Genomic DNA, 72,089 nt, shown 5'->3' on the forward strand with positions numbered 1-72,089 from the left:
TGTATTCAAGTGTAGAATATTTTTATCATTATACGCAAATGTAGAACTTTAACTCATAAATATTTCATAAATATACGTAAATATGGAACATTTACTTATCAATATATGTAAATAAAGGCCAATCACATATTAATGTATATAAAAATAGAACAATAACTCTTAAATGTGGAATAGATTTAGTTAATGGGTGAGGATCTCTCTAGGAAAAAAAAATATTGGTGCTAGCTTTGTATTTGGCGCGAAGCACTAGCATCTACACTGTGCTAACATGTACTATCAAGTCACATGGAATAAAAATCTTAAGCTGGTATTTACTGATTAAATTGATTTTTGTACTATTTACTACAATGTTAATTAAATGTATCACATTTTTGTTGTTGTTGTTGAAATCAAGAATCAAATATTGAAGAGCATTGCTTCAGACTAAAATGCTCTACGTGGATTGAATTATAGTCCCTTCTGTTAATAAGAGAACCAAATTACTTCTACTGTTTGTTACATAATTTCCGAAATCTTTAATCTCATAATCCTATAACGGTACTAAATTTTCTCAAAATGTAGAACATTCTGTGTGGCAGTTAAGGAGGAAGAGTCGAAAGTTTCAGAAACTATATAAAAGAACCTGAAGCATGTAATGGAGCTTAGACAGAATTAGTGTGGTCAAGATGTTTTTACCCAAAATAAATGTGTTAGCTGTTCTTTTGTTTTTAATTGTTAGGGCCAGATGTCAAGAATATGACTTTGGAGCAGAAATTTCACGTCAATGCTGTGAGTATAGACATTATATTTTACTTCTTTTAATTTAATTGTAGAATATGTTCAGCAGAAGAATATGTTTCGTTGATATTTTGAAACTTCACTAACTTTCTGAGAGTTAGTATCGGAAGTGAATATAGAACAGTAATTTATTCACGCATGTGAATATAGAATATTTGTCAATACACGCAAAGACAGATTATTATTTTATCAATGTAATTAATATGCTTAAAAGACTTAGATATGCTTAAAATAATGATTGATTTTCTTTCTTGCTAAATTTATAAAAAAAAATGTCCCCTAGCTGACCCCTCTGTTGAAAACTGTAATATACACAATAGTTTAAAGCAAAAAAAATTATGTATTATAAATTATAAAATAATGCATAGAAGCAGCTGGTTCCAAAGCATCTGTCATATAACTGTCCAATGCTAAAAATTGTCAAGTTGTTTCATGAAAAATTCTAAGAATTTAAGGAAATAGCAAAAGAAATCAAATATTCTATATCCTTGAATTCAATTTTAAGTAGTTAGATTATGAAGTACAGGAGTTTTTATTCCCAGCAGTGGCTAGACCACATAGGAAAGTGTGTAGACCGAGCACAATGCTGGCCGTCATACTTTTAATCACGAACCTCTGTGACCTTCTTTTCAAATTCGGTTGGTTGTAGGAGTGATTTACTTTATAATGAACTTTAAATACAATTATTATTCGAACTTATGCAATGCGTCATTGTAATTGAGGCTATAGTTATCAACACGTTGAATGCCACGCTAATTTTACATAGCTTGCCCGTCTGGCCAAACGGTAAATAACTACAAACTAAATTTGCAAATATTAGACAGATTTTGCTAGTTTTTTATAAGGTTTTGCATGGCATCTCCATTAAGATAAAAAGTGGTGAATTATATAAACCTACGAATTGTTTAGAAATAGTGGTGGATAAAAATATAATAAATTGAAATTATTAAACCAAAAATCACAATTAATAAACTACCACTTTAAAATATTTATTCGCTGTCCGGTGCAAGTAGGCATCTTGGTGTATATAAATAAAACTATTTTTGTGTGTTCTATATTGCATTCATTTCTTCAAACCATTTTAGCATACCTGCCAGCTTTTAATCCTTTCCATTATAATTTTTCCCAGTGGTATTAAAATGGAATTCAAACTTCAGTTTTAAGCAAACAAATACGCTGTATTTGAGAAAACTTAAGTTGACAACCATGATAGTAACGCATATTTATATATGTACTTAATTTTTGTAAGAATAGTGGTGATCAAAATCATTTAAAAATCAAAATTATAAAAGAAAAAATAGTATATATTTACTACCACTTTAAATATGAAAATAAAATCTTCCTGAAAATCTGGAAGAGTTGGTACGTATGATTTTAGTATCTGTAATACATTTAAAAAAATAAAAAATTTACTCGAATTATGTCTTTAAAAAAATCTTGACTTCGCCGGTCCCCGGTGACACCCGTGGGGCTACGAGCAAACTCGGTGCCGGTCACCGGTGACCCCCATGGCATTCAACTTGTTGATCTTGGGTATAAAGTGGTCCCATCAATATTGATATGTTTAGTGTAACGGAATTGTTTACGCTTTCAATTGTCTTATCAGTTAATTTTATCATAACTAATCCATATTAGTCTAGGTTTATCCACTCAACTCTTCAATAATTTCATTAATAACTTATTAATAACGTCTCAAACATTTAATGTCACCTCACCTCATATTTAAATTTCAATGTTTTCGTAAGCAATAAGAACAGTTAGATTTTTTTTTAAAAATTCATATATTCAGATATTTTAAGAATTATAGGTTTTTGATACTTTCTGGAAAATTTTGAACAGATAAAAAAAAAATTTGGATAGTAAATATTACGTGCAAATTTATAAAAGATCGTCCATCACCCCAACTTTGGTTTTAACGAGTAAAATGTTTAAATTTTATTTTCCCTAAGTAAAATTGATTGTGTAGTATTAAAAAATTAGTCTCTCACCTATCTGAAAACTTTTATCTTTTCATTTCTTGCAAAAAATATGTTTTTGTTTCACTATATCTATCATAATTGTAAATATTTTCCTTTTTCATTAATTTTAATAAACTTTAAATTTTTATTATTATTTAGTGGTTCCAGATCCTGTAGGTCTACTGGATTGCGTGGAGAATAGAGTTACCTTACCGGTATTTATTAATTAAAATATTTTCACTCAAATTTTTATATTGATGCAAGTTTTTAATTTTATGATCACAGAATGACTGAAATTCATAGAGGAAATTTAACTTCCTCTATGTAAACCTATTGAGAACATAATTTCCTTATTAATTAAGTAACTAAGTAAATTTTTTAAAAATATATTTAGTTTTATTTTAAACAGTGAAATGTGTTCTAATGAACTAAAAATATCGAATTCCAAATTATATGATTACAAGAATTTACACATGAACACATGGAAAAAAATTAAAAATGCTTACAACCATAAACTTTAACATTATTTTTTATTTTAGTACGTTCTCTGAAATAAAACTCACATTTCTGACAATTTAGCAATCATTTAGCTATATTTCGTTAATTTGGAAAATAATTGGCGAAGCGCGAATTCATAAATATATTACGAATATTACGATTATATTACATACATATATTACGTAAATATTTTCTCGTTTTGAAACCACATCGTAGGGTATTGTGGGAGACCTTCGACCTTCACGTGAAGTCGAGCACTTTACGGTAGAACAGGTTTACGAGGACCAACACCGCACACTCTCGGTCCCTACGCAGACTGATCCAAGTGGGCACCCACCCGCACACTGAGGGAACCGTTGTCTTAACGATCAGTCCACTGCGGGACGAATTTAGAATGAAGATTACCCGATCGAAAATAAAATAACGATGTCTTCCGACTGTTTTGTATGGTGATCAAGGAGTTTACCAGGAAGATGTCGGGATCGAATCTCGCTCCGGGCATGTAATTCATCTCTTTATTTTAACTGTGGGGAGGTATAACTGACTGTCCGTCTTGTGTTGTTTAGGCGACATCGATCCACCGAGATAAATTGTATATTTGAAAAGTTAAATGCTTCAGGCAGAATTTTTTTTTCTGGTTAAAAATAGAATAACAAAATATTTTTTAAATTTTGACGAAATTCGTTTCTCGAAGCAAATACAATAGTTATTTCGTCCCTTTACGGAAAGTTTTATTCGGGGTATATATCAGGAAATGATTTTGTTAAAAAATAAGAAAGTTTCGTGATATTTGAGCATGCTTTCTTCACAGTGTATAATTGGAGAAATTTTAACGTTATATTATTTGATGACAGTACCTGAAAAGTTGGGTGGACTGCACAAACAGCCTCGGAGAAAATGTCCAGACATCTGCTGATATCATCAATTACCGTTGCAAGAGTGTTTGGGAAGGAAAAGGTGTTATACCCGTAAGTACCATTCTATATACCTCTCTATATACCCGCAAGTACCATTCTATATACTTCTAAATTTGTATACAAGTTGTAACAAAACCAATGGTCCCAACTGTATAGTTTGTCGAAAGTAAGAACTCCCCTAGCCATTCCTCTGGACCCGTGGCGGTGACAATGGTAACGAATTATAACTATTTCAAGTAGGGGTGTGGGATCACTGTATAGGACAAGTTTTGTCTCGGGTTGGCGAGAGAAGGGTAATTTTTTTTATCAGGTCTATTGTTCTAGCCCTAGAGTGAAGAGAAGCTATCCTAAATGCCTCGTTCTTGTTTCCATAGCAGCAGACGGCCTCAGACGATGTGGCGGGGGAAGTTCAAGGCGTAAACAAACTATAAAGGATGATGAAAGTTTCGAAGCAAACAACTTTCATTTACTGAGGGATCGGAAAACAAAGAACAAGTCGTGAGAAGGTGCCTCTTAGATCAATCCCCCTGGACATTGTCTTTTCGAACAGATAGATTTGCGGATGTCGACCATCGCCTATCTCTACTCAGTTTGCAAAATTAGTCCGATCAGATGAAAAGAGAAAAACACTGAAAAAAAGAGAGCTAGTTTACACATTAGACATTTCAAGAGATTGCTAGTTAAAACAAGAGAGTGGTAGCAGATATTTATCTTAACATATATATTTAAGAACTAAGTTGATATACAGGGGTTAAACAAAATTAATGGAAAACTTCTAAACTAACTCTACGAGAACAAGATTTTTCAGCGAATGCTGCTTAGGAAGATTTTGTATGTCAAAACTGTGGCTATACGAGGCCTGTCTGAAAAGTATCCGACCTTTGGCCAGAAAAAATATTTCAAATATCTGATGGAGTTGGGACCCTAATCCCCTTCAAAGTAGGCCCCTTGTGCTTCCACACACTTAGCCCACCGATCCTTCGACTGGTGGAAACACCTCTGGAAGTCTTCTTTTGGAATGGTGTTCAGCTCCGTCGTCGCGTTCCGCATTATCTCTTCTTTACTCTCAAAACGGGATCCTTTCAGCGGCGTCTTCAATTTTGGAAACAACCAGAAGTCGCAAGGAGCCAGGTCTGAAGAGTAGGGAGGTTGGCGAATGGTTGTAATTCCATGTTTGGCTAAGAAAGTGTGGATCAATTGGGATGAATGTGCAGAGGCGTTGCATGATGCAAGTGCCAGTTGTTCGCCTTCCACAAGTCTGGTCTTTTGCGCCGAACTGCCTCACGGAGTCGCCGGAGAACATCTTGATAGTACTCCTTTGTCACTGTTTGTCCTTAATGTGCGTATTCGCGATGCACAATTCCACGGACATCAAAGAAAACAGTCAGCATCACCTTGATTTTGCTTCGCACCTGCTGCGCTTTCTTCGGCTTTGGAGAATCGGGATGCTTCCATTGCGACGACTGTCTTTTTGTTTCTAGGTCGTACCCGTACACCCATGACTCATCTCCAGTTCTCACGGTATTCAGAAACCCAGGATCAGTGTTGGCGGTGTCCAGAAGGTCCTGTGCAACGTCAAAACGGAGGTCTTTTTGTTCCAGGGACAACAACTTGGGTATGAATTTCGCAGCTACTCGGTTCATGTTCAAATCTTCACGCAAAATTGCTTGTGCAGAATCTCTACTCACTCCAACCTCTTCTGCAATCTCCCACACTGTCAAACGACGATCTGCCATCACCAAATTTCGCAACCTCTCAACATTAGCTGCACTCCGAGCTGTTTGGGGTCTGCCACAACGCTACTCACTCTCCGCTGATGTGCGGCCATCTTTGAATCGGATGAACCACTCCTTAATTTGTGTTACACCCATCGCTTCTTCTCCAAACACCTGCTGAATCTTACGAATTGTTTGGCTTTGAGAATCACCAAGCTTTTGACAGAATTTGATGCAATATCTTTGCTCAATTTGTTTAGTCATCTTACGGGAAAACTAAATCCGACGAACACTACGAACAGCACCTTACTTGGCGACCACCAGCCAGCGACTGGCACAACCGAACGCGGTGAAAAAAATCAAGCATGTGCATTAAGGTTCCTCCTTCCACCGTGCACGACGGTGCCGCTTTAGAATAATTACTTAGCGCGGGAAAAATTAAGGTCGGATACTACATTTTATTTTATTTTATAACCGTCGTTGAACAGCCGACCCAATTTCATGGGTGGGATACTACATTTAGAAAGATCATGGTCGAAGCTATTATAAATTGCAAGGCTCTCAATAATAATAATTTGCGTAAACTTCATTAACAAATTTATAAACGCAGTTCACACAAACTTACTTAATATTTAAATAATAACCTTATTATTATGTTAATTTTACCGGATCAAAAAATTCCTTATTATTTTTTTTAATTTTATTTGTTGTTGTTGTTGTTGTTGTAGTATGCCATTAAGGCAAAGGAGATGCGTTTCTTCTTGTTTGTATGGCTTAAAATTTGACTTCTGTCACACACACACATACGTCTCAACCTGTTCATGCATACATTCATGCATCTGCAGATCGTAATTTTGACCTGAATTAGAGAACGATCAATATCTACTTCATCTTTATTTTATTTAATAACCGTTGTTGAACAGCCGACCCAATGTTCAGTTCCCGACTACTAATGTTCAACTGCATAACCTTGTCATTTTGAACCAATCCAGAGACAATGTAGCTCCTGGATCAGTACCTCTTCCCCCAGGTACGATTTGTTATAGGAATACGGAGGACTTTTTGATCCGACAGATTTAACGTGCAGCAGTCACCATTTACTGCACGGGGAGTCTTTGCCCGGCGGGGATCGAACTCACGACCTCTTGTACATGGGCCCATTGCCCTACCTACCAAGGTATTCTGGCCAAATTTACCAGATCCGAAAAGGTAGAAAGAAAAAAAAATCTATTCCACATTCTTAAATTTTTTTTTTATATAGACTAAAATCATAAATATCCGAAATAGCGACACATTAGGGCATAATTAGCTGACGTAACTAGTGATCCACTAACTATGACCGAGGATGCCAACTGCTCCGCTTTCTGCAAGAGTTTAAATAACTGGGAAGCAAATTAAGCAGTACAACTTGTTGATGATTATGCATACTTTTTAAAAGTGTGACCACGAGATAGCTGTTAAGGAAGCTGTATTTGATATGATATTTTGAATTTTTGAATGCAGAGGTGGATGAATTACTTGCAGTAGAAATCCTAAACTAAAAATAACTTCATTTTTTTTTACCACTAAAAAATAATTTTTTGAAAAGCGGAGCACGCTGGCGTCTATCCTACGACCTCTGAAATAGTGTGATGTGTATGACTTGAGAAATCTCCAAAATTCAATCAGGTTTTTAACAAAACAATAATTTTCAAACTTGGTGGTGTCTAGTTAAAAATTAAAGTTATTGTATTTTCAGAAAATAAGAAATTATATAAGTACCACTTTTAGGTTTAAAATTTATACATTACTATTTTGAAAAATTTGCGTTATTATTCCAACAAAAATGTAATTGTGTGACATAATTTAAGCTGCTATGATATCATGATATCAGAATTATTAGTGATGGTAGCGAAAATCGGGATAAATTTTTAATAAATTGAGTTATATGATATATTTATTATTACAATTGTCGTCAAAACCTTAAGAACTATTCTTCCTCTCGGATCTTCAACTTTAAATGTAAAGATTATAGTTAGCTTTATGTTCTACAATGTTACCTGATGTGTCAGTTCTTTAGTTTTTATAAGATTAATAAGTTCATCGTTCTTATTTTGTGATCAAGAAGAAATATTTAGATTTTATTCAAATTTTGAGTTTGAAAAAAAAAAACCTACCCTACGGTAGAGAATTTGATTATAAATTAACTCGTCGAAATAAAATGGAAATAGGGTGAATAGTTCATGAGTCATCGATGAGAGGGGTTAAGAACATATTGTTTCCCCATAAATATGACTCAAGTTTTAGAAATTCGTAAGTGCTCCTCAATGCTACACATTATTTTATCAACAATTAGCCGTTTTAAAACGTAATAGGCTATGATCTATTGAGAGAAAAGTTTATTGCGATACCTCTCCTGTTTTAACCCATTAGGAGTCACTGTTTCCATTTCGGAATATACCCTGCAGATTGGTAACTGAATTGATTACTGATGCAGATTGGTAACTGATTCATTAGATGCAGATTGGTAACTGAATTACTTCATCCATAGCATTTATTTTTAAAAATTAAAACGTGCGTGAGTACCACAATGCGTAATTAATGTAAATATTTTTATATCGACCAGAAGTCAACTTTCTGAAAATGGTTCTTAATTTTATTCGTGTTTTTTTGTATTTATTTATTATGATATATATAGACACACACACAGATTATATGAAGTTTTGTTACCGATGCAAAATCTCAGCAAATTGCTTCGCTTTTATTAAAACTTGAAAACATTTTTAGCGATAAATAAATTTGTGGTTTAATGTATGATTTGATTTGAGGTTTTGTAACTTGAACTTAAAGCAATTGTGCCATAATTATGTAATGGTAATCAAAAGAAACATGACACTAGGTTTACGGACGTTTCTTATATACCTATCTCTACGAATACGCGTTAATTCGACGCATGAACGAATACATACAACAGCACTTACAAAAATGCCAACTTGCTCCCGACAGCAAATATATATTTCAAAGTGGTAGTTTATCAATTAAGATTCTTGGTTTAATAAATTCAATTTCGTAAATTATTATCCACCACTATTTCTAAATAATTCGTAGGCTTTATATTTATAAAATCTTCTTAGTAGTTACTTACCGTCTTTTGAATATTTTGGCTTGTCCGGAGCAGTTGGCATCTCTGGCGTACTACAGCGTGATGTGGAAGAAAATAACCTGTATTTATATTTTTATCAAAATCCATTTCTACCCTTTCAACAATTCCTTCCCGTACGTGCTCATTTATGATCTCATCGTATTTTAAATATAATCCCTTATTTCTCTCGAATGTTTTGTTTAAACTAAATAAACGACGTTTTGCAATTTCATAATTACTATTCAATTCTCTATTATCCGCCCTCCATAATAATCGAGTTTCGTATCTTTTATTTGAATATGTCGTATTTTGTTCAAACGATTCCAAAATTTCTTTATCTGACGGAGATAGTTCTTTATCTGCATTTATCCCGATTGCTTCCAATGACCACAAATTCTTAATCCTATCACAATCTAATTCTTCATTTTCAACAAATAAATGATTGACTGGCACCTCCGGTGAATTGGATTCCTTATCCTGTCCTTGTAGTAAAGCTCCAAAAATACTATCCACTGCGATCAATCTTTTACTAATTCTTACGTTCCTTTCACCTAAAATTTGTGATATGTAATCCGAACNAGTGTTAGCGAGCAGGGGGCGCAGCCCACTAGTATTTATGAAATATTCTAGTATTTGATTTTTTAAATACTCGAACTACGCAACTGAAACCTTCAAAATCTGACACTCTGACAACAATTGACATTCTGCGTTTGTTCTTTCTATTATTGCTTATGGGCAACAGTTGTTTATCGCTTGTTTCCTTAGAGATAGCGGATCTAAGTATTGTCGGTACATTCCTATTTATTATTGATGTGATGTTTGCATGTTTACTCAAAGTTTTGTCTAAATTACGATCGCGTCTTGACGCATATGCGTAGAGATTGGTATACCACGAATAGACTTTTCTAGACTCGCTTTTGAAGAAAACACACTTCAATATATATTTACCTCGATCAATGGATAAAACTCATTACAAGAGATAAAATAAAAATGCGAACAGGTTGTAGATAAGTATTTTCTAGTGGTAGTGTTTTAATTCATGATCCTTGGTTTAGTAAGTTTGATTTATAGGATTTTTACTCACCACTACTTCTGAATAATTCAATGGTTTATGTAAAACCTCACTTTATCACAGTTATGCCGTGCTGAGCTTTTAAAAAGTTTTGAAAATTGACCGATTAATTTTAGCTTATAGTTCTCTACCGTTTCTTAATTTTTTTCTTCTTTCAAATCCGGAACAGTTGGCGTTTTTGAACTTACGGTCTCTTGAGTGGTACAGCTTTTAAAGTTGGCGAAATTAAACAAAATGCTGCATGCTTTAGTTTCCATCTTCCACCACTGTAAAAATCTTTTGCGATGCAGTTGGCATTGCTGACTGAGAAACTAAAAAAGATATATTTTAAATTTTAGTATTACAAAAGGTTGAAAGTTACTAAATAAAAAGAGAAAAAAAAAACTGGCGGTGACACTGTTTCGTTTCTCGCTTGCTTTCGAGAATAATAAAACCTGAGATTCTCGTGAATTAACAGTTGCAACTTTTATAAAATTTTAAGAAGTTTCAGAAGTTCTATTTAAAAAAATGTTTAAAAACATGATAAAAACTACATCGTCGTAAGCTGTTTTTACAGGACACAGCTCGAAATGCTTGCTTAACAAAATGAACACAGCACAAAATGTGTGAATTGTTGTTGTTGTAGGCCATTAAGGCAGGGGTGTGATCGTTCTTGTTTTCCGGTGACGCCAACAATGACCAAGAATTCCACTTCTCCCATACCCATACGTCACACACGTTTATAGAGCTGACACATTCATGAATCCATTTTACCCACTGGCAAAATGGGTCTTGGTTTGGTTTGATGGCGTGCGCTCCTTATTTGGACGTCATCCCACCTTTCAACTGTGTTCAAGAGTAATAGTAAACAGTGCGCATGCGTCGTCATTGAATGCGTTGCTATGGCGACCACTGCTGTTTGATAATTTCTTTAGAATCCTTCTTTTTTCACTTCCAATTTTGTTATGCATTAAGTGGGTGAGTTTATTTTTGAGATATGGGACCAGAGAGATCCCATAAATACTTCTTGGGTTGTGAATAAAAGAGAACTTCTTCATCATTTGAACGATATTTTTGTTTTTATTGTTTCAGTTAAGAATTAAAAATCCTAACCTACAGCTCAAGCCGGATCGTTTTAAATTCTAATTCAGGTGAATATCAAAAATAAGGAGGGTCCCAAACTGACTGACACGGTCTCAAAGGTTAGAGTTGAAGCGAGAAAAGGGAAAACGAGGTAAAGGCCTAAACTTTCCGAGGCTGAAACAGTTGAAGCCAAAGAACATAGACGGGAAAAAAATTATACAACAACCATTTTGCTTGATGATATTACAATTTAAAGATCATAACATTTTTTTAAAAAAGTTCTTATATTCTTACAGGAAGTATTTTATATCAAGGATTGTGTCATAGAAAAAACTGGTTTACCTCCTAAAAATGTATCTGCAGAAGTTCTTGGAGCATATAAGGTAAAGATATTTATTTGCACAATGATATTGCATGTTTAATGTTTGATTATTTATTTATGCTTTTACATGTGTATGCTGTATAGTACATAAATAATAAAAACACTGTTGATTGGTTTTTGACCGAATCTGAGATATTTTCAAGTCACCGATTACAAGTCTGCAGTCAGTTTCTCCCTACATTTTATACAACTTTTTTATGCAATTTAATGATAGATTCCTCACCAATATTTTTTGAAATTCACTCGTGGGAATACTGGATGTCCCCACTTCTATGCTACGTAGGGTGTGGTAGGAAGAAGGCGGTGATGCATTTTTTATATGATGCGAAAGGGTCGATCACATGTTTTTTGTACTAAGAGTTATTTTAAGGGTACAGACGAATGTATATGCATGCATATAAGCCTACACGTGCTATATAATGTATACTGAATGTACAACTGAATGTACGTGTAGATAAACTTGTACATTCAAACAAAAATGAGCAAAACCAAAAATGGCATTATGAAAAAAAAATTTACGTGTAGATAAACTTGTACATTCAGACTGAAATAAACTAAACCAAAAATGTCATTATGAAAAAAAAATCTATAGCTTTCGGAACAAAGCAAATTTCAAACTTGAAATCCCCACACCGAATTAGGTTTTAAAGTAGGTAGAAAGTATTTGTGTAAATGCAACATAAAATTTGTTCCCTAGTGTAATTAACTCGAATTAATACTAAATTGTGAATTTCGGTGCGTATTGGTTAGAGATAAAGAACGCTAATTTCATGAGAAGCTAATCTGTTGGAATAGGTTGAAGCCTTGAAATAGATGGCTAACCACAAAAAAAAGAGTACAGCGATTATAGTGTAAGTAGATCAACAATACAGTGTAAAGTTGCCAACACTTTGGTGGCCCACTCAGTCAGGTGGTTGATTTAAAAAGTTACAATTTAAATGTTTTGGAAAATGTTGATATTGATTATTGATATCAACTTAAACAGATGATCGTGATGAACTTGACAGAGTTCGCCATAGCTTGTCGGTTAAACTTCACGTACGATTGACGATTCAATCATCACTTTTTGGCTGCATTTATGGCTTCTAAGAACTAGTTTTCTATTCATAGTCAAAAAATTGCTTGCTAATTACTTAAATTGTTTTCTTTCTCTTGTTAGTTTATTCTTTTACTGTCATCTTATTCACGAAAGAACTAATTTTAACTGAAATTGGCATTTTGCAAGAATCGACACGGAATTTTCCCTCTCACGGTTGCTATAAGCTTAAGACTTGTCAAATAATAATAATAGTAGTAAATAAATAAATAAATAACTTCTCTAAACGACCCAAAGTTTTATTTTATTTTATCGACGTCGTTGAACAGCCGACCTAATTTTTGAGTTCACGACTATCAATGTTCAACTCCGTTACCTAGTCATTTTGAACCCAACCCAGCTAACAAAAGAACTCCTATATCAAATATTCGGAGAAATTTGCCTTCATGGAGAACTTTTTGATGAGACACACCCGCATTTGCGTTACAAAGAGAGGAGAAATTACGTAAACTCCTATGATTAGCTTGACGTCAAGGGAACTCTAATCCATGATCCGTCAACTATTGAGGATATTTTACATCAGCACTGTTGTCCATGCGAGTCAGGTGCGGAAATCGCATCGACCCACTAACGCTGAGGTTTGAACACGGGTCAGTTCATTGGGAGGCGAGTGCTGTGTCCCCTGAACGACCACGACTTTCTCCAAAATATCGAAAAATATAATATTTTTCTTATATTAGAAAATTTCCTCTAATAAATCGAGGCGACTCTTTAAAGTACTTAAATAAGCTTATTGTATATGACTTTTTAAGGATTTACGACCTCCTGGACATGGTTTAGCTTGCAGCTAGATCTTGAGGAGTAATCCCCACTCAGACACGTGAAAATGAACTGTCTGGGTCTAAGTTTGCGGAATTATAAGACCTCCAATCAGAAGCTAGACACTTGGCTATTGAGTCACGGCATGGCGTTATTGGAAATAAGACCCAACAGCAGAAATTTAAAATATTTTATAATACTGCTCCTTTTTTCACACTGTTTAACTACTAGTACTGATTAACTAACTACTAGTACCGACTACTGGACCGATGACCGCGTTAAGCTGCGCACGAATCACGCTGGGGGTTAAAAATTATCGTAAGACTTCTGGGCTACCTTTAACGAAACAAATAATAAATGAATTTGGAAAAGACCCCACAAGTATTCTATGATGCTACCCAAAAAATAACAAGCAGAGATATTTTACACAATTATAGCCAAATAAAGGATGACATTCAAAACGTAGTATACCCGATACTTTATTTATGTTGAGATATAAATTTTCTTAAACATTTTTCTTAGGATCATAAAATTTATAAATTTCAAAAAACTCATTCGAATGGTATAATTCCGCGTAAATTTGAACAATTCACAACAATAAAACAACCCTGAATATCAAGCTTGTTCACACATCGCCTCTTAACACGTTGAACGTCGCGTCAGCCATTGGTGGCTGACACTGGACTTTCCATTTAGGCCGCGCCAGCCACCGGTGGCTGACACTGAAATTACATTTAGGCCGCGTCAACCACCGGTGGCTGACACTGACCTTTCACATAGGCCGCGAAAAACAGCTGTATAACATGATATAGAACTAGAAAATTTACATTCTTTCATGGAATTGCAGAAAATTTATTCAAACTTTACTTAATTACTGTGATTCTTGGTTTAATAAATTCAATTTACTAGGTTTTTATCCATCACTATTTCTAAACAATTCGTAGGTTTATATAATTCACCACTTTTTTCAGATACGTATTGCTAAACTTTTTAAAAAATAGCAAAATCGAAGGGTATTTCGCGTGCCTTTTACGCTTTGTGGAATTTTCACCTTCTCAACAGAGATTGCGATCCCATGTTCTTTAAAAAAATATGCATCGTCTTAAAAGTGAACTTTGCCCTCGCCACCTTGAAATTTAGTTTAAATTTTTAATTTGTATTTTCTTGATTTTTCTTGCTTAAAAAACATTTTATGATATAGTATATTCGATAACAGAATACCTTTTTAAAAAGAGCGGAAAATAAAGGTTTTATTATACTAGGAAAAATAGCGCTTGATAATTTTTAGAATTTGTATGGATTTGTCTTCAAAGCTGTAAAGCAATCAAGTGATGGGATGTGTGGTTTTGAGTTAGTCATTTAAAACTAAACTTTTGTTAGCTCTCAGTTTTCTAAAATTTACTTTTACTCCTGTTTAAGCAGATGAATACCGATTTGAATGATGCAAAAAAATTCTTTTANAGGGCAATTCCACGAAAGTGTCAACTTTTAAGTGAAATTTTTTTTTTATGAATTGCATATTTTAATTTTAAAAATATGTTCAAAAATAGCCAAAGTCTACATATTACTGTTTAATTTTTGATAATTTTAAGTTTTTTGAATCTGGCAGCATTCTAAAGTAATCACATGGCTGACAAGTGAATTCTTCACATTTGTGCTCAAATTGTTTTCTTGAAAAATACTTATAAAATAAAAGAAATGTATCTTTCTTTTGCAATATTTTGATAAAAATATGCATATAGAACAAAATTTAAACATTTTAAGTTTAATATATAAAATAAAAGTAACTTCTTTTACGTCATTCCGTCACATGTCTTAATAATGCATAAATTTCCTGAGAACGAAGATAAGATGTGACATTGGCAAGTTAGATATAAAACCTCTTCAGAGACAACCTAATTTTCAAACTGTTGAAATTTTTACATAAATATTAATCCTGTTTATCTGTTACATTCTGCTTATCATTTACATATTATTAAAACATTTTTTAAATGAAAGCTTTCTTCTACTAAACTTTTTGTCATTCCGTCACAGTAAATAGATGTTAATAACCCAACCTGAGGTTAATTTTCCAAATTCACATTTTGCATTGCTTACACATTATACTAAAAGTATAAAATAGTTCAGAAAAATAATAGCTGCAAAATTCGCAGAAACTACCAGTTCTAAGCGGCATGCCAAAAGCTTGGTTGCTAAAATGTCATTCCGTCACGCAAATAAAAAGTTAGTAAAATTAAAAGTAAAAAAGATAGAAAATCCTGTTTTTTTAGTTTATGAAGCGTATTATGCCAATAATAATGATATGCATGAGAAAAACTTTTTTTTATTTGAAATTAGATACATAGAAACTTCAATTAATTGTTATTTTGCAAGTCAAAATGTCATTCCGTCACATATGGAATTGCCCTTTTGTTACCTATTCTAGACTGAGTATTTCCTAGTGTTTTGCTCCCTACGGGATATTGAAACACAGTATTTGATGTTGCTAGATTATGTTATGCTTAAAATGAAAGTTAGAAAACTTTTACCTTTCTGTTGGCGTCGGTTTGGGAAACATCCCGGAGGATGATCCGAAGACATGCCATCGCAATTTTGATTCCTTGCCTCGACTTGACCTTGCCTTTTGACTCCCCTGCTTTGGTTGCTGGACAACCTGCGTGTGAAGTTGAGTAATTTATGGTAGAACAGTTTTAAGAGGACCATTAACGAGCTCCTTCGGTCCCTTCGCAGGCTGATCAAATTGGTCACCAATCTGCTTACTCACTGCAGCCAGAGATACTTGACTACGGTGTTCTACAGGGAACCGTGTCCTTAAGATTAGTTAACTGTGAGACCATAATTAAATAATTTAATAGGTTGGCCCGCAAAAAAAATTTTTTTTTTCTTCAACATTTTTGAAACCATTTAGTATGGACTTCAATTTTCCAGCATCCTGTTGGTTAAAATTGAAAATCCTATTTCGTTTCATTAAAAAAAAAATCACTTTATGGATTAAAACTGACAGTTTCTTATTTTCTAGGAATGCGAAAAATCGCCTACTCCACCTGGACAAATTTCATCGAGAACTAAATCTGCTCCTTTACAGCAACAGCAGGTAGCCGTTGCACCACCGCAGCAAGTATCGACTGTTAAAACTGCAACACTTCCAATACCAGCTGCTCCTGCAGTTCAGCCAATAACTGTTGTTGGCGCCGCTCAGCCTCAACAACAGCAGTATGCAGCGATAAGTAAGTTTTTAAATTAGTTTACAGATGAATTTATTTTTGCTTTTCTTTGCAAAGCTGAATTAAAAAAAAAAAAAACTCGGCCTATTAATAGGTAAATCAATATATTTTTTCTAGTCGGACTTCGTTCCTGAATTTTTTTTTTCTTTTCAAATAGCTAGCTGGGTGACTGAAAAAAAAAATTTAACAAACAGGCTCAAATATATTTTTACTTTTATTTCACAAAGCTGTACAAATAAATGGATAAATTAAAGGATCACCCGGAATAACTTTCGATCTTATTTCTGGATCTTCATAATCGGTCCTCAATCTTAAGGTTCGAAGAGGTTTATTTATTTTAGTTTTTGCATATTTCGTCATATCTCACTTTTTTTTAAGCGAATTCAATTTTTTTTCTTAATTATAAAATCTATTTCATAGTAAGACCAAATGTTTATTAAGTCATGTGCAATATATACATTTTAAACATTTGTAACATAAGCAAAAATACTGTCTACAATCGCTGTATTTATATTAATTAATCATCAGGTTTGATAAAAACATAACCCCATTTGTTGTGTTACTATTTTTCTTACCATCAGTGCCTTTTTAAAATTCAGTAAATTTTATTTTTGTTTTCTATTGAACAGCCATTTTTTTTGTTGTTGAAATATTGGGTTTAAAAACATATTTGAAAATTAATGTAGTGATATATCTTGAGACTGTCATAAAATCAATAGCAAATTTATTAAATAGAAATACAGAAAATCAAAAGCTATCTTGTTTAACCCCTTGGTGACGGGTGATCCATAAAAGCATTCGTACTAAATCAAAATCAGTGTGTAAATAAATAAAAAACGGTAACTTAAATGTAAGCAGTGCTAATTTGACAGACCTACCTTGCTTTTACTTTAATTATTGTTAGTTTAATCATATATACAATCAATGCGGAAACTAATAATGGGTGCACCGGAGTACCTGGCAAAAAGGCCACCTCCGTAAATTATATGATTACAAATTGAATCAAAGGCCATTGATATTAAAATTATTTGGGTTAGTAAACTTAATGTTAGTAGTTAAATAATATTGTAGAAAAGAAGATAGAACAGGGATAACACAGACAGGTAATAACATGAACAATGAAAGGAAGAAAAAAAGAATTAAATTATTTATTATAATTCATTATTTATTTTTTATTTAAAATTATTGACAAATAAGCAGTTAGTGATTAGCATTGTTAGTAGTTGAATTTGTAAATTGAATCAAAATGAGCCGCAGTAATTCCGCGAAGGATTGGGCCAACCCAAGAAGGTGGAAAAGGGTAATGATGATAGAGGAGATGAGGGCCCAGTCAGGGGGATAGAAAAATCAGCAATACGACTCAAACGATGTCTTGGAGATTATTATAGTAATGGAGACTTGCCTTAGGCCGTCTCCTGCGCTTAGGGTGATCTGGGTCGTAGTTAGAGGAAGACCAAATAAGGGGATTGAAGTGTCCAGTGCTCTTTAGAAAATAGTTAAGAGAACTGTTCCTGTATAAGTCAAGAAGGCTTGGCGCACAGATGTCATTACGGATATTTTTATTCCTGAAATACCTGAGGGAATTTGTGATATTGCGGAGGGTTTAGTTATAAGCACTCTGTAAGAGTTTAAGATTTGTCTTTGCAGCCCCCCCCCCGAAGGCGGGTGCTGCATGTGTTAATAGGGGGGGTGAGAAACATTTTAAAAATTAGAATCCTGTTATTAGTGCTGAGAGGAGAGTTCTTATTTAGTATAGGATAAAGTGCACATTTTGCAGTTATGAATTTACTCTTAATGTTTTTAAAATGATATTTGAATGTCAGGGTTTTATCCATAATGACACCTAAGTACGTGGCCTTCGTTTCCCATTTGAAAGAGAAGTTGTTATCAATGATAACATCCTTCTTGTAGGTCCTTTTTCTGGTGAATAGCACCGCCTGAGTTTTGTCGATATTGAGGGCAAGTTTCCAATTTTGGAAGTAGTCAATGATGGTGAGGAGATGATAAATAATATTCCTGTTGATATCACTGATATACTTGCTTTGTGTCGCAATGGCTGTATCGTTAGCGTACAGTGCAGCCAGAATACCAGGATCTCTAGGGATATCATTAATAAAAATTAAAAATAGGAGGGGTTCCAGTTTGATCCCCTGGGGAACACCGCTATTAATGGGTCTTAGGGTGGAGAAAAATGTGTTGCAGTTGACCATGAACTTTCTGTGTGTTAGGTAGGATCGTATAATTAGAATAAGTGATCTAGGGAAATTGTATTTAATTAATTTATGGATAAGTGCATCGATCCATACCTTGTCGAAGGCTTTAGTCAAGTCGAGAAAGACGGCACTGTATGTTTGTTGTGTAGCCATCCTACGTGTATGTATTCAACGAGCCTGATGAGTTGGTATTGTGCGGAATGTTTAGGGCGAAAGCCAAATTGCTTATCGATAATAATGTGGTTATCATCGCATAAGTCTCTCATTCTGCACAAGATGATGTCCTCAGCAATTTTGCTCAGTGAGGAGAGTAAACTGATGGGTCGATAGCTATCTCGTTTTGTTGGGGTTTTTTCCTGGCTTTAGGATAGGTTTAATGACTGCTATCTTCTAATCAGTGGGGAAGTATGATAAGAGTAGAGCTGAGTCAATAATGCATGTTAAATAGTGAATGTAGTTAAGAGGGAGTGCTTTGATAAGTCTATTATTAATGGGGGTCCCTTATTATTCTTAAGTTTCTTAATGGAGTTAATTACATCACTAAGAGGGACCGGGGTGTGGGTGTAAAGGGGCAGAGTTGCAGGAAAGAATACCTTATTAATACCTCTTCCAACCTCTAAGTTTGTAGAATCATTTCCGGCAAGGTCGTTGGTAAACTGCAATTCAAGACTGTCAGCAATGATGTTGGCTTTCATATTGTCATCGAAGGTGACAGAATTATTATGTTTCAGGGCTGCTTGAGGATTTAGCCTCAAATTTGTTGACCACTTTCCAAATTGAATTATTTTGGACAGAAAGGTCTTTGATATACTTGGTGTAGGAGGATTGCTTGTGTGCTCGAAAATCTCTCCTAATTTTAGCGTTGATCTGATTCAGTCGAGCTTTGTCATTTGGGTCACGGGACTGTTGCCACAACCTCCTGATATTGTTTCTATCTCTAATAAGATTCCTGATATGGGGGGGGGAGTGCATTGCAGTAATTGTTTGCCTCCACAAAAACGGAAGCCTCTTCTTCAGCCTGGTTAATAGAATTAGTGAAGCTGTCAACAAATTGATCTAATTGGGTTGGGGTCTCGACTGGGGAGCAAACTAGGGGGGAATTAGCTAGAATGCAATTAAATTTATTCCAGTTGATTTTATTTATTTTATTATTAAGATTATTGGGGACATTAATATTGATGCTAAACTTAACAGGTAAATGATCAGAACAGAGTTCATTTAAGGTACTAGTATTGATGAGGTAATTTAAATTTCTAGAAAGGGCGAAATCGATCGTATTAGCTGATAAGTTCGAGATCCTGGTATTGGTGGGGGGGTAGTGTGCATTTAATTTAGCTAAGTTTATGAAATTAAATAGAGAGGTGCCCAGGCCGTTGCTATCATGCTATCATTGTTCCATGTGCTGTGTTTAGCGTTGAAGTCACCAGCCAGAAAAATAATCCAACCGTAGGAAATTAGACTTTTGAGGTCGCTGATAAAGGTAGCCGGGGCATTGGGGGGGCAAAGACACTAGAAATGACAATAGAATGGGATGGGGAGAAAAATAGCTCAAGGGTCGTTGCTTCTAAAAAATTGAAGGTAAGGTAATCAAGAAGTTTATGATTAATATTCCTTTTAATGATAATGGCAGTGTATGTCATCGATGTGACTAGGTGTGATGAATTAGATAATTAGGTATTTTAAAAAAGTTAGCAGTGACAAATTTGGTTTCCTGTATTATAGTTCAAAGTATAACTGGATAATTTCATTTTGAACTAAAGTAATGGTGAATTAAATAAATCAAACAATTATAACCCCGCCCACAAATTAACTGCTAAAGAACTTTGGTTGCCAATTTTATCTTTTTACCCTGATTGATACGGTATGCTGGCACAAGTATTTGTGACAGTTGGCACGAAAGGGTTAAAGGCAAAACTTTCAGCTGTCTTGTCAAATCAAGCAACAGCTTATACATATTTATCTCCCTTCCCTCAAGTAGTGAGGTTATTTTCTACGATTAGTAGAAACGCCCACTTTGAAATTTAATCGCTCCTCCTTTCTCTGCGGCCCTGTTAACAGACTTCACCCCATTTCATGTTGTGTATTATTCAGACTCCGAAAACATGTCCAGAAAGTTCAAGATGAACTAGTGAGATGTTTACTTTTTGGTGAAACGCTAAAGGTCCTGTCGTATCGGGCAGGAAATATAATAGTCCCTGTAGATTTTCTCTTGTTTTGTGATTTCGATTGTGNAAAAAAAAAAAAAAAAAAAAAAAAAAAAAAAAAAAAAAAAAAAAAAAAAAGAAAAGAAAAACAAATGAAAGGGACTAACTTGAAAAGGGAAACTCGAAGCCATCAGAAAGACTATTTTTTTAAAAGAATAGTTACAAAAAAATATAGTAAAATAAAAAGAAAAAAAAATGCTATTGATGGTTTTATTCTTTAATCATTCCTCCTTTCATAACGCTAGAACTATTCACTTTGGTCATCATTGCTCGTAGCGCCATCTATTTATAATTTTTTAAAATTAAATCGCAAAATGTCTTAATAAAATATTTACAGCTTTCACAATAGACATAGATCGACTATGAATTCGGATTCAACATTCAACTAATTTCAAGTATAGGGACTCTATAAAAATGAATAAGTACAAATTAAATGCATGCAACATTTTTTAGTCATTCAAGTCTACTTGTGCGAAAATTCAACAATTTGTTTTGACGCAAAAAGCACAAATTAAATGTAATGTTTTGTTCTACCGAGATATATTCCAAGAATGAAATAATTTAGATAAAAGTCTTTTTTTCTCTGAATAAAGCTCTTAGGATCGTTGAGCTTTGTTTGAGTGAATATACTTTTACAGAATTGCAAAAAAGATGCGAAAACAATGAATCTAACAATTTCGATTTAGTGGTCACCCCTTCCTACCGTAGAACTTAAGGCATCTACGAAGTACCTGTCCCAAATTCTTCATCTGTATTGAGCCCTAGGACGACTGAGACTCTGGAGTAAAAAACAGTGAAGGGGCTAAGGTGAATGACTGCTTAGAGCAGTGATTATCAAACTTATTTCTTTTACCACCCCCTTTGAAAATCAATTATTTTTCAGCGCCCCCCCCCCTTTTTTTTGCACCCCTAAAACTTAAAAACCACAATTTCATTACTTTAATTATATTAGTTATACATATTAGTCGGTTCTGACGTTTAAACTTACATTCTAAACTAGAAATTTTTACCAGTGAGAGCAAATAAAACCCAACTTTATAATATTAATAATATAATTTGATCAAATTACAAGAAACAATATAAATATGTAATCAGTTTTCGTTTTTATACTAATCTAATGAGATGGATGAATTTGATGATATTTAATAAGTTTGTTGATATCAGGTTCGATTTTACTCAAAAACAGTCGTAAGTCGCCGCGTTTGGTAACTTGCAAATGATTTCTCTTTTTAGTAAGCAGCGTTGTCACAGCGCTAAATCCACGTTCACACAAATATGACGATGGGAATGCTATCAAAAATCGTTCAACGATAGACCACAATCCAGGGTACAACTGCGGAATTGACTTTTGTAGCCAAAATTGTTGGTAGCCATTTTTGTATTTGATTTTTATTTCCTCGTTCGTTGTCAGTTCTATAAGTTCTTCTTCCAACTGGGGTGATATTGCTATGTTGACATTTGAAAAAGGATCTAACACCCAGTCTGGTATTTCCAATTTCAAAATGTCCTGGAATCTTTCAATGAAATCACTGTGAAGATTTTCCAAATGTTGGCAGTAGACGAGCAAGTCGTCGTTGTTGCAGGATACTGATAAATTGGGAAAATTATGGAACTCACGTCTGCCAATATTCTTTTTGTGTAAGAGCAACTTAGCTACGAAAGCAGCGACGACATTATTTGTTTTTATTAAGTTCAAGTCACCGCCTTGAAGTTGGAGATTCATATCATTAAGCAGTGTATAAAGGTCTGTCAGGTATGCGATATCATTCTTTGATGTGATGAGGTTTTCGCACAATTCTGCGTCTTTGTTTTCCAAGAACTCTATGACAGAGTCAAGCAGATTGTAAATACGAGTCAGACAATTACCTTTTGATAGCCAACGCACTTCTGTGTGAAAGATCAATCTGTTGAAATCTTCATCATTATCAACACAAAGCTGATTAAATAATCTGTCATTTAAAGAGTTATTTCTGATTTTACTGACTGCTCTGATGACATGTTACAATGATTGAAATAGTCGTTCACTTAAATTTTTAGCAACTAAATGCTGTCGATGTATAACACAATGTATAGCAAGCACATCAGAAATTTTCCTTTTTAAGTACGATATGAAGCCTTTTTGACACCTCGTCATAGCTGGAGCACCATCTGTAGCAGCTGATATAATATTCTAAAACGGAATTCCTATTTCATCACAAAATAAGATATAAGATAAGATTCTCATCATAATAAGATATAATATATCATCATAATAATATAAGATTCTCATCATAAGATAATTAAAATTTTATATTTCGACTAGTAAATAATACTACTAACAATAATAACTTATTTAACTACGGAAAATAAATTAATATCATTTCGTATTATAGATAAATATGGGTAATTTCTCATAGAATCTTAGTTTATAATTTAGAACTCGTTCAAATGAAAACCGCCGCTTAAGCCAGCGTTTTTATTATTTGTCATATTTAATATTTATAATATATAGAAATAGTAAACAATGTTTACAATAAGTGAACTGCTTAGGCTTACTATACTATTTGACACTGGACGGTAATGGGATAATTATTAAAAAAAATTTCTAACACAAATTTTTGAACATTAATTATATACGTATTTCCATTTTATATAAAAATGATGATTCTTACATCAGTAATTTCTTATAAAATGCTAGGAAAATGCTGTAAAATGCCTAGCATTAAAACAAGAAAGAAAGTAAAGAAAACTTCAATTTATGTTAGTTTACGTATGTATAATACTTCAAAACTCTGCAGGTTAGTTTTTTTCCTAATGTTTAAAATAATTTCTGGTGCAATGCAATTAAGGTAAAATTGCTCTAATTTTTTAACTATCATCGATCATGTCCCTTTATCTATCCGCAGAAACTTGTTACAACTTGATTGCGTACGGTGTGCGGGCTATCCTACGAAATCTATGTTAAGTATTTTAAGTTTTTATAACATCATACAGGGTAGAAATATAAACTAATTATTCGTTATTGTGTAGTAGGTGTATTTTAATTTTAGTGAAATTTAGAATACTATATAAAGTAAATGAAATTACAAATTATACATCGCCCCCCTAACCTAATATAAAACAGCAGGAATAAATCAAGTAATCCAAAAATGATAATAAATTACACTGGAGCCGTGGTGGCTCAGGTGATAGAGCGTTCATCTTCCAATGAGATAAGCCGGGTTTGAATCCCAGCGTTGGCTGGTCGATACAAATTTCGCATCCGGCTTGCACCGACCACAGTACTGATGTAAAATATCCTCCGTGGTAGACGGATCATGGGTCAGATTCCCCTTGCCGTCAGGATAACCGTGGGAGGGTTTCGTGGTCTTCCACTTCATGTAACGCAAGTGCTGGTTCGTTCCATCAATAAGTCCTCCAGGAAGGCAAATTTCTCCCAATACTTGATCCAGGAGTTCCCTTGTCTTCTAGATTGGGTTCAAAATTACAAGGTTATGGAGTTGAACATTAGTAGTAAGCCAATTATTAACATATTAGTAAGCCAAAAATTGGGTCAGTTGTTCAACGACGGAAGTACGACAAAATAAATGACACTGGGAAACTTTTTTATTTGATAAAATTTTGTTTATTTAAATTTTTTTTTTTCTTCTTTTTTTTTTCGTCGCATGAGATTTTTGAGCGGATATTGGTTATTTTCACGTAGCTGATTTCAGATTTGCAACCGGACTCTCTGTCTGCAAGCTAAAGCTTGTATGCAATTAAATAATATTTTCTTTGACAAGATTTTTTAAGATTAACTCAAGCGAAAACTAAATGTTTACACTTCTTTGCCGCGTAGGGAGTAGTAAGAACAAGACAATGATGCATTTCAGTTTATGTTATCTTCTAACGTACAACAAGTGTATATGTTTGTATTTAAAACTGTATGTTCTTTATAAACTTGTGCATTTATACAAAGAATAAATTACATTGAAAGTATTATTTCGAAAGAAAAACTATAGATTTCTGAACAAAACTAATTTCAGATTTGAAATCCCTATACCTGAATCAAGAACCTGCATTAATGCAACAAAAAATTTGATCCCTTATTTAATAACTCTATTAAAGAAAATTTGAATTTTTTCCGGCACCACTTTTAAAACCAATATTTATTTTTCAATATTTTAACACTTAAATTTCAGATTGAACATTCATTTTCTCCATGATGTTGTTTCTTTCGATTTCCGGTCCAGTAAAAGTAATTGCTTACTATAGCGATTACTGAGATTAAAAAAATAGTAAATCATATCAATAATAAAACTGTCATACCTGCCAACTTTCACTCTTTCCGAGAATGGATTTTCAGAGTGGTTGTAAAACAATAAACGAAAAACAATCTGACTCAAATTTATATTTTGAAACCGTTGAAATTCGTTTGTGCAAGGATTATTATGCTTTATACTTATTGCAGAGATGCCAACTGCTCCGGACACGCCAAAATAATTAAAAAAAAACGGTAACTAACTACAAAGAAAATTTTGAAAATATTTGACTATTTTTGCTTGCTTTTTGACAGGTACATATGTATTTATCACTAAAAAGTGGTGAATTATATAAGCCTACGAATTATTTATAAATAGTGGTGGATAAAAATCTACTAAATTGAATTTATTTAACCAAGAATCACAATTGATAAACTACCACTTTAAAATATATATTTGCCTTCCGGAGCAAGTTGGCATCTCTGTTATTGTAATTATGGTGGTCAAACTCATTTATAATTATCATTATAATTCAAAAAGTTAATTGGAATAACCTGAGTATTGCTATCACCTTAAATATGAAAATAAAATCTTCCTTAAGAGTTGGCAGATACATACCCTCCAACTTATGAGGATTTTGAAAATAATTCTTTCTATTGGTAGCGAACCAAAGGAGAAATTTTTAAAGCAAATGGATCTCTCATAAAACTCTTATCAGAACTTAAGAATCTAGCCATATGGCCTGCAATTTTATAAGTAATATTGGACAAGTTACGCTAAAATTAATTTTTTTTAAATATTAAGACATTAATTTTGCTACCGTCTGAAAAGAAGATTTCTGAAACTACGGAAATTCCGTATCAGTTGCAGGGTATGCAGATATGAACTGTGGAGCAAATTTTTTTGTTATATTTATAATGATTTTATATTGCTTGATCATCATCTTACTTACCTCATTCGGGTGTGATATGATTTTAAATAAGTTTTGTTCGGAAAGTTAAGTTACAGCTTATTTTCTAAATGATATTTTTTGCAAAAGTTTAACTTTTGTCCGAATGAATAAATTTATAAAGAACATATAGCTTTAAAATAATCTGCTCCTTTAAAAGTAATATTTAAGACAAAATAAAAAATAGGACCATAGCATGTCGCATAATAAACTGTATCATCGACAGTCTTCTTCCTTTAGTTTGTCTGGGGAAAGATTTTTCCCATTTGTTTGGTACACTGTCAGTTACGTGGTTTAACTATTTCAAGTAGGGGCGGGGCGTTAATTCAATGTTAAAGACAGGTTTTGGCATAAAAAGATTGAATAGAACCAGACGCTTTCCTTTTTGAAATGCGCAGTTTCCAAAACTGGTAGCGAATTAAATATTAAAACACGTAGAATAAGGATAATTACGCCCACTTTCTAAAGGAGTAACTATATCGATTGAGAATCGAAATGTGTGAATAAGGGCATTTGCACATTCATATGATTGGAGAGAGTATTGAAAATGGTCAAAGCAAAATTTAAATTGAAGTGTTGGGAATGTCCTGGGGACCTATTTCCCCGTTTCTTTCATTGGTTGCTTCCCAGGAAAACGGGAAAGAAAATATTTGCAAGGATAATAATGATGAGCAAAATTAAAATTAATAAAATATGTACATTATTTATAGTAATTTTCAGATAGTACCCCGGCCAATGCAAAACACGCAGACGCCGGGCTACGGATGGTTGACTGAATGTAAACAATAACAGGTTTCCTGAAACATAAAAAAATTTAGAAAACTTCCCGTGTATCCTTCAGCTTATATATTAAGCTTACGAAGCAATGCGTGAACAGGCTTAATATTCTAGGAAGTTTCATTATGATTTGTGTTTAAATTTACGCGTAATTTTAACATTCATAAAANTTTTTATTATTAGCGGTTCCCTTTCATATTTCACTCCCCCAGTTATAAAAAGAGTTCCTCGAAAGACCTCGATGTCTTCTTTTCGAGCCCTCGAGGAAAGGTTAAATGTTGGATGCTTTTTTTTAATTCTGGCATAACTTGAAGAAAAAAAATTAGTAAAATTTTTAATTAAAAAAATAATCGTTGATGTTGATTGATTTTGCGCCTTTTTGAAATAATGCGCCCATGGCAATTCGCCATACTTGCCATACCCTAGATACGCCACTGTTCTCAAGTGCCCTCAACGCTTAACTTTACACTGTCAATCATCCATACTTTGCGTTATCGTTTATCAGTTCAAAGCTGAAAAAGTCTTTGATATTCAATCAATAAAGTTGTATACACATTATTCTTCGAAGTTTTGATATGTAGTGGTGGAAAAATTACTTACAATGAAAAATGCTAAACTTAAATTAACTTAAATTTCGTTACCACTAGAAGATACTTTTTCTTACAAAGCGGAGAAAGATGGTATCTCTGCCTTAGATATTATGGTGAAGGGACTTCTTTCTAAAGACAAACTACACGGGCAGACGCAATCGATGTAACCGAAGAAGCATGAGACGTTTAATATTTTCCATTTGTCCATTTTTCTTTATTAAATTTTATTTATTTATTCATTAATAATTTTTTAAACGAATGTATAAGGTCTTTTTTTGAGACTCTTCACTTTGCTAAATGAGTTTGTTCTAAAACGTGGCTATTTTTAAAAATTGTTTTCATTTAATTTTAAGTTTATTATCGATGGGGCGAACCTTTACGGATACTGTCAACATAAAAAAAATTATTGATTCGTCAGCTTGAATATTAATTGTAAATCCCAATGTGTGGCAATGGCTGTATCGTCAGCGTACAGTGCAGTCAGAATACCAGGATCTCTAGGGATATCATTAATAAAAATTAAAAATAGGAAGGGTCCTAGTTTGTTCTCCTGGGGAACACCGCTATTAATGGATCTTAGGGTGGAGAAAAATGTGCTGCAGTTGACCATGAACTTTCTGTGTGTCTGGTAGGATCGTATAATTAGAATAAGTAGTCCAGGGAAATTGTATTTAATTAATTTATAGATAAGTGCATCGATCCATATCTTGTCGAAGGCTTTAGTCAAGTCGAGAAAGACGGCACTGTATGTTTGTTGTGTAGCCATCATACGTGTATGTAATCAATGAGCCTTCTGAGCTGGTGTTGCGGGGAATGTTTAGGGAGAAAGCCAAAATGCTCATCGATAATAATGTGGTTATTATCGCAGAAGTCTCTCATTCTGCACAAGATGATGTCCTCAGCAATTTTGCTCAGTGAGGAGAGTAAACTGATGGGTCGATAGCTATCTGGTTCTGTTGGGTCTTTTCCTGTCTTTAGGATAGGTTTAATGACTGCTATCTTCCTATCAGTGGGGAAGTATGATAAGAGTAGAGCTGAGTCAATAATGCATGTTAAATAGTGAATGTAGTTAAGGGGGAGTGCTTTGACAAGTCTATTATTAATGGGGGTCCCTTATTATTCTTAAGTTTCTTAATGGAGTTAATTACATCACTAAGAGGGACCGGGGTGTGGGTGTCAGGGTCAGAACTGCAGGAAAGAAAATTATTAATACCTCCTCCAACCTCTAGGTTAGTAGTATCATTTCCGGCAAGGTCGTTGGTAAACTGCAATTCAAGACTGTCAGCAATGATGTTGGCTTTCAAATTGTCATCGAAGATGACAGAATTATTATGTTTCAGTGGTGGGATGCTTGAAGATTTAGCCTTAAATTTGTTGACTGCTTTCCAAATTGAGTTATCTTGGACAGATAGGTCTTTGATATACCTGGTGTAGGATGATTGCTTGTGTGCTCGAAAATCTCTCCTAATTTTAGCGTTGATCTGATTCATTCGAGCTTTGTCATTTGGGTCACGGTACTGCTGCCACAGCCTCCTGATATTGTTTCTATCTCTGATCAGATTTCTGATATGAGGGGGTGCATCGCAGTAATTATTAGCCTCTACAAAAAAGGAAGCCTCTTCTTTAGCCTTGTTAATAGAGTTAGTGAAGCTGTTAACAAATTGATCTAGTTGGGTTGGGGTGTCGACTGGATAGTTAACTAGGGGGGAATTAACTAAAATGCAATTAAATTTTTTCCAGTTGATTTTATTTATTTTATTATTAAGATTATTGGGGACATTAATATTGATGCTAAACTTAACAGGTAAATGATCAGAACAGAGTTCATTTAAGGTACTAGTATTGATGAGGTAATTTAAATTTCTAGAAAGGGCGAAATCGATCGTATTAGCTGATAAGTTCGAGATCCTGGTATTGGTTGGGGGGTAGTGTACATTTAATTTAGCTAAGTTGATGAAATTGAATAGAGAGGTGCCCAGGCGGTTGCTATCATTGTTGTTCCATGTGCTGTGTTTAGCGTTGAAGTCACCAGTCAGAGGAATAATCCAACCGTAGGAAATTAGATTTTTGAGGTAGCTGATAAAGGTAGCCGAGGCTTTGGGGGGGGGGGACATAGACACTAGAAATGACAATAGATTGGAATGGGGAGAAAAATAATCAAGGTAGGTAATCAAGAAGTTTATGATTAATATTCCTTTTAATGATAATGGCAGTTCCACCACAGGCTTGTGTATGTCATCGATGTGACTTGGTGTGATAAATTAGATAATTAGGTATTTTAAAAAATTTAGCAGTGACAAATTCGGTTTCCTGTATTATAGTTCAAAGTATAACTAGATAATTTCATTTTGAACTTAAGTAATGGTGAATTAAATAAATCAAACAATTATAACCCCGGCCACAAATTAACTGCTAAAGAACTTTGGTTGCCAGTTTTATCTTCTTACCCTGATTGATACGGTTTTATGCTGGCACAAGTATTTGTGACAGTTGGCACGAAAGGGTTAAAGGCAAAACTTTCAGCTGTCTTGTCAAATCAAGCAACAGCTTATACATATTTATCTCCCTTCCCACAAGTAGTGAGGTTATTTTCGACGATTAGTAGAAACGCCCACTTTGAAATTTAATCGCTCCTCCTTTCTCTGCGGCCCTGTTAACAGACTTCACCCCATTTCATGTTGTGTATTATTCAGACTCCGAAAACATGTCCAGAAAGTTCAAGATGAACTAGTGAGATGTTTACTTTTTGGTGAAACGCTAAAGGTCCTGTCGTATCGGGCAGGAAATATAATAGTCCCTGTAGATTTTCTCTTGTTTTGTGATTTCGATTGTGAGGAGATTTCCTTATCGTGATGTGTGGCAGACTATTTGCCAAGTCATGGCAACTTCCGTGCAAAAAAATAAATAAATAAATAAATAAAAACAAATGAAAGGGACTAACTTGAAAAGGGTAACTCGAAGCCATCAAAAAAACTATTTTTTTAAAAGAATAGTAACAAAAAAATATAGTAAAATAAAAAGAAAAAAAAATGCTATTGATGGCATTATTCATTAATCATTCCTCCTTTCATAACGCTAGAACTATTCACTTTGGTCATCATTGCTCGTAGCGCCATCTATTTAAAAATTTTTAAAATTATGTCGCAAAATGTCTTAATAAAATATTTACAGCTTTCACAATAAACATAGTTCGACTATGAATTCGGACTCAACGTTCAACTAAGCCACCACACGGTTTCTTATAAGTAGTCTGCGCAGACTATTTAAAAAGTGAACAGTTTGAGCGCATGAAACCAAATTCTATTTTAAAAGTGACTGAGAGGAATTTTTCATACAGATATGAGAATTGAATCTGTAGTGGTAGACAAGTAAATAAGAGAAACTAATCATATTAAAAAATTCAACAAATTTTTAGACATATATTTTCTACCACTTTCTTATTTTTACTAGATTTTCTATTAAAGGGCTCTTTCGTAAACTGGTTTGCCTTCATAGTGGCCTAATTGGACTACCTGTAAAAAACCGTGTGGAGGCTTTAGGCGCATTAGAGGTAATCTCGATTTCAAGCGGGGAAATGTTTTCCCTCTTACTCCCGCGAGCTGAAATGAACTCTGCGTCCGAGGAGGTGGAGCCAAGTGCCAACTCCTGGTGAACGAACTATATAGGGATTTCAAATCTGAATTTAGTTTTGTTCAGAAATCTATAGTTTTTCTATCGAATTAATATTTTTAGTGCAGTTTATTCTTTGTATAAATGTACAAGTTTATAAAGAACATACAGTTTTAAACACAAGCATATACACTTGTTGTTCGTTAGAAAATAAACTGAAATGCATCATTGTCTTGTTCTTACTACTCCCTACGTGGCAAAGAAGTGTAAACATTTAGTTTTCGCTTGAGTTAATCTTAAAAAATCCTGTGAAGGAAAATATTATTTAATTGCATACAAGCTTTAGCTTGCAGAGAGAGAGAGAGAGTCCGGTTGCAAATTTGAAATCAGCTACGTGAAAATAACCAATATCTGCTCAAAAATCTCATGCGACGCTAAAAAAAGAAGGAAAAAAAATTGAAATAAACAAAATTCTATCAAATAAAAAAGTTCCCCAGTGTCATTTATTTTATCGTACTTCCGTCGTTGAACAACTGACCCAATTTTTGGCTTACGACTACTAATGTTCAACTCCATAACCTTGTAATTTTGAACCCAATCTAGAAGACAAGGGAACTCCTGGATCAAGTATTGGGAGAAATTTGCCTTCCTGGAGGACTTATTGATGGAACGAACCAGCACTTGCGTTACATGAAGTGGAAGACCACGAAACCCTCCCACGGTTATCCTGACGGCAAGGGGAATCTGACCCATGATCCGTCTACCACGGAGGATATTTTACATCAGTACTGTGGTCGGTGCAAGCCGGATGCGAAATTTGTATCGACCAATCAATGCTGGGATTCAAACCCGGCTTACCTCATTGGAAAACGAACACTCTATCACCTGAGCCACCACGGCTCCAGTGTTATTTATTATCATTTTTTGATTACTTGATTTATTCCTGCTGTTTAATGGTAGGTTTTACGATTTAGTCAGTTCGATCTGACTAAATCGTGAATCTACTGGATGCTCTAAGCAGTCATTCACCCTAGCCCCTTCACTGTTTTTTACTCCAGAGTCTCAGTCGTCCTAGGGCTCAATACAGATGAAGTAGAAGGGATAGGTACTTCGTAAATGCCTTAAGGGCTTTTGCATATTCATGTGTGATTGGAAAGAGTATAGAAAGTTGCGAATGCAAAATTTAAATTTAGGGGTTGGGAATGTCCCCTGATTCCCCGCGGCTTTCACTGATTGCTTCCCAGGAACTGTCCTGAGCAGTAGAAATATAACGGGAAAGGAAATTTATACAAGGATAATGATGGAGTTGTTGTTGTTGTTGTTGTTAATTTACGTCGCACTAGAGCTGCACAATGGGCTATTGGCGACGGTCTGGGAAACATCCCGGAGGATGATCCGAAGACATGCCATCACAATTTTGATCCTCTGCGGAGGGGATGGCACCCCCGCTTCGGTAGCCCAACGACCTGCGCGCGAAGTCGAGCACTTTACGGTAGCACAGTTTAACGAGGACCAATACCGCACACCCTCGGTCCCTACGCAGACTGATCCAAGTGGGTCACCCACCCGCACACTGACCGCAGCCAGTGATGCTTGACTTCGGTGATCTGATGAGAACCGTGTCTTAACGATCAGTCCACTGCGGGACTGGATAATGATGGAATAAAATTAATAAAATGTGTACATTATTTATAGTAATTATTTGTGAGTACCCCGTCTCAAACACAATCGCCGGGCTACGAATGGATGACTGAAGGTACACAATAACAAGCTGGAAAGAAATTTAGAAAACTTCCGGTGTATCCTTCCGTTTATATTATGCTTGCGAAGCAATGTGTAAACAGGCTTAATATTCTAGGAAGTTTTATTATTATGATTTGTGCTTAAATTTACGCGTAAAAATTTTAACTTTCATCGGATTTTTTTTGTAATTTATAAATTCTAACCTCTTGAGTCTTGAGCCTAAAACAAATTTAATAAAATTAATATTGCAGCATAAATAAAGTGTACGATTACCCAAGTAGCACCTAATATTAGATAATATCAGAAAATCGGTAAAATCTAACGTTATCTTAGAAAATATCTAACGATAGCTTTAGATGATTGCCAGATGCTGAAAGTATGATGGCAGATCAGGAGAAACACGTGAACTTTGCCAAATATACTTTAGACTTGCTGAATATCCAAATCCGTCGCAGATCCGCCCATTTCGGTGACAAGTTTGTCATCGGTGGTGATTTCCGGTCGTCACCGAGTCAGTCACGATAATCCCAATGAAATGTTGGCAAAAATTCCGAAAAGCATTGGTTTTTAAATGTCTGACACTCTATAATATATTTTACAAAAAGCGTAATAGTTGGCAGGCTTGAGTAATAAACAAGTAAAAGGAGTCCAAATCGGGACAGCCAAAAAAGCGAAACTGTGTCACCTTTTTTACCAATACATCTAAACAACTAAAACAAACGTTAACTTCAAACTCACCAGAATCACTTAATATCTTATGAAATACAATAGATTTGAGCTCAGAAATTTTACAATATATTTCTTTTATTAAAAACAAAATTATCTTTTTGTAAATATCACCTCCCAGAATTAGTCGTAGTAAGCAGCTGTAGAGTTGTAACCGGAAGTAGAGCGGGTCAAGAGCTCGAGATTGTTGTTGTTTACATTTATATTTAAAACACTATCCATAGATTTATAAATGTTAATATCAATTGATATTAGTGATTTTCGTTCGTAAGGAAGAGACGTTCAATATTTTCCATTTGCTCGCTTTTCAATATTAAATTTTATTTACTTATTAATTTTTTTTACTAATATATAATGTCACTTGAGACTCTTCACTTTGTTAAATGAGTTAATTTTAAAACGTGGCTATTTTCAAAAATTGTTTTCATGTAATTTTACGTTTATTATTGAATCTGTATGGATACTGTAAAAAAATTTTTTTTGGTTCGTAAGCTTGAATATTAACTGTAAATCCTAATTGTGGAACGTTTTTTTAATTCATTTTAAAGTTTCTATATCACACTTTATAATCTATTAAAAAATTAAAGGCACATATTACAGAACGATCTCTATATAATCGTTCTAATACCCCCTTATACTTTTTGTTAATTCTATTTTCCAATATTTACTGATCCAACATATACTTATGCTTTCAGGATCCAATGGCGTACCTCAAATGCCGATGCGCCAGCCTATCTCACAACAGTATTTTATTATGTACCCAATGGCACCAATGCCCATTCAACAAAGTCTAAGAACATCATCAGTAACTTATCAACAAAATCCAAGCAATCAGCCCTTATCACAACAGCAAGTGCCAATATCGAGTGCAGCATTTTCTTCTCCACGGCCATCAGCAGCAACTGTGTCAAATCAGCAAACTATCAAGACACAACAACAGCCAGCTTCTTTTGTGAGCCAGCAACAAGTGCCAATGCAGTCATACGCTCCACAAACTCTGCAACCAACCCAAAACTTTCCAATGTTTGGTTCAATACCAAATGGAGCCTATTACTATGGCTTCGAAATACATCACCCACAGAAGCAAATTTAAATAGTGAAATGAAATAAAATCATATTATCAAGTAGTTATTCCTTTCATTTCTTATACTAATTTTTATATTTCAACTTATTAATCGATACATTTCATTTCATTTTATAACTGTCGTTGAATAGCCGACCGGGTTTATGGCTTCTAAGGCTCTACGCTGTAGCCAAATAATTTTGAATCCAATCCGGAAGACAAGGGAACTCCTGCTGGATGAAGTATTAGGAAAAACTTGCCTTCGTGGAGGACTGTTTGATGGAATTACAATTGTGTTACATGGAGAGCAAAACGATCGACGGTTAGCCCGGCGGCAAGGGGGCTCTTATCCATCTATAGCACTGAGGTCGGTGCGAGCTTCGTATCGACCAGCCATCGCTGGGAGTCGTATCAGGTTCATTTCATTGAAAGGTGACCCACCAATCTGAAAAGATGGTCCCAATAGCTTACGCAGAAGGGGGATTGAAAATTTGGGTAACCCCCTTGATAATCCATTAATAAATCAACCTGGAGTTGTTGACAACAGACTATGTCCGGCCACATAATCTAACAAAAAATTGTCCCGACTGTATATTCCTCTACCCATAATCTAGATCAAAAACGCTACGCATAATCTGGGTACAAGAGCGACATAACCGGACATTTATCTAATTCTAAACTAGACAAAAGGCATTATGAAAGGAATATAATAAGGTCATAGTCTATCAAATATAATTGCAGATACTCGAAAGAAAAGATTTGATACTGGGGGACTAAAAACATATCCTACCATATGTAATATTTATTTAAGGTTACAAGGTGCGTAACCAAATTATTCAACAAGAAGCACTCAAAAAATATTTTTAAGCACTTTAACGGTTTTATTTTGTTTTAACCGTCATGACAAAAAAAAACATACGACATTGTTTTTGACAATTGCCAAAAATCGTGACAATTTTGAATCATGTAAAACGAACGGCGTTTTCATACGCTACTGACTGACAATACGCAGAAGTAGATTGGGTTTGAATTGAGAAAACGTCGAATAGAACAATGTAAACTGTGTCTTTTTGCATAATTCGTAGCGAAAATCATCGTGGTAAAGGAAAAATCTCATTTTGAAAAGGTGAAAATTAAGCACTTTTTAAAAACACCCAATTGAAAAAGCACCTTTAAGGGCTTTTAAAAACTCTACGCACCCTATGTTAGAATGGCGTTAAGGTTCTAAGAAAATATTTTGACTCCTTAACCAATAAAGCGTTGCGAATGTAGTATGTCTGGTTACACAATCTACTAGAAAAGCAATCCGATTTCAAGATCCCCCCGCCCCCCAGAAAGAGAAGCAAATCAATAACAAAAGTTTACATAAGAAACTTCAAGTACACTTTTGTATTTCGTCAAACCTGCAGAAGTTAATTAACAAAAGCTAATATGAGAAAAATTCCTTTTACTTACAATGACTAAAAATTTATATTTTTAAACCTTTTAATAATTCCTAACTATTATAGTTTTGGACTTCCAATTAATCAATAAAATATCTTCAAATTTATAAAATAGTCTTTAAAATGAAATGTCTTCATACTTATTTGACGAAAAGAAATTTAATGAAGTTAAATACTAGCCCCATAATAAAAAAATAGTAATTTTTGGTCAGCCGGCGGAAATCCAGTCAACTATTTTTTACTACATTTTAGGGCTATTTCCACAAGTAACTGAAACAAAATGATTGTTACTCAAAACAAAAAAGTTCATCAATGAACAAAACAATATTATACATGTATGAACAAAATTCATCGATTCCGTTAGATTTTTTTGTAAACTAAGGGTTTTCAGAATCCAGGATTTAAATAATTCTGGACTCGTCTTTACAAAAAGTAAGTGCCTCAATCCCTCAATTAATATTCACAATCATAACACAGGAATATTTTTTTTTTTTTGCAACACTTGATTTGCCTAGCTCAGTGTGAAGATTTTAAATCAGACTAGTTTTTCTCCTAAAGCCACAAATATTTTTTTAATATGACATTTCTTGACAAAATTAAAAAATGTTGTATATAGCCGAGTAAATGTTGTGATAAACTTCCAGGAGAGTTAGGGTACAGCATCAAGATTAAATCTGCATAGGAACCAGTTTAAAAAAATAGCTTCATACGCGGTCGGGGGCCTTTTCCGAGTCGTACAAAAAAAAAAAGAAACTGTTTGAAAAGTAAGTTATAAGAATACAGATACATTCCTATAACTTCGTATAAAATAATTTCCATGACTATAGATTGTAAGATGACATTTCCCGGAATGAGTTCCAATGCAATTTTAATCCTGATGATGCTCCTTAACTCCCCTAGAAGTTGGTCACAACATTTATGCGACTTCGTATTACATATAATGTTTTTTAACTAGTACATTTTGGTAAAAAAAAAAAAAAATGTTGTTAAAAAAACTTGTGTAGAGAGTAAATGAAATCAGCAGTGCAAAAGTACCTACGATCTGCAAAAAAATTTCATGCAACACAAAACAGAAGAAAAATGAGCAATTATTCCATTCATCAAAACAAAACGTTTCAAAGCAGGAAGAGTTATATTTAAGCTATCGTGGCTTTTAATAAGGACTGATCAAACACCCGAACCGAGGAATAGCAAGGATTATTCATAACCAGAATTACTTATATTTGTTTCTTTAGCTATTAATAACGCACAAAGTTATTAACCAACTTAAATAAGCTGCAGCATAATTCCTTCCTTAGTGGAGAATCATGTGTCCCATCATAACATATTTTTTGTTCTCTCAATGATTTTTGGCATATTTAAAGAGTTGCAGTGAATATGTGGTATCAATGTTACAAAAATATTATAAAAATACGTTTACATAAATATATGTTACGGTCAATGTGAATAGTAGGTTATCATTAATAAAATCGTCAATACTAATAATAACCAAATAAGCCAGTTAAACTGAATACAGGGTGCTTAGCCAAATTTTTCAACAAAAAATAAGCACCTTTTAAGCACCCAAAAATATTTGTAAGCACTTTGAAAAAAATCATAATTAGAGAGGGTTGGCAAGTTTTTGACAATTCATCGTTTTATTTACAGTGACGAAGACGATGGAGCATTACAAATAATGAAATTAACAAGAGAAATGAAATTTTCTATCACTAATAAGGAAAAAAAAATTGACAATGTTTAGTTGGTCCCCGTAATCAGCAAAAATTCGAGAGATTTTTCGATTCTATTACAGAGGGCGGAAAATGAAGTCCGAAATTGAGAATCACTTGCAAAATGCAGCAGGGTTGCACATAAGAGTCAAAAAATTCTTACCACTGAATTCAGCTCAGTATACTCAAGTGCGAACCCACAAGTATTTCATCAAACATGTAAAACAAATGGTGCTTTCATACACTACAGACTGGCTGTAAGCCGAAATAGATTGGGGTTGAATGAATTGTGAAATCGTTGAATAGAACAATGTCTTTTAACATAACTTGTGGCGAATATCAAAATGGTAAAGAAAAATATCACTTTTCGGAAAAGGGAAAATTGAGCACTCTTTAAAAACATCCATGGAAAAGAGCACCTTTAAGGGCTTTAAAAAAAACGAAAATAAGCACCTTTAAGAAATTTTTAAAAACCCTAGGCATTCTCGAATAAAGAACATGTATCACATTAACCGGTTATTATTAATAACCAATAGATTTTGGTCAAGGCTATTCTTTCGTGATTTCATTGGGGATATTTCCATATTGTGATTCGCCAAGCCAACTACAATCGCCATGGCGTCAAATTGATTATAAACTGGAAAAATTAAGAAAAAAAAAAAACAAGTAGGTGTTTGCTCGGAGGTGGCTATGAGTTAAACCCCTTCTGTGATATTTTTTTTGTTTCTCGCGGGCTGCTACCCAGAAGTTGCCAAGAATTCGAAATTATTCTGCCATAGATCAAGAAAAGGAAATCTTCCTTTTTTAGTTCTCACTTAGACCAAAAGAAGCGGTTATTATTAAATTTGACCGGTTAGTATTAACAATAACCGGATTTATCACCTTAACTGTAACACAAAAACAAAAAGGCACACCAATGTCCCAATGCTTCATAAACCATTTAATCACTTTGACCAAACTTGATAGGTTATTATTTTAACCGGGTTTATTATTTTAACAGTAACATATATATGTATAAATTTATGTGTTACAATTATTTTTTAATTGTTTGCCACTTTTTGCTAGCACCCAGCCAACCAAAAGAGTAATTAAAAAAACAGATTTCAGAATTCAACAAATTTCAGAAAATCAATGTACTTTACAATCAATTAAGTTACTTTCTGAAATTTGACTCTTGCGTAGTATAAGGAAAAATTAGGAAATTTTGCTATAGGCCAGTCATTACATTCTAGACGGTGGTCATTTTTTAAAACATGTGGTCATTTTTCAAAAAAAAAAACAAAACATTTTAAACAACAAACTGTAGATACTAATAACGTAAGGCATTTCTTTTTTAAAATTTTACATAATATGGCAAAATTGCTCATTTTTAAAATTAAAAAAAAAAGAAACATAAAATAATAATTTTCTCAGTACTGTATACTCTTGTTATCTCAAAGTTGAAGGGACCCTAAAAAATATATGAGATAGTGAGTTTTCAAGATAGCAAGAGTTCAAAGCTAAATATGTTCTAAAAAGTTGAAAATATATTCTAAAATATTACTCTAAAAATTAGAGTCATAAAATATAAGAATAACTACTAATAAATATGCTTGTAATGATAGTTCACTATAAGTCTAAATACAACAATTATAATTTTATTTTTAAAAGTAAAACAAAATTAATTACGAGCTAATTAGAAAAACAATAGGCTTGCAATAAACTTCACTGTGATTTTTCTGCAAAAAAGTCCTCTATTTCGAAAAAAATTCGACATAACAAGGTTATAAGAAGAAACCCTTTCGACATAGGAATAACATTAGGTGGATATGTAATGCCAAGGAGAAAAATATTTTTGTTGACACAAGACTTTTTGTGATATCAAGAGTGTACTGAATTATAAAATATTTGCAATAAATCCATTTATATTGAAAGAAAAGAATAAAATGCAGATGAGAAGCATTTCGATGAAAAAAGTAGTGATAGGCAATTTTTAAATGGCATGTTATATTTAGTCGTCATGTGGATCATTAAATTTGTCTTATATTACATGAACATTAGAATACAAAATTCATCACCTTATAAAATGAGCACATCAACAGATGTTAAAAATAATTTATGATTCTAAAATGTAATACAATGGGATCATTGTGCATGTTTACAACAACCTGCTGTCATACAGCAGCAAACAAATGTCTGATGCATTTATACAGGAACACGAACGAAAGGGCGGCTCCCCCTGTGCCGCCCCCTGCTCCTCTTACTCGGTTTGCGAGGTTCATTTTCTGGCTTCATCATGTTATCAGATGGACTCAATGAGGACGGTCTCATTTTGGTGGGTTTCGATCGGGTGACGATGGTCGATGGTGCGGCATTTGGTATGAGTTGACAGACGTTCCCGACAGCCTTAGTGCGTCCCTCTCGGAACACCATACGCATCCCTACCCTCAGGTACTCAGGGTTTTTGATGAAACGAAAGTGAACCAGTGCCTTGTCACCGGTTCGTAGGCAATCCATAGACATGCTGAGAATAGAGGCTGTCTGGCGGATGCTGCCACAATGAACTGAAAAAAAAGAAGTAAAAATAAATAAATTCAGTCATGACAACTGATAAAATAACACGGGTGATTGTGGAAGCGAAAGAAAAACCCTGAAAATTTTAAGAGCAAAAACTTTTTATCTATTGATACACCATACATGTTTTAAATTTAATATAACTTTGTGAACTAGCATTTATAATTAAATTACCTACTAATGCAGAATATCACACCTTTAGAGCAACTAATTGAAGGAAAAACTTACTTTTTACAAGAATAGCGATATTGGAATTTAAAATACCATGAATATGTATAGTGATATTGGATTTTAAAAAAGTCAAAATATAAAATGCAATAATGAAGTTTTAAATCGTGCAAACATGAACCGTGCACTGTGCGTGAATCGTGAACTGTGCATAATTATTAGGTCGCGCGAATACGAATCGCAATGCATAGTTTTTAAATTAAGTATGAATGCAAAAATGTATGTTTGCTATTACAAACGCGTGAATATGAATTGCAGTATTGAATTTTAAAAACATGTGAATACGAATCGCTGCATTGGATTTAAAACTCTTATGAACACTACACAGGATAATTGGTTTAAAAATGTGTAAATACAAATCGTGACAATACAAACGTGTAAATACAATTTTTAAAACGTGTGAATGCAAATTGCAAAGAGTGGCTTTTAAAACAGGTAAATACAAAAATCAATGTTTAAAATAAAAATTGTGTGAATATGAATCACAATATTAGCAGATTTGGGCAAACACAAATATTCAAAATAGGGAAAATCCTCCAAACCGAAAAAAATCAAATTGGTGAAAGAATCACGTAAGACATGTTTGGAGAAAGAATGTATGTAAATCAGGGTGCGTAGCCAAATCTTTGAATCAAGAATAAGCACTTTTTAAAAACTTTTCAAGCACTTTGCAAAAATTTTCAAGCATTAAAAAAATTAATATTCAATTAATGATATTATTGAAAAACAAAAACTTTTATAAACAGTTTTAGCGTTAAAAAAAAACCCAAAAAGAAACGGGCGTAAATCGAAACAATCAGTACTTTCCCACATCACCGAGTTAATTCAACTTGACCCTGAACTCAGAACAAAAGTACCCTTGACCTCTACGTCAAAAAAAGTGTCAGAAGTACATTAAATAAACAAAAACAAAATTAAAATTAATTAAAAAGAAAAAGTTTTCATTAGAATCTGGCATTCTCTATCCGAATAGGAGCACTCGGGTTTCGGTTTCAAGTATGCGCGCATGCGCAAGTCATAGCGTGGGTATGACATGAAGTCCGCGTGAATGATTACGTAGCAAACTCCCCATTTTTCGTGAAATACATGCGATCCACCAGAAGGGAGAAAAAAACTTATTCGAAAAAAAAGCACTTTTTAAAAACGCCAGCTGAAAAAAGCACCTTTAAAAGCTTTTAAAAACGAAATCCCCCAAAAAGCACCTTTAAGTACTTTTTACAAACGCTACGCACCCTGTAAATGTCTCATTAACGGGAATTAGAAAAAGCTTCAAAATATTTTCAGGTTTTAAGTTTTTGATTCGTGGGTTCGCTAACCAATGGATACGCAGAATTCTGCGATATTCACGCAAAGATCGCATTTTAATTATTTTTTTAATTCCATAACTTATATGAAATATTTTATATAAGTGGTATGTCTAACTAAAGAACTGAAACAGCAAAAGTTATCGAATATTTTTTGTTCCTATGACTACCAGAACTAAGAACACATTGTGGAATAAAGAAAGCACTGCTTCCTTGTTTAGATGGTCATTCAACTTACCCATTGCTTGATATCTGGGACTGATAGTTGTGGGATGATGGAGCACTAAAATTTCTCCTTTGAACTCCCAATAGGCTTCAGGATTTAGTGCTGGAGAAACCATCACCATTCCTTTACGAATGTCTGACCTCCTTATCTAAAAATCAGAACAATATAATTTTAAAATATAGTTGTAATGCATGGCATTTTATGAACATGTAGAGTTTGTGATGTTCATTTTAAATCAGGTATTTTTTCTATGTAAATTGGATTTTCTTAAAAATAGTTCAAAAATTTAATAGTATAATGAATTATATTTTGTATATTTAAAATAAATTGAAATTGGATTAAAAATAAATAATTTCAAAAAATATTACTGCACTAAAATTCTTTTACAGTAATATATAATACCTGTAAATTCCTGATTAATTTAAATTACTAGACTGCAAGCTCACAAAAATATAAAGTTGACTTTCAAATTGATTTTTTTAGACTGAATTATTGAATGTGGAGCAAAAACATAATTTTAATTTCATTATAAACTTTTATTTCCATAGAAACAATCTCTGGAAAACTATAAGTTGATTTCTGAAATTAATATAAATGAAAATACACTAATAGTTAATTGTATTATAATTATTTGTGTGCATAATGCAAATTAACAGTCATAATTATACATAAAATTTCGAATAAAAGATAACAAATAAAATTGTGTATAATAAATGATTTCAGTTACAGTTATGTGTAAAATAATCCATAATCATACTTTTTTGAGAGCAAAGGAAGCAGTTTGCCCACTTCTAACTTCCTTGACGGGCATTCTTTTCCTGTGAATAGATTTAATAGCCACAGCCTGAAAGTGACCCAAAGGATCTGGTCCCAGCATGAGGGTATCGTTCAGTCTAATAGTCCCTTTAAGTGTAGTGCCAGATACAACAGTGCCAACACCCTAAAACAAGTTTATTCAAAATATTTTTTTAATAAACGTCTTTCTGTAATAATCATATAAGATTTTTAATATTACAGTATGCTAAATAAACTTTTATAATTACCATTTTGCAAGCTTATAATGAATTAAAAAGAATAGACACGCAGAAAACCTGTTAATCTTCTGTGACAAAATATACATACAACAATATTACTATTCAAAGTCAAGAAAATGTGGTTTAGTCTAAACAAATTACATTAAAGTTTGATTTGCAACTACACTGACAAATCAATATGCAAAAATAGATGTTTTTAAAAAGATATGTAAGTCCTATAAAGTTACTAGATAAGAAACTTACAACAAAAATGTCAGGAGATTAGACTGATATTAAAATTAGCAAACTAGTATCCAAAAGACTGTTGGCTGAAAAGTGTGGAACAGCAGAGAGCCCAACAAATTTATTTTAGCCTTACTGACAACAAAAAACTTTAAAAAAATTTGCAGACAAAATTTCTCTAAACTTAAACGAATTGATCTCTCCTGTATTAACAGCTTATTTTACATCAATCAAAGAAGATTGATCAAAAGTTATTAAGGATGGTTCGTTTATTCTTTGAGCACTGAACATTTCAAATACACTCATCGCATACTGTTAAAATAATAAAATAGAGAATCTTTAATTAAACTAAGATTAAGAACTCACTGGAACTGAGTAAGTATCATCTATCTGAAATTCAGCAGGTTCAGAATCAGAGTTTGGCACTCTTGTCGACAGAAGATTCAAAAACATTTTTAGTAGTACAAGATTTTCTCCTGTAACATTTGAAACTTGAAAGATTGGGCATAACCTAGAAGAGATCAGAACAGTGCAGCAATAAACAAAAAACAACTAAAGTATAATAAAACTATAATTAACTACTTATCTAACAATGCCATTTTTATATAATTATCCAATAATAACCTATGCAATAATATTTTTATACATTACAAAAACAGAAAATAAGACTGAATAACCTTTTTTGCAAGAGGTGCAGAGAAAAATTTAAACTTTAGGGTGAATTAAATGTTTATATTTTTAAATTTAAAAGAAAAATACAGAAAATTATAAATATTTTACTTTTAAGGTAGTAAAACAATTTTGCATATCGCACAAGTTTGTTAAAAAAAAAAAACGAAGTGGGAGTTGGTTTTTTAACATTTGCTGTAGGAAAACTAATTTCATATCAATATAGTTTTTGCCATACATAAATTACCTTTTTAATTTTTAAACAAATCTTCAATCTACAGTTGCTTTAGATATATTTCAGTTATAGAGACATTTAGAATCGAAAATTGAAAGAGTTAGATAGTTTGACTCTAACATTTTGGATTCAGCTGTGTTAAGTTTTTTGAAATTAGCTTAAACTGTGTCCTGACGATCATCGAAGAAGTGTTTGGAGATGCACGGGGCAAAGGGGGGATCCTGCCTTCACTATTGCATGCCATACCGGTCCTCAACAAGGCATTATGGTCTGAGGTGCCATTTCCTTTGACAGCCGGACCCCTTTGGTCGCCATTAGAGGTACACTTACTGCACAGCGGTACGTCAACCACATCCTAAGACCTGTTTTGCTAACGTTCCTTTAGCAGCGCCCTGTGCTGGTTTTTCAGCAGGACAATGCCGGACCACATACGGCGTGTGTTGCTATGAACTGTCTGCAAGCTAGTCAAACTCTTCCTTGGCCTGCCAGATCACCAGATCTCTCTCCAATTGAGCATGTCAGGGATATGATGGGAAGGAGATTGCATCTGGCACGGAATGTTGATAACCTCTCTTGAGAATTGGATCAAATTTGGCAGGAAACACAGCAAGAGACCATCCGAGAGCTTTATCGGTCTATGCCACGCCGTGTGGCAGCTTGTATCCAGGCTAGAGACGGGTCAACACCTTATTGAACTTGTTACTGTAACTCTGCAGTAAATTATTAAATTGTTCTGAAATTTTAATCATTTACTATTCTGTACATTGTCTTCCTATCCACCAATTTTCGTTTCAATCGGACAACTCCTTCTTGGTGCGTCGATTTTTTTGTTATAGAGTGTATATATATATATTCATTGCATCAAAGGCATGGTAATAGTAATGTATCTTAATATGGTTATTAAAATACATAAAATAGAACAAAATATAATATTGGTATAATTTTTGTAAGGGGGTGTAGAAAATGTTTTGACTTACCAAGTGGGTGGATATTCAAAAAGGGAATTCTAACAAATACTCTGTATACTAACCTTTCAGAAACAAAATTAGTGGCAGACACAATTACGTCATCCTCAGAATGAACAATAACAGGTATCTTGCGACAACCGGGTGATTTCAATATTCTCACAAGCAGTTTCATAGTATCATGCAGAATGTTTGATGGACACATGTCTATTTTGGTGACCACAACAAACACTGGGACATTCAATGCTAAAGCCAGTCCGAGGTGCTCTTTCGTCATCCCCACAACGCCAGCATTTGCTCCAACCTAGAAAATTATTTCAATCTATGAGCAACTAAAATGTAACATGCAGGCAGGAGCTCTGCTTTTTAGTGAACTGATAGTTATATAAATGTTTTTTTAATTAAAGCAATTTAATTTCTTACCATTAACATGGTGAAATCTGGAATATGTCCTGTCATTCCAAATATAGTTGTTTTCAAATAACGCTCATGACCAGCCAGATCAATGAATGTGATCACCTAGAACAAAATCATCTTTTTTACACATGAAAGAATTAATTATTCATAAATATCAGCCAATACAGTATAAAAAATTGGTAAAATTTGAAATTTCTTATATATACATGTACCCTGTAGCAGAAATCCTCCAACACAGCAGCTTTTTTTCTTAAAAAGCAATCATGAAAGAAAATTCGTAAGACACACCTTTAAAACATTCCTAAACTTACTTCTAATAAAAATTTTAAAAAACTGAATTGAGAGAATATCACAAAGAATAAAAAATAAAGATTTTTTTATTACGTAACTGTATAGGGATTTATTCCATTTTTTTTAGTGTCATTGCATAAAATATCAGCTTAAATTTAAACTACATTTATTATGTATCAATTTTAAGAATGTTAAATTTTATTCAGTGATCCGGTTTTGATGACACCAACATAAGTGACATTTCCGCACCAAGAAATTGACACAGATTAAAATTAAAATCGCTTCCGAAAATTCATGAACTTTCGATAACATTTTAAAGTTAATGAAGGTAATTCCCAAGAATGACCAACTTCCATCAACGACCATTTTACTGTGGAATGGAGAGTGATCGCTCCGAAGAGGTTCCACTGTATGTGCAAAGTTTACAATGTTAAATTGAATTTTTACAACGATAATCTCTGTCAGACTGTGTTAAAGCAACAGATAAATTTGGATTAATAAAGTAAGGATTGGCATTGCAGATTCATTTCGTAAAGTCTGCAATTGGAGATATATATATATATATATATGCATAAAATTTATCTTTAACAAATTTGGCAACCGAATAAAATGACTCAAAATTTTAAAAAAAAATATTTTAAAAAATTAACAGCATGAAGAATAAGAAAAATTTTTTGAAGCAAAATAAATTTATTCAAAAAATAAAATACTGTATTGAAAGATAATAGTAATAAAAGGATGATACAGAGTTTAAAGATAATAGTAATATAACGATAATACAGAATTTAAAGATGAAGTTGAATTAAAATACAAAGATACTATTTAAAGACTCTAAAATAGTCTCAACAAGAATGAAACGTGATATATTTTGCAGAAAATTTTCTTTAATTACTTTTGTCAGTTTAATATAATTAATTTAAATATTATTACAGTTTCCATTTTTTTATGTTTCATTTTCATTCTTTCCTTTTATTTCATTTTATGTTTTATGAACTACATTAGAAATTAGTGAACATGTAAATACAAATCATTCATTTATTTAATCTTATCTTTTTTTTCTTTTTCTGCATTTTTTTTACTAAAACTTTATATCTTAGCTTTTATTTTTCTTGTCAAGAATAAAAATGTTTTTTAAAAAATCTTTATTTAATTCTTTAAAAAAATTTTTTTTTTGCAAAAATATCCAATTATCATAGTTAAAATTTAAATTAAACAAAACTAGTACACTGTCAAGATTTCATAAAAATATCTTAATATTATTTAGAACTACAATTTTTAAAGCAATAAAAATATCTTCAATAATCTTTTGAAATAGATTAGTTTACAAACCTATAAAATTTTTATTCCTTTAACAGAATCAAACAAAAGTTTTTCAAAAATAGTAAGAGAATGCTAGTCAAAAACAAAGCAATTTCATTCAAAATGCCTTATTTCTACTTAGTTAATTTAACTTCAACTAAATAGTTAATTTCAAATTGTGCTAACTAACACACTAAAAGCTAAAAATAAAATACATAGATTTATCAATAATAATATAAAAAAGTACTTTATGTTATACCATGCTTACTAAGATTTATTTTACTACTTTAAAAGAAACTGAAACAGTTAAAGGCAGCTTTCTTCCATAACAAAAACAAAATTCTCACTTTTGAAGCTGCTTCACATATTTTCACCCAATCTAATTGACCACCATGAGTATCGGGCTTGTTAACAACATTTCCACAGCTGTCAAAACCCAAAATATCATTCCCTACACTAGAAGTTCGACCGGATTCCATTTCATGCTTGTGACGAAACAGCCTCTGCCTTGCCATACCTCGGCCATTATCTAATTCTCCATGAGTCAGAACACCTAGAAGGGTACTTTTACCGGCATCCACATTACCGATAACTGCCACTCTAAAGAAAAAATATATTTTAAATTATCTTACAATACCACAGTTTCAATTTAAATTGAAAAATAACTTAATTATACCTAAAATAGTAACAACATTCTAAAATTTAATATTATACTCCTCATTTCACATATTTTTCAAATAGATTAATACAATAAACCAAGGGTTCACAAACTTTTCCAATCTGCATCATCTTCACAAGATTTGAAAACCTTGTGAAGATGAAGATTTGAAGATTATCCTACCGCACCTCTGGCACATAATATTTGTTTGTAGTATAATATTTAATACTAAACTAAACTCAGTGGCACGACAGCCCATAGAGAGCCAAGGCCTATTGTGCCCATCTCAGTTTTCTTGACCTAGGGCTCTGGGGTGCAGGAGCAGATGTTTCCGTTTAAGTGGTCAGCCGAGCGCAGAACCCCCAGTGTTTAGTCAGGGGCCCCCACCAGGGGGGAAGGTGTGTGCACGATGCGCCCACTTGAAGCTTGGGGGAGAATTTAATATTTGCCCAAGAATGCGCCCAAGAGCTTGGGGGGAGGGGGGCCACTGTGTTTAGTTCCCAAGCTTGCTTAGTACTCATTTATCGACCCACTGAAGGGATGAAAGGCTGAGTCAACCTTGCCTGGCCCGAGGATCGACCCCAGGACCTGTGGCAAGGGAGCGCGAAGCGCTACCACTCAGCCACCGGGCGTCATGATATTTAATATGAATATATATGCTTCATAAGCGGAAATCTATGAAACAGAAACTATGGAAATAAGTGGTGATGACAATTAGTACTTAAATTCTGCTCCAGTAAATTAATTGAAATTAATAAGACAGTTTTAATTCTAATATAAGTGCTAATAATGTAAGAGAAAATATAAATAAACAACCCACACTCAAAGGTATGCTGAATTTGTTACACAATATTTAAAATCAAGGAAGAAAGTACCATATCTTACTCGCATTTCTTTTTATGCAATGTTCGCTGTTTAGAACTGCTGAAAACCCTGCTTTGCACAAGTATTAAGTAGCAATCATTGTTTATCAACCCTCATTGTTTTTTCACTCAAGACAGGATGCTCATATCTTACACGAAGTCTTGTTTCTCAGGGCTCTATCTTTTCACAATCATGCAGGAATGCCACATAATTATGATCCTGATCAGACGACGTGGACAGCATCTGAGCTGGTAAACCCCACACCAAACTTCCCCAAAACAAATGACTGGACTTTTAACCATGGCAGACTTAACTTGAATCTTGCTGCATAGACACGCCAGTTTTTCAATCTGCCATCAGGATCAAACTCACAACCTTTAGCTCTCCACCAGCAGTGTAAACTATGTCTCAATCAAACATGCCACCGGAGCACCTATCAATTTATGAATGGCAACAGATTACAAGGATTAGTATGTAGAAGACACAACTGTGATGGTAGACAGTTTGAGAATCCCTGCAATAGAATTTGTCATAGGGTTATAACAACCCTATGGCTATTTATTCTACTCGGTATGATGTAATGCACAGGATAATTGCACGTACATATTATACTTCATTATTAAACAACTTCAACCTAAAATTCAAACCAAGCAGAAGGTGCAATTTAAGTTCTTGAATAAAAAAATGGGCATACCTCACTTCAACAAAGTCATTATCTTTAGCTCGCTTGCGAACTAAGTACTCAGATACAGCACCTTGTTCTACTTTATGCTTTCTCAACAAAACACAATCAGCTTCCAGTGTACTGGCCATACTCTCAAGGGTGGCAACAGAAGCTTCCAATTCTTCCTCTGATAAACCAGAGCTACCATTGTCTAAAGAAAAGAAATAATTAGAACTTGAATAAATTGATTATGAATTGAAACAGTCTACCAAAACATACAAAGGAACAATCAAGTTAAAAAAGTTTTTAAAATTAAATAATAAAAAAAACATGAATGAATTTGAATATTTTAATTTATTTTTTAAATTAAATCTAGTTAAGAAACATTATTAAACAATTTTTTTTTAGGCAACCTATTTTCTTTCTTCTAAAATATGAGTAAGTTGAAAGACAGGAGAAAAAAAACTAAATCAATTAAACCAGTAGCAAACATCTTCATTTTATCTAGAGTTTTAATTCAACTTTAAAAAGAAGAGCATTCCCACAACAACCTGCTGTATGCCAAGGAGTCATGGAAATTTTAGCTCCACAGTTTTGTGACTAAATGTATGATGGTGGTAATGTGGTAAGCATTGCTTATTGTCTACCTTTATTTCTGAAATAGGCTAGTACCCATCAATCTGAAGTAGGAGATATTTTCAAACTAGAACTAGGGATCAAACCCTAGCTTAAAATTCCCTACTGTGAAGAAAATTTTTGGAATCAAAGCTAGTCTTAAAATTAAAGTTATTAAGAATTTAAAGCATTCTTTTAACTACTAAATTTGAATTTTATAAATTAATAGATTAGAGAAGAATAGAATTACTAATTTTGGGACAATAAGCTTTAAATAAGAATAATAAATTTTCAGACAGATTCTAATGAGCTATTTCAAAAACAATTAAGAGAAATTAATATAAGTTTTTTTTTACAAGACATTATGAAAAATTACTTAAATCTAAAAATTATGGTTAATGAAACAAATGTACAGTGCACCAAAAAAAAAGAAGAAAAAGGACAACCCTCAATAACCTTTGATCTTAAACTTCAATCTTAAAGGTTTGAAGAGGTTACCTTAAACATGCTAATAAAAAAGTGCAGACCATATTTCAAGCTACGGAATCAGACACAGCAACATACTTTCTCTAAATAAACATACTTTTTTACCTCGATGAATTTGTATTTCTGACCCCTCAAATACCGGGGATAGCCGCAATCTGGGAAATATGATTACAATCTTTGCTTAAAATCAAGATAAAGGCAAATACATCAAAAGTAAAACTAAGTTTTAAAAGTTCAAACTTTGAACCGCTCTCCCGACGAAACAGGGACCATATTTTCCAGATTGCAGCCAACCCTTATATTAAAAGGGACAGAAATCAGAATCTGCTAAAAAAAGGTATGCTTATTCAGAGAAAGTACGTTTTTGTGTCTGATTTTACAGAATAAAATATCGTCTGTATTAATTAATTAGCATATTTGAGATCACCTCCTTGAACCATGAAGATAGAGTCGTAGAAAGTGAAGATTTGATCAAAAGGGTGGTCCTTTTCCTTTTGGACGCACTGTACATTTATAATTGAAGAGTTAAGTGGGTGATAAAGATGTGGCTTCACACTCATCAGCAATAAAACTGTTTGAGCTCAGCATCACGATAAAACTTTCATATACTTTCTTACTACTTTTAAACTAAACAAATATACAAAAATTTGTTTTAGATAACTAGGATAATTTTCCCAATCTATAAATAGATAATATCAACGTTATATTTTATTTGACTGTCACATTAAAACTTGAATTCAAGCACAAAAAATTCTCATCAAATGTGAGTTTGGATTCAGATTCAAGCCTTTAGAAGTGAGTCCAAACTTATCTCTAGCGGGTGATGATTCTAAATGGCATTTCAGTGAATTTGAGTAAATTGACTTTAAAGTTTAAAGATGTGAAATAAAATTATATGATAAAAACACGAAATGAAAATTAAGCTTTGCCTTTGTTTTGGAAAATCAGCTGCCAAAAACACTCAAGGATTGTAATTTAGAACTTATATCTACGGAGGTACACACAATTTATAGACTTGAAATGAAATCATGCTACAGTAATTAAATAAAATTGGAATAAGATTTTTTTACAAGAAATCTTAAAATTTTTTAAAACTGTCACTCAAAACTTCTTCCATTAGCTTTGAAATAATTTCCAATATTGAAAGATGCAGAATAAATATTTCTTAAGTGTAATATAAAAGATAAGTGTAAATATAAATATTATTTGCATTGCACCATAATATATATATATAACTCTCAATAAAAATAACATGATTCTAATATAGTTAATCCTTAAAATATTTTTCTTTGAGAAAGAAAAAAATTCATAATCTTCATAATACACATTTCATTACATAATATCATAGAACAAAAATTAAGAAGCATTCTTTTTTATTGATCCAACTGTTCAGTATTCATTACTCGAGGGTATTTGTTTAGCTGTATCAGATGTTTACACAACTGCCTCAGTATAAGATGAAAGAGAAAAAGTATCATAATAAACAATTAAATTTTTCTTACTTTAATACAGATGTCATTTAATTGGAAAACTTGATGGTGGTTATAAATATTAAATACTATTCTACATTTATTAATATGAAATTTAATTTCCCTTCTAACAGTTTCATAAATAATTATGTATTTAATTTTAAAATATTTAAGAAACGTCTTCATTTTTCACAGGGAAATTTTATATATAAGTAGTTAATATACAATATTAATTGTTAATTGCAATTTAATCAGCAGTTTCCTATAGTTAAATTATCTATCTGAATATAAAGCATGATAAGTTTTAGCTTATTATAACACTCTTTTCAAAATAAAATGAATTTTTATTGCATTAATTAAAGCAATTAAAGAAATTAGCAATTTTCAAAAAATGTTTTCTTAATGTTTTACACTTTTCAAGTGTTTAAACAATACTTGGAAACTAAATTTTAAAAATTGAACAAACGTACCTCCCGTTCCAACATTGAAAATAACTTCTCCATGGCCATTTTCAAGTCGTAGAGCTAACTTCTGGATAAGGGCATCAAACTGCTCAGCAGTTGGACTTACTAATGCAGTCTATTGAAAGAAAAAGAAATATGATGAAAATTATAAAAATAAAAACATGAAAATAAATAGGAAAACTTAAACAGAATACAATACAACAACCAACAGAAAATTACTATACTACTACTTTGAAATGAAACTATAGAGACAGAGAAGAAAACAGTGCTTTGAAATGTATATGAGAGTCAGCTGATGAATTTGGGTAAAAAGCATACCAGCCAACTTTTAATCCTTGCGAGGATGATTTCCCCCAGTGGTAGTAAAATGGAATTTAAATTACAATTTTAGGCAGATACATACGCCGTAATTTGAGAGAGCTTATGCGGACTACCACTACAGTATTACATATTACTACATGTTTAATTTTTTTAAAAATAGTGATGGTCAAAAAGATTATAAATTAAGTTAATAAATGCAAGGAATATATAGAAAGCATACAATTTACTACCACTTTAAATATAGAAATAAAATTTTACACCAAACGCTTAAAAGTTGGCAGGTATGAAAAAGGCTCAGGTCTTATCTTACTGAGTCATCAAAGCAAATAAATAAATTTGCTATGTATTTGCTTTAAAATAAAACTATAAAGACTCATAAAAAAACACTGCGAACAGTGTATAAAAACAAATATGTGTGCGAGAAACAAATATGTCAGTCATACATTACTGAGTCATTACAGCAAATAAAAAATTTTGCAACTTAGAAAATTAATTTACGCCATACTTTATCAAAACATTGCTTTCTCTTTAAAAAAAAATAATAAAAAAAATTAAAAATAATAAAACAGCTATTTCAATATAGGTTCCCACTTCCTTCATATGTAGTTGCTAAGATTTTCATACTTATATTAACAATGTTTTTTGAAGCTCCTTCCCCAAGGAAATTAAAAAAAAGTTTAAGTGCCTCATACTTGAAGTAAGATATAATTTTAAACTATGTAAACCATCTTGATACAAAGAATTATGGCTCTAGAACTAGCAAATAACTTAAAAGATTTTTTTAGTTATTAAATTATTTTTTTAAAAAAATTACCAATTTGCCAAAATTATTTAACCTAGATATAAATTATCAAAATTTTATAAGCTCAGGTAATGCAGTACTGGAGTAACTTTCTAAATAAGAAAAAACTAGACAGAAAATGCTTTACATTTTTGAAAAATTGAGTTTCTTTTTTCATATTGATGTTTTGCATTATTTTTAAAATTAGTATAAGGTTTGCTGACTAAAGATAGACAAAACTTGACCAGGCAGATGACCAAAGATCATGCAATTAAGAGCTATTTCATGTGACCCTCAATAAACAGCTTTAAATGAAAAATATATTATATATATTGGGAAGCCATTAGGTGGCTGAGAAATTTACTCTTAAGTTAATCTTTTTGTGTGAGTTAATTTTTATTATCTTAAATGCCCTTGCTCAATTGTTATCAAAATTTAGCCACCATTTTGATTCAGGTACTAGTACAGAAATTTTCTCAGTCAATTTCATCTAAGTTAAGAATCATGTTTAGGATATTCAAGGAATTTTTAAGCAGTAAAATAATCGCCACATCAAAAAAAGTAAAATATATAATACATACATCAAAGAATAGAACTCAAACTACCCCAAACAAAAAAAAACATAATTTTTTTTAAAATTTTGTAAACACAAAGTGCTATCCTAAAGCATTAATCAGTATTATTCGTAAAGCATTAACAATGAAAAATATAAAAAATCAATATTATAATTACTTTATCCCTTAATTCCGCACAGTTATCCTCTATTTTCTTTGCATCTAAAACAAAGCTATTTTCTACATTTTGTTGGAATATGTCATTCAGATTTAAAGCAGTATTTGGTGTTGATTCCACTACTGCAGCCATTTTTGCATAAAAATTTAAAACTTATGAATACCGCCAGCAAATATAAGTCATTCTGAAAAAAAAATAAGGCAAAACCACATATAACGAATTATTACGCATTATATAAATGTAAGGCTATAAGAAACTTTCATCATTTTTAGTTAAAATAAATAAACCTGAATAATGTTTATAGATTATCAAACATACATAATTCAAAAAAGCCTTATAAAACTTTCTTCAACACATTAAATTTTTTCAAGTAGTGTTACTTAAATACATACTGAAAAATCATTCTCAACAATATAAACACAGTAGTTTGTTTTCAAGTGATAAACCGAAAGTTGCGATAGAAAATAAATGTTTACAACAGATATTGCATAGTGATTATTATTTCACTTTGCAAAACATTGCATCAGAATCATCATCGATTAATTTATCTTGATAAAGGAAAGGGGATATTTCCCCCAGGAAATGATGAAATTTTGTTACTTTTACGGAAACTGAAATAGATGGACTTAATATGGGACAATATACGTGTCCAATGTGGTGGAATAACTAGCTTAGCTTCCAACGTGTTCGAGGAAGAAAGGCATGCAAAACAATAAGGAGAAAGTTGTCAATTCATCACCTGTTTCCTAAACGATAAGTTTTTGCAGCTTTATAAACCGAAACTTGTACAAATATAGACTCAAACAAAACAAAAAAGTCACGTGACTAAAACAGACAGGCCTTGAAGGTTATAACCTGTTGCCACGATGCCACGTTTTCTACTCATTCACAAGTTTTGTTTAGATGCCAAATTTTAATTAAGTTTTTTGGGTAGTATATTTTGCTTTCGTAATATGTTTTCTTGACAGCTTTGTATTTTAATAAAACTTATTACACAAAATGGTTATTAGAAAATGTTTTTGAATTGTTAACTGCAACCTTAGCAGTGTTTCAGAAAACAAACAGACGAGTTGTAAACATTTCAAAATAGCAAGATGGAAATGTCGGAAATTACTGACGATGTTGCAGAATTTTTTAACTCTGAATTTGGAGATGATATAAAAAATATGCATAAAATACATGATGTCATAGATCGTTTAACAAAGTGTGAGGAAACTCTGGAATGTGAGGTTTGTAAGATTAAATCACTGTGCTTATGATTTCTAAAAATGATAAATTAAATATTATCGCATCGACTATCGTTCAAATCAAGTTTTGATTGCTACAATTCTTAATATATCTTGGAATTTAATTCGTAATGTGTTAATATGTTCAATGTTCAGAAATCTATTTGTCAAATCTAATGTCAAAATTTATCCACATAGCTTATTATTCAGTGCAAAATGTAATATTTTTTTGTTTCAAATTCTAATCATATACTGTGTTATCGTCAAGATCCAAATCGGGAAATCTTTGTTCTTGTATTTGTAAGAATATTTTTAAAAAAAATTCGTTATATTGGCTTGCTTAAAGCTGGCTAGGAATTTTTCCCTTTGAACTTGCCGTATTTACTATTTTTATTTAAGTTTCTTTCATGATACTGGCTTATTATTGCTATGTTTTTGTATAGAATTTAACAATGGATATCAGTATGAAAAGCTTACTACAGAGCCAAATGGGTACATGTCATTGGTACTGTTACCACAATTAATTAAGCTTCACTAATATCAATAATGTTCAGGCGATGGGAGATTTCTTGCAGCCCCCAATGCAAAAAAAAGTATTCAGAAATTTTCTATGTTTTCTGGCAAGAGATTCTGACTATTGAAGAAATTTCTGACTTTTTAAAATTTAAAAAGATTAAATTCCTGAACTTCATTGATATTTTACATTAATTATTTCGACTCTCAATGAACACATATATATAAATAAAATACTTTAAGCTACTTAAATATTTTCATTTTGTGCAAAATGGTTTTGCAATTTTTTAAAATTTTTTATGTGATTTGATAGGCATTTTTTAAAATAGCAGTCCCGTAGTGGACTGCTCAGAAAGACACAGATCCCAGTAAAACACCGAGGTCAAGCATCACTGGCTGGGGTCAGTAAGCGGGTGGGTGACCACTACGATCAGCCTGCCTAGGGACCGAGGGTGCTCGGTAACGGTCCTCGTTAAACTGTTCTACTATAAAGTGCTTGACTTGTCGCGCAGGTCCTCGGGCTGCCAAAACAGGTCAGCCACCCTCTCTGCAGGGGATCAAAATTGCGATGGCATGTTTACCAGACCATCGCCAATAACCCATTGTGCAGCTCTAGTGTGACGTAAATAAAGTACCTACCTTATATTTTGTGTTCTTTTCCATCTTTTCTGCCATTGTATAGAAAAGGTAATTGTGTTTGGAATACATTCTAATGCAATCATAATCTACTTTATTTTATGTTTTAGATTTCGCCGCATAGCAGAGATCCGTCACATGTAACAAAGGCTATGAAAGTCGCGGAAGAGGCTTTAGAAAATATCAGAAAACTGCGAGAAAAATGGGAAAATTTAGAAATTTCTGCAACAAGCGAAATAGAAAAAATGAGGCCGATAAAAGATGATTTTTATTCCAAAATTAAAGAGTTGAAGGAAATAGAATCTCTCAATTCTTATATAAAATGGATTTTGAAAGTAGAAGATGAAAAGTATGTACTATTGTCTAACTAACTGATTATACGACTTGGCTACAAAATTTTCGTTTTTATGAATTTTTTATTACAACACTTTGTTTTGATGAATGTGATCAGGTCTACCAAGAAATCAAGGAAACCTGGAATTGTCAGAGAATAATGCAATTTTTATGTCAAAACCTGGAAAAAATTTTGCAATTAACTTGAAAAATTACCAATTTTAAAATTGAAAAGTACCCAGTAATAATCAAAATGTACAAATTCAGCATCTATTTTTATTATTCATTGTAAAATTCTGCTGTAACATGGTTAAATTTTGTAGAGTTATTTCTAATAGAATAGGTAATTTTTGAAACTACTCTATATCTAAAAATTTCTTGTTTTTAATTTTTTCTCAATTATTATCATATTTATAGTTTAATAATACAAAGATTAAAAAAGTAAAACTTTCTATGTAAATTTTGTAACATATTTACTATCTATTACAGGCGTTATATATATATATAAACATAAGATAATTAGAAAAATAAAAAATAAAAATTTGATGGAAAAAAGTCAAAGTTCTCATCGGGACACATTTCTTTACAAGTGCAATATGTAATTTACCATAATGAAAAATAATGTTATATGCATATATATTATCTATAATTTATAAACTTAATTGTTATAAAACCTTCATTTTAAACTTTTGCCTAGTGAAATTTTGTTTTTTGAAAAATTTGATAATTGACATATTTTCTATTTAAAATAAAAGTTTTGTTGTTTATTAAATAAAAAAAATATTTTTCTGTTGAAATATTGTCCTGTATTACAAAAATGTAATCTGAAATTTTATTGAAAATTTCTTGGAAAAAGACTCTATTTCTAAAATTGATTAAGAACCCTGTGTGCTGTTAGGATTTTTATTTATGTTTTCCAGTCAGAAGCCTTTTTTTATTATTTCTGATGTTCCCATTTCCTTATTAATAGTTAATAACTTTTATTTGTATTTTCTTTTTAGTTTTCGAATGGAGGAAGCACTTAAAAGCAATGACATATCTCAGATGGTCGATATATTTTCTAATTTCAAAGAATTTTGGACTGTTCTTTGTGGGTCTGACTGTAAAAATTTAGTTATGTATATAAGAAAAACTATGCAGTATTGGTATGATGTTCTTAAAGATAAACTTGGAAAGTAATTATCATGTTTATTATTTTATTGGAAATTAATATGGTGTATTGTTATCAATATTACACTTTTTGTTGTTTTTTGTCTTAAATAGTTTAATAATTTTTAGTGCTAGTACTTTTACTGTTACAAAATAGTGTTAAGAAGAAATACTTTTTTAAACTCTGTTTTTAATTTTTTTCATTATAAATTATGAGGATTTTACTAAAAACAAAGGAAGGAAGTGTTAAGTTTTTACACTGTAATGAAACATTTTTACCGAGTAAAAATGTCATTATCTTACATATTATTTTTTTAATAATTTTAAATATGCATTTTTTACACTCTAGTGAAAAACATTTTACCAAGTAAAAATGTAATTATCTTACGTATTATTCTTTTAGTATGCTGAATTTTTTCCGATACTAGTATTCACCAGAAGAATTAAAAACTCTGTTTTTTTCTTTTTTAAATTTTTATTTCAATATAAACTATGGGCATATTTCCAAAAGCAAAAGTTTTAAGCAATATAAATTATTTCTCTGAAAGAAAAAGTCTTTATCAATTAGAAATAATCTTATTTTACCATTATATTTGATTTACAGTCAAACTTGTTTTTAATGCATTTTGAGCTACATCCAATCTCTTAAAACACACTTTTTGAGACGTGTTTATTTTCTTATACTTACATTCAAACTGTGTACATTTCTTAAAAACACATTTTGAACTGTGTCCTGTACGGTTTACCTAAACTTCTTGAATAGTGTATAGAAGTTTGAAAAAAAAAAGTATTTGACTGTTCCTGAAGTTTTTATTTTTGCTTGAATGATTTAGAAACATTCCTTTAGTTTAATTTCTTCAAAAATTTTATGCAGATGAATAGTAAAACTAAGCATCTGAAGTTCATCATACGTTTTGCAATGAATTTCACAGCTGCAGTAACTTATCAAAGATATTTTTTTGCAAACCATTGAATAAATTCCTTATCTAATGTCATTATGTGTCTCTTTTAATATACCTGACCAAATATTTGTAAAACATGGAATCTTTCAGTGATTGTTCAGAAACAATTAAACCATCACAAATTATATGTGATGAATGGAATTGGTCTAAGGAATTTCAAACTTTCCTAAAACTAATAGGTGTTTGTGATAATGTATTTTGTGCCAGAGTGCTTAGACAATGCAGTCGATAAAGGTGTTGCCAACTTTGCTGTTAGAGAACCAGTGGCATTTGGAGTACAAATGTAATGAATATTTGGTATTTGACCCTTTTTACTGAATATTCAGTTGGCCAAATTATTTTTGGAAAAATTACATTTGGCCAAGTTCTTTTGGAGTTCTTTTTTAAGAGATTAAATAAAAAATAATCTAAAATAGTATTTTTATTATAAATTATCTGCTATAGTTTTTACACATATTTGTTTAGTTTAAAATTTATGTGCTGGTAAATTTGTTTTCCAATGTGCTTGCAAATCCATTTGCTTTCCATATTCTGGAAGACAAATGGCAAAGCAAAATTTCAAGAGATGAAACTAGATAACTTTATATTGAATCACATGTTTTGTTCTGTTGATTTTTTTAATAATTTTCTGGCGAACATATATTACGTATTATATTCAGTACTTTTGTTTTTAGAATTGAGAATGCTTTTTCCTTTTTATTGTTTTTATTATAGTGTGTTTTAATAGAACATATTTATGATAGATTTTATTGTTACTTTTTTCTTATTTGGTATGACAAATAGCCAGCAGCAAAAACGCTGTGATTTTCACCTTTAAACTTTTTAAGTACTAAGAAAAAAAAATTTCTATTTCCCCTTTGTCTTTTTTGATTAATTTTCTTTTTATCCGTGTTTTTATTATGACACAGCCTTTCTTAAGAGTGTTTCTAATGAACATTATTCTTTTATCGTCACTTTTTTTCTAAAAATGCGACAATGTAAAAAGGGTAAATTGAGATTTTTAATGTTTTATTTTTTAAAAATTAAGATTGATTTTTTTTTGTTTTTATCAAGCTTTTTCTTTTTTAAATAAACTTTTATTTTTTATCGACGTTCTTATTAGACATATCGATTTTTATTTTGTCTGTTTCGGTTTTGTAATAATCTTTTGTTTTTGTGGCATTTATTTGATAATGTAGTTTTTTTTTAAAAGCATTTCTGATGGACTAAATTTTTTTTAACCTTTTTTGTATACTTTTTTTTGTTGGAAAATATTACTTTTAGCATTAAAGGTAGCTTAAGAATAAGGAGAATTTTTTTTTCTCTTTTTTTTTTCAAATTACAACTTTAGCTTTTTTTTTTAATTGATTTAAATCATTTTTTTATCTTAAATATCTCTAATGGATATCGATTATATTTTTTCCTCTTTACCACATACCATCAATACAGCTAAGTTTTCATTAATTTTCAATAATGATTAAACTTATTTATAGATTAATTAAATAGTATTTCTGAATGATTTAAAAAAATAAATGTTGCTATTTCTTTGATTTTTTCGCCCAAATATTCGGCCAAATCCCTATACATTGCATCACTTGTCTCGAGCAAGGTGCACGTGAAATTTGTCGCCTCTTGTTGGTTGTGGTTTGCGATAAGTACTAACTCGGGTGCTATTCATGTCATCTGACTGGGGTCAAAATTTAGGTGCTTGACCATAATTAGATGGGTGTATTTTGTGTTGTTGTTCCTTATCCTCCAATTGTATGGCGGAGTCAGACAAGATCCAATAAGTTGTTGACCCTCCTTGAAAAGGCCCAAGTAGTCAAGGATATGTTCGGCAGAGGCCTGCTGGGCTTCACATTTGGAGCAGACTGCATAAGTCTTTCTTCCTTCAAGGTACAAGAGACTATTCGTGTGTCCACTTGCCAATCTGGAAATTGCTGTCTGAGATGCTCTATCACCTATATCAGAGGTTCCCAAACTTTTTTTTTCATGGACCACTTTCAAAATTTTACTATTTTTGGTAGACACCCTGCTGCTACATTTCTACTGTATTCCCAAAATTCCTAAAAACTATCCCCCTAAGATGGTGGTGTTAAGAAGAGAAAAAAAGTAGCCCATTTTCTTGTGTCCTATTTAATAAAATAATACTTGTGGTTATACAAAATTATAAACATTTATTATTACAAACAATCAACAATTGACAAATAATCAACAATGAACTCAAAAATAAAAATTAACAATAAAAAATAGTCATACTTTTAATGAGACGGATGTACTTGATGAATTGACAGCAAATTATCAATATTTGGCTTCAGTTTTGTAAGAAGTAATCTCAAATCTCCCCATTCTGTGATGTTCAATCTGCTCTTTTTTTTGTTAACAGGTTGGTAACACCACTAAAACTTCTTTCGACAAGACATGACGAGGGAAACGCTATCAAATATTTTCTCACAATTTCCCTCAGCCCAGGATATTTTTTCGGGGATTTCTGCCTGCAGCCAAAATGTTTGATAGCCTTTTTTAAATTTCACCTTCAGTTCCTCGTTGGTGCTTAGCTCAAGTAGCTCCTCTTGTACCTCTTCCGTTACATCAAATGGGGTTATGATCAAATGTTGAGCGTATGTCTGAATATCCTCATCAAGGCATTCATCTGTGACAAGTGCGGAAACTGGGAGAATTCGCGCCGACTAATATTTTGCTTCATTAATTTCAATTTACCAAGAATAGTCGAAATTACACCCTTTGTTTTTATTAAATTAAGGTTGTCCCCTTGTAACTGTAAGTTAACGTCATTGAATTTTATGAACAAATCTGTTAAGTACGCAATATCCGCTTCATATTTGATCAGATTTTCTTTTAAATCTGGTGCTTTAGTTTCCAGACACTCTATCACTGATTCGAAAAGTGAGTAAAATCTCGATAAGCATGCACCTTTCGACAACCAGCGTACTTCAGTATGAAGGAGCAGTCCTTGGAAATCTTCATCATTTTCATCGCATAATAGTGCAAATAAACGGTTATTCAAAGCATTGCTTCTTATTTTATTAACTGCGTTAATCACAAATTGAGGCGATTGGTGCAATCTATCTCTCAAATTTTTCACTACAAGGTGTTGTCGGTGGATGACACAGTGAATCGCAATTAGTCCTGGTATTATTCTTTTACGATGGCTTATAAACCCACGATATCGCCCGAACATGGCAGGAGCTCCATCTGCTGCCACCGGAATAATGTTTGTAAATGGAATAGATTTTTCTGTAAAAAAATCACTCAGGACTTTAAATATCGATTCGCCTTTAGTGTTCAACATCAAAGGTTTTGCGTAAAGTTTTTAAAGTAAATCCAAGCCAAAATTTTTGTTCTTTATTATGAAACCCAGAAAATTTTTCGTCGGCCCCCACGTACAACTTATGAACCCCTGTTTTCTTTTCACGTCTACGTGGACTCCTGTGTGGTCTCCTATGGACAACTAGGGGTCCACTTTGGGAACCTATGACCTATATGAACAAGTGAAGAGCCCGGTTCCTTGGCCGCATACCAGTTACGAGAGCGGGAGGGGGGATCCTCCACTTTTTTGATAAAGGGCTTTGTATTTTGTGTTATGTATATTATAGTCCCTTTATGAGATTCAATCAAGATAAACTTTATTTAAATCAAAGTATAGAAAAAAAGGAAATAATATATATATATTTTTTAAGTTATTTTCTGATTATTATAGTTACTCTTTTTATAATTTTAGCTGACTAGGGTTTAAAGAGCACCCTTATCTTTTTAAAAATAAGTTGCACTATTTTATTTTCTATTATTTTATATATTAACTAAGTATTAATATTTGTATTATTTTCCTTGCATTATAAATTGCTCAAAACAAATAAGCATTAAATAAATTTGATTTTAAAATATTTATATTTTTGTTTTAAATTTTATTTTGTGTCTAAATCATACTTTCTTATTTCTAGTGAGTTCCAGGCAGTTCTTAACAGTTTACATTGGCCTGTTTTGTCAACAAACATAAGGCTGCCTGCCAATCAGGCAATTGATGTTCTGCTGAAATTCAAGCAGTTATTTCTCTCTTTGTGTAAAATTTCCTTACCGTATCCTTCTTTCATTTAAATTAAAAATGTTTTTGAAAACTGATTCTTATTTGTTAAAAACTGTGAACTTTGAATTTTAAGAGTATATATAGTATTTCTAGCGTTAAAAAATGCGAAATTTTTTGGTATATTGTCAGATTGTTTTTGTGACCCAGTTTTTTCCACAAATATGGCTGCTTTTTTAAAAAAAAAATGTATGGATCTGACTTCTTTTTTCTGGCATATGTCATCCTGCTGTTTTATAAAAAGTGTTATAATGGCACAGTCGGTAAGGTAGTCACTCTTACCAATAGGGAAGAGCAAAGAAATTTAAGTTCAATCCTAGTGGATAACTAAACGACTGGAATTCTTTTGGTTTTTCTTTATTCAAATTATCACAAATTGATTTTATTTTGCTCACTCACTGTATCTTTTACTTATTTCAGAAAATGAATTTGATTCAGTATGTAACCTTTATATTAAATGAATAATCCCAAAAAACTGAAGTGGTAAAGATATAACTTGATTAAAAACTTCATTCATTTCAAAGATATGCAAATTGAAAACAACAGTCGCCATGTTTAAAGCACTCAAAAATGTGTTTCTATTCTCAAGATTTTCCAGGCATGAATGAGAAGAAACATAAGCGATTTGAAATAAGTGTAAAGTTGCCAGCAGAAAAATGGAAAAATAAAAGTGAGAAACAAAACTAGAAAAACTGCAGTATCTGAGAGAGAAAATGAGATTAAAAACATTACTTTACATCTATTTTAAATTACTTTCGCTTCTTCTAATTCAGATCTGCCAAGTTTAGAAAATGGGTGCCTATTTTTAAGCACTTGAAACATATCAATTGTTATTTTCAATTTATGCATTTTTTAAGCGAATGAAGTATATAATCAAGTAATATTACCTTCGTTGGAGTTATTTTATACATTTTAATAGCAATTAGAAAAAATGTTCTTTAACTTAGTATATGCTACATTTATCATGTTATTTATATCAGAAAATAAAATTGTTTTTCATTGCACATTTTTCATAGCTTATTAGCAAAAGTATTAGTGAATTAATAGTAATGCTTGCATCAGAAAATAAAATTTTGATTTAGTAGATAATAAGTATCATAAACTTTTTTTAGTTGAAAGATTTTTTGAGTATTTAACAAATCATGTTAATTATTCCATTAAATACTATTGTGATTCATTTAAGTAAGTTTCATGGACTTTTTTTAAACTATTATTATGTATTACTTATTATAAAATATTATTAACAGAAATTAGTAAAAAAAAATTCTTAACTGACAGTGATACTTATGTCAGAATTCAAGATGTGAAGGACAGTGTGGAAGACACCTCATTACTGTTGCCTCTTCAACTGATGCTTCAACCTTTGCAGAAAAGATTTATGTTTCATTTCATGGGAAAGAAGCCCACTAACCGACTAGATAAGGTATTTTTTTATACATCGTTAAAGCATTTGCATAAAACAAAAATGTTTATTGACTAATTTTACAGTGCATTTGAAAGTTAAACATTTCTGAGTCTTTATTCCTGTATTACTGTTTCTCAGAAAGGAAACAATGTTTAAAAATAACAAAAAATACTAACAGGAAAAATTGAAATGTAAAAGAATTTGATTTTTACTCCAAAGAAAAAAATTTTCTACTCAGGCTTATTTGTAAAACCATTTTTTTAGGTTGCCTATAACTTCTATTTATGTAGTGCTATTGCTACATATATATTGCTATTTACATTTATCAAAATATAGTGAATTTTTACTTTAGTGCCATTAAATCATATTAAATTTCTATCCAGTCTAATAAAAGGAACATTCACGTTCGATGCATACTTTTTTGAATGGGACTGTCTGAAATTTAAATTGATATTTTAGTTTTATGTATAAACTCTTGTTTTTTTCAACATTTTAAAATTCATCAATAAATTCAATCAAATAAGTAATAAAAGTAGTAAGCTTTGGAAAAATGGAATTGCAAAATGTGTTTTCATATGTGCCATAATAAATTTGTACTTCATATTTTGTTAATATTTGGCCAATTTTGCATAATTTAAATCTGTGTCCAGAGCAGTACGGGCACTATAGTATATTTGTTCATGTGAATATGTTATTGTTTTCAATTTATTATTACAAAATTGCCAAAGAATTTATGATCTGAAATAATACATTGATTCTGATACTATTCTGCTCCTTGGGGCTGTAAAAAAATCGCCAAAATGTTATTGATGTGAGTGATGCTTAATTAACTGTGGTATTATTTCCAGTAGTGGTAAATAAAGAAAAATAGCAGGGTAAATACTGCAAAGAAAGAACAAAAAACACCCAAGTACAAGAAATGAAGAAAGGCCATAGTCATCGTATCAAAAGCTCTCTCTCGTGCGATTTGCAGTCCTCGTAATCAAGTTTGAAGAGTGCATTTTTTAAAAATATTTTATAAGGGTCATTGAACAGTCGACCCAAATTTGGGGGTACGACTACTATTGTTCAATTCCGCAGCCTTGTAATTTGGAACACAATCCAGAAGACAAGAGAATTCCTGNGTGAATTAAGCAGCTGGATTTGTTGGTGCTTAAATGTGAACTGTTCAACGTGTCTACAAGCAGTGGTGTAATACACGTGTTCAAGAAGAAGACGTCAGAATTGTGGTCGGAAAAAGATGCTGCATGAAAGGGACCGGAGACGTGTTTCACGACTTCTCAATCGAAATCGCTTCAAAATCCGACAGGAATTGCTTCAGTTATTAAATGAAGGTACATCCCAATTCGTTGGTGAGAAAGCATTGTGACGGGAGCAGCAAGCAATGGACATTTGGAGTCGAACATCTCGTTAGAGGCCATTGCTCACACATGCACATAAAGCTCCGCTGCTTCAGTGGGCCAGAAGTCATCGAACGTGGAGAGTTGCAGACAGGCGGAATGTAACATGGTATAACGAATCACCTTTTTGCCTTTATTCAAAAGACGTACGTCGTCGAGTGCAACGGTGAGAAGAGAAAGCATTTCATCCTGACTGCGTGCAATGTCAGTTTCAAGCCGAGAGTGAGTATTTCAAGTTTTGGGACGTTTATCTTATTATGGATTGAGCCCCCTCACTAAGGTGGCTACTAACACGAACCAGCATGTTTATTTGAACATTCTGAATGTTTAGATGTTGCTTTTCAGTCGACATCTTCATGAAGAGTGTGTTGTCGATACCCCTATTTTTCAAGAAGACCACAGCAAAGTTCATAGGGCAGGAAGAATATGTGACTGGTCTTATGAACACTCAATTTCATCTCGACTGGAATGCAAAGTCACCTGTGTTCAACCCCATTTAAAATTTGTGGGACGTGTTGGAACAACGGGTAAAACGCCGAAATCAACATCCTCGCTATTTGGTGGATTTGGGCGATCACATCCTCAACGAGTGGCTTACATTGGATTCGACGTACCTGCAAAACCTTGTGGACTCCCTTCCTAACCGAATCCAGGTGGTTATCGCATCTAAAGGCGGTGTTACATGTTATTAAAGGATATTTTTCATGATTTCTTGAAGGGTGAGTAATTTTTGTCCGTTGTGCTTCATATATATATATATATATATATATATATAAATATGGCATTTTATTTTTTGTAATTATTTTTAAGCAACCAACATGTAGGATTCGTGACTATCAATATTAACAACTCAATTCAGGAGGCAGGAAAAGTCACAGAATGGCTGTGGGTCAAAATTGAGGTTCCAAAACTTTTTTTAATGAAATTAACCCTCTATTGTGTGCTTTATGGCAAGAAAAACCTTCCAATCTAAGCACACAAAAAACTACTACTAGGAATATTTTACATCACACTCCCCAAATAATAAATTTCATTATCTAATTTATTTTCTACAGTAATTGTTATTTATGGTTTAAATTATAGCCCTTAATATTTTATTTTGATTTAGTTTTGATTCGAAAATGAATTTCTTTCTAGTTTCAAATGATGAAAGGCTTAGTTCGATTGGCGATTTTTCGTTTGAAATCTGATATGAAAACTTTGCTTGATGATGATAGACTTCTCAGCCACACAATTGATGAAATCATGCTCTTTTCCCGCAAACTGAAGAATCAAGGCTATCCTCAGAGTTATCCTGACATTTTACAACTACTGACATCTGAGCCATGCTTCACTGAATGGAGATCCTTAGAACATCAAGGTAGAACAATTATTTTATCGTTCTTTGTTTATGTTCGATAAATACAAAAACATTTTTCAAAAATTTCTCTTAAATTTAGTAATTTGAAACTATACTTTCGATCCTATTTATTAGTTGAATGTTGATCCATTGTTCTTACACTTTTAATTTTTCCAAATGTATCATCTCATCATCAAAGCATTCTTACAATGTTAATAAAACATTTTCAGATAATTTTTGAAACTAGTAAATTCTTGCAACAATTGGTCAGAAATTATCAGGTCTTTTTTTTAAAAAAAAAGAAAAAGGAAGTTATTTCGTTTTTAGGAGAAAAACAGTAACTCCTGATACTTATAATAAAAAAATAAAGTTTAGATACTCGCTCCTAAAACACATTTGATATTTTTGCATGAGTTGATGAAAATGTTGAAATTTGTGGGCAATTCAAGAAAGGGTTTCAGAAGCTAAAGAAGTGCAAAGTGACACTGATGAAGATGACGAAAGACAATCAGTGTCCGTGGAAAACCTCAAAGCCTTTAAAACAATGAGGAAAATTTTTTATTAAAACAAACTGACAGAAAGAGAACAATCAGTTACAAATGTGGGAAAGTTATTGTTTGCATTGAGAAGAAAAAAAAGTGTTGAAACCAAAATTTCTAAATATATTTAATTAAATAAATGTGTTTATTCATTTTTCTTTTGCATCATAAATATTTTTTTTCCGTATTTACATACTTTTTTTCTAAAACTTTTGTATACTTATTATAAATTTATAAGTAATTAAATCTATTACTTCTTTACATACATTTTCTAGTTACTATTGGTTATTATATGTTGACCTTACATTTGTTTTTTCCCCGGTCTATACCAATGTCCCACAAGAAACATCTATCTATGTTCTAATGTACATGTGCAATACAGTGGTATTGCTATGAAGGAAATAACCCACAAGTTATAATTAAATTTCACTTGTTTTATTTTTAACTGCATTATTAAAATTTTTTTAAATTTTTTATTTTTAAACCTATTGCAATTTTTGTGAATATATATAAATAGGCATGTGGATACCTTTTACTTGAATACATTCAGGGTTTAATATTTTATTTTTATAGCTTTGAAGTGTTTGTATATAGTACATATTGTTAAGTGTGTATTGTATTTACTATTTAGAGCAAACATGTATTCCTTTGTGTTGCTCATTCTTCCAGCTTAATTGACTGTTTAAAAAATTTTCTTGTATATTTTTCAAAAATAGGATTTAAATGCATGTTATCTTTAATACAGTGTATTATATTTTTCAGGAGCATTAGAGAAAATGGATAAATTCTTAAGTCTGGACACCTCTTGGAAATCCAGATATCAAGATGAGAGTGATATTGATGATCTGCATGTACCAGAAAGTGCAGAACTCTTTATAACTCTTCTTTTAACAATGACTGGTAGGCATAATATTTCTTTTAGCTATAGAAGATAAGAAGCTCAATGTAAGAAAAAAAAATGAATTGAAAGTTAAATTTATATTTCTCAAAAATTCTTTTTATTTTTTGTACTCGGAACCTAGATAGCCTGGAAGATAGCCAGACAAAAAAGATAATGGCTCAATGCATATTGATCTGAGCCTTCAGAAAGCTCAAGCAGTTTTAATGATACAAAGAATTTTTGGAAAAATAACAGAATCATTGTGGTTCAGGGGATAGAGCTCTCACCCCCCATTAAGGTGAATATTGATATAAATTCTGCTCTAGGCTCAAACAAACCACAGTGCTGACCTAAAAATATCCTCAGTGATGAATGGTTCATGGGTAAAAATCTGCTTGCCATTGGGCTAACTGTGAGTTTCTTTTCGGATTTTCCTTTCCTATTATCACAAAAGCGAATAGGTTTAGACTCATTGAAAAAATCCTCCAGAAAGTCTCAATACTTAATCAAAGTGTTCCCTTGTCTTTTGTATTTGGGTTCAACTCTTTGCTTACGGCTGCTACGAACTAAAAATGAACCAGCATGGCTGGCTTCACCATGCTAAGAAAGTGCTGTAAGCAAAGGGTTAATTTTAGTAGGCTGCAGGGTTGAACATTGATTGTCATAAACGCAACGATGGTTAAAATATAAAATAAAATATATGTAATTAAATATTATATTTTAAATATTATATTTTTAAAAATAATCATTTTAATGTAATTTAATACAATATTTTAAAATTTTCTATGTTTTTTAAATTTCCTTTTTCAAAAAATATTACTTAAATTGTTATAAGAAATTGTGAAAATCTTCATAAGCTTTCCTTCTTATAGAATGTGAATTTCCAAATTCAACCTTTTCTGTCATTAAAAAGTTATCAAAATTTGAAGATAAAATATTCGGTTAATGTTACAAATTCATCCTATTATATAACAATAATATACATATTTTTCTTTAAAAAAATTTTTCTTTTATATTTTACGAATTAATTTTAAGTTTTTATTATTTTAATTCAGTTGGAGTAAAAATAAACAGTTAAATAATTCAGTAAAGTCAAATGTAAATAAGGGAAATTGAAGCGATTTAACTACACTTCCTTTATTTTTCTTTTAGATAGTCTTTTAACAATGACAATCGGGTAAAGAAAAGACTCAAGGATCTGGTAATCCTGTCTCTGGTCCTAATTTCATTTTTTGACCTTCAATAATATTTAAAAAAAATAAACAATTCATTGTCTATGGGATTTATAATCTTGTAATATTAATGATTGATTGACAATGATTTATAATCTATTGTAAATAATATTAATAAAACATTTTTTTGAGTATTTCAAGTTATTATTGCTTAATTGCTAAATTAAATGCCATTTTATTTTTCTTAATATTCATCCTAATATGAATGATATTTTACTTAGCTCTTTTCGCTTATGTAAATAACTTGTAAAGGTTAAATTTTAAGTTTTTTTTTTGTATAAATTTTATTTAACATATTCGCTTGTTATAACTTGTCATAGTAAGCTAACTCTGAAACAAATAAAAATTCATAGAATGTTTAATCCTGAAATAAAAGTGTTTAAAAAAAAAATTTGAAAAATATTGAATTACAGTATGCATTTTCAGGTGTAAAAGGTGTTTTGATCATTTGTATATATATATATATATATATAAGTTGATCATTATATTAAAAAAATATAATTCAGACATTCAAAATATACATTCCATTAAGGTAGATATTAAAAATGTTGCTATATTTAAGCCTAAGAAACTTTTTTTAAAACTTTTTCTGTTCTTTGTGGGATGGTGATCAGAACAATCACTTAAGGGCAGCCTAAAACTAATTTAATAAATATATTCATATTCATTTAATTTCAAAACTTTAATGCTTTTGCATAAGTCAGATTTTAATTTTTAGTTATAATTATGTTTAGTTATATTACGTTTACAATTGTAATTGTAATATGTATGACTATCAAAACCTCAAGGTGCATAGTGCCAAATAGAACAAATAGTTTTTGGTTCACCAAGAGCTGCTAAAATTCTAGATACTGTCCTGTTAGCATGTATGTGTAATACAAATAATGGAATATTATATTGGTTGCTTTTGCAGTTTCAGTTTTAATGTAGTTTTCAATATCATTTAGTGAATGTAATATAAATGCTAACAAAAAAATGTTATTTTCAAGTTTTATTTATTGGTTCTAATTTTTTCCTTCTCAATTTCTAGAAAGGTATTGTAATGTATCTGGAAAAGACTGCCAAGTATCTTTCCTGGAGCTACAATTGGAACTCCTTGATGACTTTCGTTTGAGGTTGCATCAGTTATCACAATGTGAAATGCAAGAAGCTATTCAGCCCAACTTCTGTGGTATCATGAATGCCATACATTACATAGCTATGGTGCTAGAGGAATGGAACAATTTGCCAGTAAGCTTTTTTAAACATTTACTTTCCATGTTTCTCACAGGATCTAAGAATTCTAAGGATCTCTCAAGGATCCAAAGTCTAATAATTGTCTATTGCTCTTGGAGCAGTGCGTGTGTGTTTATATACATATTACCAGACTTTTAAATGTTATTTTAAAGGTTAGTAATTTTTAAAAACTAATTTTTCTGAATAAGTTATTTTTAGCATTCTTGATCTTAATCGCAAGTAAGATTCATGATGGCTTTATAAATAATCTGGCTCTATTTATTGCATTTATGAATTTTTAAATTCTTTCTGTTATTGTGCAAGACATTTCAATTTATAATTAATATGCATTTGTGTTATAATGTTTTATATAATCAATTGACATGTCAAACCATGGTCTAGTGAAATTCTGTTTCTTTCAAAATCTAATAGTTGACCTTTTTTATATATTAAAAAGTAATTTTTGTTGATTATTTAAATAGAAAATTATTTGTTTCTGAGGAAATATTGTATTGCCGTGCATGATAAAAACTATTGTCCAAAATTCAACAAATTTTCCTGGAAAAATCAAGTTTAATTAAGTTCGAATCCTAATTTTTGTATTTAAATTATTAAAATTGTAAATAAAGCATAATATTAACTATTAAGTTTAATTGAGTTTGAGTTTATTGATATTGAGTTTATGACTGTTTATAAATGTAGTACATTCTCTAATCTTTTAAAAATGTTATGATTATGTTTAATTTAATTAAAAAAATTTTTTGCAGTTTTTTCTGCAACTTCACACCTATAGGAAAAAGAAATTAGCTTGTGAAGCAATTATGAGAGGTAAAAATTTTTATTCAAAAAATATAAT

At 32.0% G+C, this 72,089-nt stretch overlaps 3 protein-coding genes across 6 annotated transcripts in view; 2 read left to right on the forward strand and 1 right to left on the reverse strand.

The window, feature by feature from the left end:
• The first annotated feature begins 590 nt into the window (after positions 1-590).
• On the forward strand, positions 591-34,739 carry LOC122271044 (TSC22 domain family protein 1-like). The gene is made up of 6 exons (XM_043050842.2): positions 591-768; positions 2,895-2,950; positions 4,088-4,201; positions 11,417-11,503; positions 16,377-16,584; positions 34,308-34,739. The coding sequence occupies exons 1-6, from the start codon at positions 666-668 to the stop codon at positions 34,703-34,705; spliced, it is 966 nt and encodes a 321-aa protein (XP_042906776.1). The 5' UTR covers positions 591-665; the 3' UTR covers positions 34,706-34,739.
• Positions 34,740-39,906: 5,167 nt separating this feature from the next.
• On the reverse strand, positions 39,907-55,250 carry LOC107438477 (GTP-binding protein 1). 4 transcript variants are annotated; one of them, XM_016050782.3, is made up of 11 exons: positions 55,063-55,250; positions 54,324-54,507; positions 52,496-52,604; positions 49,486-49,666; positions 47,617-47,869; positions 45,686-45,781; positions 45,328-45,566; positions 43,760-43,904; positions 42,895-43,077; positions 42,150-42,285; positions 39,907-40,369 (listed from the first exon to the last, which is right to left on the reverse strand). In XM_016050782.3, the coding sequence occupies exons 2-11, from the start codon at positions 54,453-54,455 to the stop codon at positions 40,011-40,013; spliced, it is 1,833 nt and encodes a 610-aa protein (XP_015906268.1). In that variant the 5' UTR covers positions 54,456-54,507; positions 55,063-55,250; the 3' UTR covers positions 39,907-40,010. The 4 variants fall into 4 exon arrangements, with proteins under 4 accessions (XP_015906268.1, XP_015906267.1, XP_015906270.1 ...); XM_016050781.4 differs by having other exon boundaries at positions 54,716-55,145; XM_016050784.3 differs by having other exon boundaries at positions 54,924-55,083.
• Positions 55,248-72,089, forward strand: part of LOC107437928 (RAD50-interacting protein 1) — a gene marked incomplete in the record, with an annotated part of 25,344 nt that continues 8,502 nt past the window's right edge. Inside the window, 10 exon segments of the mRNA XM_043050843.2 lie at positions 55,248-55,552; positions 56,809-57,047; positions 58,033-58,206; positions 63,084-63,218; positions 64,502-64,690; positions 66,374-66,638; positions 67,166-67,388; positions 68,669-68,806; positions 71,049-71,248; positions 72,001-72,061. Coding sequence (XP_042906777.2) covers positions 55,418-55,552; positions 56,809-57,047; positions 58,033-58,206; positions 63,084-63,218; positions 64,502-64,690; positions 66,374-66,638; positions 67,166-67,388; positions 68,669-68,806; positions 71,049-71,248; positions 72,001-72,061 — 1,759 coding nt within the window.

This window comes from Parasteatoda tepidariorum, chromosome 6, assembly GCF_043381705.1.
Source record: "Parasteatoda tepidariorum isolate YZ-2023 chromosome 6, CAS_Ptep_4.0, whole genome shotgun sequence".
Classification (NCBI taxonomy): Eukaryota; Metazoa; Arthropoda; class Arachnida; order Araneae; family Theridiidae; genus Parasteatoda; species Parasteatoda tepidariorum.

What these genes read in the sequence shown, in the direction of transcription:
- LOC107438477 (XM_016050782.3), bottom strand. Translation starts at nt 54,455, where the DNA reads ATGGCTGCAGTAGTGGAATCAACACCAAATACTGCTTTAAATCTGAAT. An exon ending in TTTCAATGTTGGAACGGGAG is followed by an intron (nt 49,667 to 52,495) that starts GTACGTTTGTTC and finishes TCTTTTCTTTAG; the next exon opens with ACAATGGTAGCTCTGGTTTA. An exon ending in CTTCCTTTGCTCTCAAAAAA is followed by an intron (nt 42,286 to 42,894) that starts GTATGATTATGG and finishes TCTGATTTTTAG; the next exon opens with ATAAGGAGGTCAGACATTCG.
- LOC122271044 (XM_043050842.2), top strand. Translation starts at nt 666, where the DNA reads ATGTTTTTACCCAAAATAAATGTGTTAGCTGTTCTTTTGTTTTTAATT. An exon ending in AGAAATTTCACGTCAATGCT is followed by an intron (nt 769 to 2,894) that starts GTGAGTATAGAC and finishes ATTATTATTTAG; the next exon opens with TGGTTCCAGATCCTGTAGGT. An exon ending in AAGTTCTTGGAGCATATAAG is followed by an intron (nt 11,504 to 16,376) that starts GTAAAGATATTT and finishes CTTATTTTCTAG; the next exon opens with GAATGCGAAAAATCGCCTAC.